A 72,089-nucleotide genomic window follows, 5' to 3' on the forward strand; every position below is an offset into this window, starting at 1 on the left:
CATCGCACATGTATTTAAGACTATTTTTTCGGGACTGCTAGCACCCTTCGAAGCAGTTCTTGGCATCTTCCCGAATTTTGTGGATTCTGTGTTCAACTGCCTGCCTCTCATCGTGGGACTCATAGCAGGAATCTTATTTTTGTTCCTTCTGCTCCGATATGGCAAGTCAAGTCACAGACAAAACTCAGGCTACAATGGAAGACACGATCCTAGCAGTACAATACCGAGAGCGGATCACTAAAGTCCTCGGCTTTGCTCGGCTAAGAGATCTGAATACTACCTGGTTTCTTTCATTCAGACCAATCAGGCAAGATTGCATCCTACCTGTGCTAAGATGCTTGCTTTGCGGAGAAGAATGTTTTTTAGACATCTGTCTCACACTTCCATCAGCAGTACCTATGAATGTCGATACTTTGCTTGGTTCGGTAACGGCTCATGCAACTTGTTGTCCCCAGCGGCTACCCATTCTGATGACAGCATTCGTTGGGACCTCACCATTACGATTAGGTGGCGGTGAGGTACGAGATGAAAGCGGCACACAGGTACAACCTTCCGTGACCATTGCTGATCTAAACACCGATGATTGCAATGCATCGCACGTATGCACTATTTCCACTTTTTCAGAGTTGGCCCAACTTTCACCTACTGTTGTAGACAAATTTTTTGCCGGCCTATCTGAGGTAATGTTCTCTCCTAACAATGGGAATAATATTTGAAATAGCGCGCACATAGCGTCCCCTGAACTTTGAATTCGGCCTTCAGTTTTGATAAACAGAACTTCTAAAAACATTGGAACTATTTTTTTCCCCGAAAGCTAAATTATTTTTCTCCAGTTCCCAAAATATTTACCTTTTTTTTTGACACATGATATTCTGCTTGAAGTAGAACTATTCTTAGAGAACAAGGGGGCATATTATCAAGGACAGGCGATACATTATCGCCGCTTTTATCGGCAGGAGATGCCGATAAAGCGGCCATAATGGCCTTGATAATATGCTCTATGATTTCCAATCGAAGCCCATGTTAGATGTGAACATGTCCTTGATAATATGCCCCAAGATTTCTATTTTTAAAATACCTAGAGACAATATTCTGACTTAGCCTGTAGCACATGTACAGTCTTGTATAAATATGTGATGAAATGGTCTCGACCTTCTCTTCTGTATTAAGAGTAAGCATGGGCGAAATTAGCGAATTCTCGTTCCACGAATTCGCGGATTTCCCAGCAAAATTGCAAGAAAATCAGCGAATTCACGAATTTTCCTGTGAAATCGCGGATCTTTTTTAGATTTGCCCTGAAGTACTTTCTACTGGCTAATCCAGTAAGTGCTCCCTCATTGGGTAAATGTATAGTGCTTTTCTACACTGCAGCTGCGTAAAGGGCCAGAAGATGTGTCTCCAGTGACCATATGTGCCTGTAACACAGACACAGGCACACATGGTCACTGGAGACACATCTTCTGGCCCTTTATGCAGCTACAGTGTAGTAAAAGCACAATGGGGCAGATTTACAAGCCACTTGCGCCTCTTTTGCGCCGCAGTTGCGTCACTTTTGTGAGGCAGCTGCAGCACAAAAGATGCGCCATGGTGCTGGGTATTAACAACGTGACGCATCTGAGAGATGCATCACGTTGTAAAGCCCTGCGCCATCAGGAGGCGTTCCGGAGCAGGGGAGGGCGTTCCTGTGCAGGAACGCCTCCTCAAAGTGGTTGAGTGAAATCTACAAGATTTGACTTAGTCACTTTTAGGCCAATGCTGCATCGAAACCCTGCGCCTGCTTGAAGCAGGCGCAAGGCTTGACGCAGCATTGGGGAGATAGGGCCCCCCAGAGCATTGCTGGAGCTGCGTCGCGCTTGTGACGCAGCTCCAGCAATGCGCTGCTTTTACGGCACAGATGAGTGACGCATCTGTGCCGGTTTTGCCACATGGTGCACCGCATTGTAAATGCGGCGCACCATGGGTGGCGGAGCTGCGGCGCACAATAACTGGCGCATCCCAGGGGGATGTGCCAGTTATTGTAAATCTGCCCCTATACATTTAGCCAACGAGGGAGCACTGACTGATTAGACAGTAGAAAGTACTCCAGTTGAGTAGAGGTATTGCACAAAAAGGTGGCATCTTCGTGGACAAACACGCAGGGCGGGATTCATTCTGCCCCCTGTTAGACTCGTTTTTTGTGCCCTTCTGCCCTCTGTTAGACTCGTTTTTCCCTTGTTTTTCTGCCCTCTGTTAGACTTGTTTTTCCCTTGTTTTTCTGCCCTTCTGCCCCCTGTTAGACTCGTTTCTTGTGCCCTTCTGGCCTCTGTTAGACTCATTTTTCCCTTGTTTTTCTGCCCTTCTGCCCTCTGCTAGACTCGTTTTTTGTGCCCTTCTGCCCTCTGTTATTCTCTAGTTTTTGTGTCCTTCTGCCCTCTGTTAGACTAGTTTTTGTGCCTTTCTGCCCCCTGTTAGACTCGTTTTGTGTGCCCTTTTGCCCTCTGTTAGACTCGTTTTTCCCTTGTTTTTCTGCCCTTCTGTCCTCTGTTAGACTGGTTTTTTGTGCCCTTCGGCCCTCTGTTAGACTCGTTTTTCCCTTATTTTTCTGCCCTTCTGCACTTTGTTAGACTGATTTTTGTGCCTTTCTGCCCTCTGCATCACCACATCATCACTCAACGCTAACTCAGCATCACTCAGCACCACCACATTATCACTCAGCAACACCACATTATCACTCAGCACCACCACAGCACCACTCAGAACTACCACAGCATCACTCAGCACCACCACAGCATCACTCAGCACCACCACAGCATCACTCAGCACCACCACAGCACCACTCAGTGTCACCACAGCATCACTCAGCATCACCACAGCATCACTCAGCACCACCACAGCACCACTCAGCGCCACAACAGCATCACTCAGCACCACCACAGCATCACTCAGCACCACCACATTATCACTCAGCACCACCACAACACCACTCAGCACCACCACAGCATCACTCAGCACCACCACAGCATCACTCAGCACCACCACAGCACCACTCAGCACCACCCCAGCATCACTCAGCACCATCCCAGTATCACTCAGCACCACCACAGCACCACTCAGCACTACCACAGCATCACTCAACACCACCAAAGCATCACTCAGCACCACCACAGCACCAATCAGCACCATCACAGCCCCACTCAGCCCCACAACAGCATCACTCAGCACCACCACAGCATCACTCAGCACCACCACAACACCACTCAGCACCACCACAGCATCACTCAGCACCACCTCAGCATCACTCAGCACCACTCAACACCACCCCAGCATCACTCAGCACCATCCCAGTATCACTCAGCACCACCACAGCACCACTCAGCAACACCACAGCACCACTCCGCACCACCACAGCACCACTCAGCACTACCCCAGCATCAATCTGCGCAACCATTCAACAACAACTGGTTTAAATATGTTCTCTCAATGTTTCAAGCTTTATAACAAATGTCACAAAAAGATGCTAATATTTCACTTCTGTTCTTCGATTTTCGTGACAATAAAATACACTGAACATAATCTTCACAAAAGTTATTTACAAAAGTTTAAGCTATTGCCATTATAAATTAAAATCACTTTTATTTAAGTATTAATTATTAAAAAAATTAAAAGCCATTGTAATCTGTAATATCAATACATCTAAGTCACGTAAATACAAAACATGTTGCATTACAAATGCTATAGGTGTCACATTTGCGAAAGTTATAACTAGTGGCATTGTAAATGACAAAGCTATTAATTTAGCTATTTTCAAAACCAACACATAAATAAAAAAAATTGTCATTTACAAGACCAATAGCTCAAACTTTCCTAATGCGAGACCTATTGCATTGCAAATGCTTGTTTTTATATCTGTCAGTGCATCCTGTTGAGGTTTAATTTTCGTGACAGGCGCCTCATTGCCTACTTGTAACTATTCTTTGACCCTGCTTCAAGGATCAGAGCAGGGTCAGAGAATAGTTGCAAGTAGGCAACGAGGCGCCAGGAAGCACTTACAGGCTTACAGCAGCAGGTGCCCAAGTTGAAGTTAATTTCTTTGTAACCTTTTGCAAAAGGTTAAAAAAAATTAGCTTCAACTTTTGGACCTGCTGCTGTAACCCTGTAAGTGCTTGGCTGAAAATTCAACCCCGCTGATTCACGGATTTTACCGCGATTTCGCGAGATTCGCGGATCGCGAAATCGCAGAAAATCCGCAAATTTCGCAAGCGGAACGAATTTTCAGCCCTTGCTTAATTAAGAGACATTTCATAAATGTAATTTTCGTGATTCATTCAGTCAACATTCTAAATGAACAAAGTATGCATTTTCTGATTGATACCAATGCTTGAAAACATACAGTATTATACTCATTTTTTCGTGTCTACATCATTTCAAATGCAAACTATGCATTTTGGGGTGGGCTGAAAAACACATGCATCGTTATATGTTTAGTATTGCTTAGTATTTAGTAATGATGGACATTATACGTGGAGTTGGTGTTGTGAAAGTATCTAGGACCCTAATTAGATATTCCAGATGTATGCCCTTGTGTGGTTATAATAAATAATATCCATATAAAGGCATAATAATCATATCCATATTAAGTCATAGCCAATGCAGTCCAAATACAGGCAAGGCTACTCCCATAGACTCCTAAAAAGTACAACGCGTTCTTAAACAAACCAAGCCTCCAGCAGCCCGGAAATTTCCCCAGCTTCTGTTTTGATTTGTTCTAGAACTCCCGAGAGTCCTGAAAGAACTGCCAGTTCTTAGTGACGTCTTATGTCCAACCTTACATCAAACTCGGCACCTTCCAGGTATAAATATACCAGCATCTGCCTTAAGCACACACGGTGGTTTGGAGCAGAATCGGCTATCCACTTGCCCAACGCCCTGCTGATGCGAGTGCCGAAGGAAGCCGACCCTCCCTGCTGACGCACTGAGCGAGACACTGTCTTTTCTCTTGCCGAGAAATCCAGCTCCTGTGTTTTCCGGTCACCCTTGTGGGTTTCTGGGAGATCGAGTCCTGAGAGAGAGATACAAGACCTCCTTCATTCTATACCTAAGGTACGGAGCTGATTAGACCCATAGAGAATTCTTGATTCAGATTCTTGGCAAAAACTGTAACTCATTCACTCCTTCCCTGTACTAGGCTTAGGTTAGGTACACTGGGGTAGGCGTATCTGAGAAACACCAGTTGAGTACGTTTAGTCATTATTTTATCGATTGTACGTATTTTATCCTTTTTAAGTATCATATGGCTTAGAAATCATATAAATGCTTTTACAGTATTATTTCATAATACTCCTTTTACTGTACGCACTATACGTTATAACAAGTATTGCAATTGTGGCAATTCATTTCTCTTGCATGAGAAAGAAGACTGCTCAATAAATACCCCCTTTTATTGAAAACGCCCGTCTCTCTATTTCTCTGCATTTCTGGTGAAACAAAGCATGCACGCTTGACTGAGTAAAATAGCTATCTATTGTTTCCGCGACTCTAGAGATATATTCCTTATTGCAGGGGGAACAAAGTTGTCATGTGATATGGTCGTCAGAAGCTAATCCCTTCTTGTCTATTCAGGAAATCATAACGCCTTCTGGTTTATTCGAGAAAGTTTCTAGTGACCTCTGAGCTAGCTGGCACACACAATTAAGTCTAACATATTCAATAGAGATCTAGTCGACTTCAGTCCTACGTCTAAACTATCGTTTATGTTATTCCAATGCGCAGAGCCTATTGGAAATATAGGAAATACACTACAAAGTGCGATTAACATAACATAACATAACAAAAGCCCAAAGCAAACAGGGTACACTATACTATGCATTCAGACCTTATCCCATCACAAAACACTCAAATATGTTTATTGCTGTTAAAAAATGGCCACCTCATTTTGAGCAATAAACTTTGGTTTGTGACTGATAAATGCTGTTACTTGTTTTTATCCTCTAAAGGATTTTTGCACCCTTGTTTACATTATAACGTTGAGAGAGGTGTGGTGTCTCATCACTCCTGGCATCCTGCATTATACATCACAGCAGTTTTGTGTATAGCCTAGCGACCGGGTGCCACCAATATAAAAATAAATTGCTTTTTAAAGTTCTTTATATACATACATGACAAACAATTAGAGTGTAACCCATAATGGGAGGAATGGGGTCAATGATACATGTATAAACACGTAATGTGATTTTTATTTAATAAATTCATCTTTTTTTTTTTTTTTTTTTTTTTTTTTGTCCTCATTTGCCTTACCCACTGCTTAGGAAATGCCAACCACCTTGCGTGTCCCCGACCAAGAGAGGGAACCAAGAAGATGAAACCCATCTCTGGAACTGGACTCCGAGATATTTTACTGGTGGCAGAGAAGTCCCAAGGAGAAGGGAAATGTAAATTCTTAAGCTGACTCCATCTAGGTATGTCTCAACCTGCAGGACCAAAACACCGTATCGGGGCCAGACCCGGTCCAAGGAGTAGTGTTGGCATAATCATAGGACCCGGGGAAAAAAAAACAAAAAAAAAAAAAAACCCCGGAACACTATCTCCACTGTGTCAACAGATCCCAAAAAGCCAGATTACGGTTATTGCAAGCTCTAGCCATGTCCACCTTTGATGTTTCGTATAGTGACGTGAGCCAATCCGAATATATTGAAGCAGATTTTTCCACCCACCTTATGCAGATCTGTCTCCTAGCCAACAGAATAGCATAAAACAGGAAAGATCTTGCTTCGCCAGAAATACTGTCCTCGATTCCAAAGATGATTAGTGGCAATGAAATTACTAATGATGTGTTCATAATGCAATTTAAGGTAGACAGCACTTCCTCCCAGAACTGGCCGATGTTGGGGCATTCCAAGAACATGTGACTATCTGAAGCTCCTGGTAAATTACATTTGTTACACTTCTTGTCTGGGAGAAATTTGGAAAGTTTCTGCGGTGTCATATAAGCCCGGTGTGCTGTGAACAAATGGTTACGCCTCAGCCATGATGGTTTCACCACTTTATAGAGGAGCGCAAAAGATCTTAACCATATCTCCTCACATTGTAAGCCCATTGTCTCGCTCCACAATTCATCTGGAAGGGTGAAATCCCCATCGGTTTCCTCCAGAAGCTGCCAATACCAGAAGGCCACCTCCTTACCACCCCTAGGTCTTTCTAGTAACAGCTGCTCCAGGGAGCTTGATTTCCCGAATAATGCATCTTTGCGCCGCTGGGCTCTCCCCCAGCTTTCCAGCTGAATGAATTTAAATCTAGAGAAAGCTGGACCTATACGCTCATGCAATACATCCCAGGGAAGTATCGATCCATCCACCAATAACTCTCCCCATCTAGTAATTCCTGCTTCCTCTAGTGAGGAAGATAAGCTGTCCCTGAGACACTCCGGTAAACCCGGGGAGTCCCATATGGGAGCGAAGTTGGAATAGTAGGACAGCCCCAATCTACTTCTAATGGCTAGCCAACCCCTAGCCCAAGACTGTATAATTTTCAGTCTTATTTTCTTGAAGTATTTCTGACTCCCAAATTTAAATAAAAATCCGTCAGCTGGTAAATTTGCTCCGGTTAACATGGCTTTATACATTGCCACCTCCAGAAGACTCGATGGTGTTTTTAGTAACATCCTGGAGTAGGACAACTGAAAGGCCCAAGCGTAGTATACTAGATCCGGTAGGGCTAGGCCCCCCTTCTCCCTTCTCCTCCTCAACTTCTTCCACGCAATTCTAGTTGCCTTATAATTCCAAATAAAGGAGTTAAGCTCTCGCTGACATCTGTCCAACATCTTCACATCAAACCCCAATGGAATGGCACCAAATATAAATATAAACTTAGGAAGGATAGACATTTTTATTAAGTTGACCCTCCCCATTATGGAAAGTGGCAAGTGTGTCCAAGATTTCAATAGGCCCTTACATTCCCTGGAAACTCGATCTAGGTTAGTTTGGGCAATGGTCCCAATGTCTTGGGTGATTCGGATCCCGAGATAACGCATAGAAGTGGTGATATTAATGCCTAACCGTGGGTCCGGGATATTCCAGACCATAACCTCGGTCTTACTTGAGTTGATATTGTAGCCCGAGATCTTACCGAACTCTTCCGCCTTCTGAATCACGGCAGGGAAGGACAACACCGGGTCCGAGGTAAAGATTAAGATATCATCGGCATATAATGCCGTCCGCCTCTCCCAATCCTTAAACTTGAATGATGGTATATTTTCGTCTGCTCGCAAAGCCTGGGCAAACGGCTCAATGTACAAATTAAAAAGGAGGGGAGAAAGCGGACAACCTTGCCTCGTACCTCTAGTGATCTTAAAGGGGTCTGTCAATATTTCGTTAATCAGCAGCCTAGCCGAAGGGGATCGATAGAGTAAGGCAATAGTTCTGCGAAAGCCCTCCCCAAAGTTAAACCTTTTTAACACTTCATTTAGGTAGGGCCAATTGACCCTATCGAAGGCCTTAGCTGCGTCGAGGGTTAAGGTGGCCAGTGGAAGGGAAAAAGCAGAGGCTATATCTATAGCCCCTACCAAATCATGTGTAAGATCTGAAAGATGTCGCCCTTTAATAAAGCCTTTCTGATCGTGATGAATAATGGTGCCCATTACCTTACCCATTCTTGCTGATAGTATTGCGGCAAAGATCTTATAATCGCTATTCAGTAAAGATATTGGTCTATAGGACCCACATTCTGATACGTCCTTCCCAGGTTTGGGTATAAGAACAATAGTGGCCTCGCCCCAAGATTTTGGTGGTGGCTTTCCTTCCCTGAGGATAACATTAAAAAGGGTTGTCATTACTTGGACGATGTTCTCCCCCAATACTTTATAGATCTCCCCAGGGAGACCGTCTGGACCAGAAGCTTTCCCTTTTTTTACCTGTCTTATAGCTTCCTTTACCTCTACCTCTGTTATTGCAATCTCTAAACTGTTGCTCTGTGTTGTTGATAAGGTTGGGAGCACTATTCCATTCAGCCACATGTTTCGTGCCATCTGATCATCAGGCAGTTCTTCCCTATAGATAGTCTCAAAGAATTCATAAAAGGCTTTACCTATCTCGTGGCTAGCTGTCCTAGGTACCGCCTCCCCTTCCACCTTGATTTCTCTAATATATTTCTGAGCTTGGTCCGATTTAGTTTTCCACGCCAGTACTCTACCCGCGGCCTCACCAAACTCAAAATGAGAGATCTTACTTGCCTTCCATCTTTTGTTAACCCTCTCTTGTAGTGTGTTTTTTAGTTGGTGCTTTAGCTCGGCCAATTTTAACTGCTCCTCAGGAGATCCTAGAGACTGACCAAAATTGGATTCTATGCCCGTCATTTCTTGTTCCAAACTATTTACTATATCTTTGTATTTTTTACTCCGATATGAGGACCTGTTAGTGATGCAGCCTCTCAAAAAGGCCTTAAAGGCCTCCCAAACCACCTCTGGAGAGGAGGACTCCATATTAATTTCAAAGAAAGCATTTGTCTCTGTGGCCAGGAATTTCACTTCATCTTCTTCAAGTAGGAGTGTCCGGTCAAAAGACCAAGAAGGATGTTGCCTCCTACTGTCTGATCTAATTGAAAAAACAAGGGCTGAATGGTCTGACAGGTGAGATGGAAGATAATCAATCGCTATTAAAGCGTCTTTCAAATTATAAGTAAACAGAGCATAATCAATTCTGGATGAGTGCTTAAAACGACTATTCCGATATGAGATCCCCAATTTACTGCCTGCTCTTTCCCGCCAAGGGTCCGCCAGGCCTAGCTGGACCATAATAGCTAATAGAGTTCGCCTAGACTTTGGTGAACTACAGGCCCGCGAATTTGCTGATTTGTCTAATTTAGGGTTCAGCACAATATTAAAGTCGCCCATCCAAATCACCGGGTCCTGAAAAAGTAGCAAATGGTTTCTGACGGCATCCAAATGCGACGGATCATCTGAATTTGGACCATAATAGCCCACCAGGGTGTACCGTTGACCCACCAACTGAACTCTCAATATCAGCCATCTCCCTGTATGATCCTCTATACACTCCAAGATTTGGGCTTTCGCGGCTCTTTTAAAAATAAATATAACTCCCCTAATGTTAGCATTGTGGTCGGTAGAGCTGAATTTATCCACCCATTTCTGTTTTTTAAGTATCTCTACTGCCTCTGATTTAAGAAGGTGTGACTCTTGAATTGCAATAATTTGCGCCGGGGAGTCCCTCAGATACTGCATTATACGCTCCCTCCTACTTCTCCCTCGTAAGCCATTGACATTCCAAGACAAATAGTGGAGAGCTGTCATTTTACCACCGCTACCCCCCTCGTATCAACCTTTCTCAGTAGCTCTTGCGGGAACCTTAATTTTTGCCATTTTTGATGTTGGACAGATGTCAGAAATAACCTTTCCGCAAAATAGTAGGCAGACTTATGAGGATTTTTTACTTTATTCCCCTTCCCCCCCTGCACCCACCCTCCCCAGGAAAACCCTCCCCTACTTACTCTGGCCTGGTGGATGGCCAGTTTTACACCCACTACGACTCTCCAACCTCACCTCTACCCTTTTGGAATAGTCTGTAGACATATTCAAAACAAATACGCTATTAAGAAGAGACTTTTGTATTGTGATGTCAGGGGACACTTACAAGGTGAAAGGAATGCAGTGAGAGGGCCACACTCGAATACACACAAACCTTATTAGATTTTAATTTAACTTGTGTTTCCCCTACACTCACTCTTGTCATGGGGTAGGTTAGGAGAAAGATAGAGAAGGAATTTGTTATTATATCATTACTAATAGCAGGTGCAGTTATGTGTTTTTTTTTTTTTCTTTTTTTTTTGCATTTATTTATTTATTATAACTCATTCCTACTCACCCCCCTTTACTGTTTCCCTTCCCCCTTTTTTTATTTTATTTTAATTTTTTTTTTTTTTTTTTTAAGGTTCTTTTTAATCAATATATATATATATATATATATATATTTTTTTTTCCCATTCATTTTTCTTCCTACCATGCTTATTACCTATTGTGATACAGGGCTATTTAGACTTTAACATAACTGGTATAGACCAGACGTAACTTGTAATGTCGGTTCACCTATATCAGACCCAAATAACCACTATCCCATATACTGAGCCTGAGCCTGGGCATGGTCTCTAATAGATTCTAATAGCTCATCTGCTTCTGATGGTAACCGGACATTATGCATTTTATTGTTGTACATAATACGCAAAAATGCTGGGAACCTCATCTGGACAGTGGCACCCAGAGCTCTAAATTTTTCCATGCGCTGCCCCAACTCCCATTGCCTGTCAAGCGTGGTTTTAGATAGGTCTGATCGCACCTCAAAAGAGAAGTCCGGGCCCTGTAGTGATCTAGCTTTCAGTGCGAGGTTCAAGATCTTGTCTTTAAGTGAGAACGTTAGGAAGTTAATCAAGACCTTTCTAGGTTTGTCTCTCCCTGGCTTTAGGCGAAATGGGTCACGATGCACTCGCTGGATATCGTTGTCGAGCATCTCAGCCGACTCCTCCAAGTTAAGAGAGTCTTTTAGGATCTTGATCACAAAACTTTTAAGATTAGTGCCCTCTTTTCCTTCCGGGATCTTTAAAAGTCGCAGGTTATTTCTCCGGGAATAATTCTCCAAACTCTCGACTCGTTCTCGCATATTTTCGCCATCCTTCTGCAGCACTTGAATTTTGGATCTAGCTATCTCGAGTTTAGATGTCAATAGTCCCACCGAACCTTCCAAAACCTCTGTCCTTGTGCATAATCCGTCCACTTTTTGATCCAGCATGTCGCAGGATGCTCTAATCTCATTCTGATTCACTTTAGAAACTGCGAAATCAGCGCGAATTTCCTCCCTCATTGCTGCTATTGATTTTACTAAGGCCTCCAGTGTGTTTCCAACCCCTGGGCCTTCCAAATCGCCATCCCCTCCACCTTCGTCTGTTGTTGCTACGTTGTTAGAGGCAACCCCCTTTTGGGGCCCTTGGTGTCCTTCATGGGATTGCTGGCTACTTACTGCTGTAACCTCCGTTTCATTAATAGGTGTGCGGGGCTCCGCTAACCCATTTGCTGTATTAGGGACATTGATGGCTATTGGGAGTGTTAGTGCTACAGGCGCTGTTACTGTAGTTGAAACTGTCTGTACCTCTGACCCCACTGCCCCGGTAGCCGCCATCTCTGATGTAATGTCCAGTACTTGGGGTAGTGCTTTAAAGAACGTGCGTAGCGAAGGGGTTATGCCACTGAGTTTCTTTAGGGGTTGACTCTTTCCCCTTTTCTGCTTGGGGTTTTTAACCAATTCACTAGTGGCACTTGCAGAACCCCCCCGAGGTTGTCTTTTTTTTTTTAGACCCCTGCGCCCTTTCTCTAAACACTTGTCCCCACTCCTAGCGTTCTTTGGCACTACGGGCTTATTTCCCCCTTCAGAGTCAGATTCCCTGCTGGAGTCTCTGACTGCCTTACAGTCCGTTACAGAAAAGTCTGGCGTGCCTACCTTGTCCTTGCCCTGCACACACGCTGATGTATCCCTGCTCACCTTCGAGCCTGCATCCGGATTTACAGCAGCAGCGTGAGTCTCGGCTTGGCCCCCTCTCCTCCTCCGCTCCGCCACCACGGCTCCTCGGAGCACCCGGGCAGCCGCCGTGCGGCCGCGCCGAAGCTCCACGGCTGCTTGTCTCCAGCGAGGCAAAAACGCGGGCGGAAGAGGGCGGGACGCCGCCGGCAGGCACATCAATCGAGACCGGGGGTCAGTGAAAGCTTTGCAGCCACCCGGCTCCTTCGTTACTTTTGTTCGTTTTGTATCCTAGCGTTTATTGCCCCCTGCCCTACAGAGCGTGTCCTCCAAATCGCACTAGATCAGTTTCTGCCTAAAGACGTCTCACAGCATGGTCCCGAATTGACAGAGCAGGGTGAGGTTCCGAAGAGCCGACTCTGGGTGTGCGAGCCGCGTTAGCCTGCGGTCGCCATGTTTTCCGTCTTCCAAAAAAAATTCATCTTTTTGTATAATTTGGAATTTAATAGAAGAGTTTTTTTTGGAAACTGTATGCTGTACTGTGATACTGTAGGTTGTGGCGAGATATAATTTGTTTTAGAAATAGGTAATGTCAGGGTAACTGATATATTGATAAGAAAGAATGCCATATTAGCCCCTGTGCTCAGAGAGGGATCTGTCTTCTTAGATACCACGCTACAGGGATTCTTGAGTCTTTCTAACCAATGAGAGGAATACATTTCAGCTAGTATTTTTAGGTCTTGCCTAGACAGCACACGTGCTGTTTCGGCAAAACATGTTTTTTACAATCATGCCCAGAAGAGCTGAACTGAAAATCTGTGCATCGAAGATTGAGTCAAGTTTCATGTAAAAGATTTCAACTACACAAAATGAATAATATTCAATTCAAACACCCATGAATGCCTGGTGATGAAAATACCATCACCATGGTTGAGAAAGGATCAAGGAAACGACAACACAAATGTCTCTGTACTCACATGGTCATGGGGAGTTTGCTCTTCCTGTCCTCCTCCATATCCTACTCAATAAAAGCCTGAATGTGAAAAATGCTGTGTTTACTCTGTAAAGGCCATAACCTCTCTAAAGAATTATTATTTTTATTTATTTATTTGGAGGATCTATAAAGCACACAGCTACCCAACACGGGTCTCCGAGCACTGAACAGGATGGCAAGCAGAGCTGCAGAGGCTGCTAAAAGACAACTCTGTAGACAGAAAATCAGGCATGGCAGCAAAAGAGCAAGGTCTTCAGGTTCTTACGAAATGTGAGCAAGGAGTGACAGTTCCTGAACTCAGCTGGAAGAGAATTCCAGAGTTTCGGGCCCAGACAAGAAAACAAGTGGCCTTTCATGCGAGCAAGATGAAACCTGGGCAATGTAAACAGAGAAAGGCTAGATGATCTCAACTGTCGGGAAGGCGCATAGGGTTTCACCATGCCTTGGATGTAAGAAGGGGCCAAGCCATGTTTGACCCGGAACATATAGAATAAGGCCTTGAATTCAATACACTTATTAACCCTGAGCCCGTTTAGCTTGTGAAACAGCAGTGAGACTGAAGCGTATCTAGGCAGCCGAAAAAAGAAGTGGAGCTGGTGCATTCTGGATGATCTGCAAGCAGCGGATCAAGGATTTGTCTGCACCCAGGTATAAAACATTGGCGTAGTCCAATCGGGATGTCACCAAGCTTGCATCACTGTTCTCTGGGCCGCCGGTGGGATTAGCCAAAGGATCTTTTCAAGCCAATTGAGTACGGCAAAGCAGGTGGACATGACTCTAGACACCTGAGGCTTAGGGGAGAGGTTGTTATCGATGATGAAACCAAGATTCTTAACATTAGTTACTGGACCGCGTAATGGTCCAAGTACACCGGCCAGTGATTAACTCCACATAGCTCGTGGTTGTTTACCAGAACCGGGACCTCAGTTTTATTGCCATTCAGCTTCAGTGCATTTCTAGTCATCCAGAGGTAGACATTTCTCAGACCAAGCTGGAGAAGGGAGGGATCTTGATGCTGAGCAACTGATTTTGAGAGGATAATCTGAGTATTGTCAGCATATGAAAAGATGGTGAGAACCAACTTCTCAGCTATGTCTGCCAAAGGGAGAACGTAGATACTGAAGAGGAATAGGCTCAAAATAGATCCCTGAGGAACTCCAGAGGTTAAAGCTAAGGTCTTCGATCTTGTATTTGATGAGAAAACCTGTAAATTGCAATCATTAGGAAAAGGGATCAACCACCTCAAAGCCAAACCCTCAGTATCTGAAATCTCAAGTCGGTCTGTCAAGATGGAGTGTGACACTGTATCAAAAGCCGCACTTAAGTCCAGCAGGGTGAGGGTGGTAGTACAGCTGGAGTCAAGCTGTTGCTTAATACATTCTGTGACTCAGAGTCATGCAGATTCTGGACTATGGCCAGCCCTAAAACCGGACTGAGAAGGGTGAAGCAAACTGCGGGTCTTAACAAAAGAAGAGAGTTGGGAATTGACATGCCTTTTCAGTATCTTGGAAAAAACAGAGAGAAGGGAGATCGGGTGAATATTTGACCACCAGGGGACCATATCACCCTTCTTTATGTGTATGATTCAGTTCCAATGTAACAGACAGGGGGCCTATTTTGATGACAATTTCCCAGCTACTTGTATGTTAAGTCTACTTCTCTCGGAAGTGCATGGGCACAATTGAGTTTAGTAATGTGTGTTATATTAAAACCAAATACAAACCTCAGGGTAAATCTTTCTTGCTCTCCTTTGATTTCCAGAAAAATATAGTGACAAAATGGCACTGCCCAGTTTTATCCTAAAAGCCATTTTGCTGAAGGTCCTGGTGAAGCTGACAATTTAGGGGTTTTAGGTCACCTAGGGGTCTTTGACCACAAATGTATCGACCTGCAACAATATAAACTGCAAAATACTAGTTCTGTCCCCATCATAACTCTGCTTAACGTATTCTTTGCTTCCTCACTTTCCTGTCTGATTCCTCAGTTGGCTGCTTGTTGAACTGCCTCCCAGTGCGAAGACTGTGGCTTGCCTCTTAAAAGTACAACAACAACAGAGCTCACAGGGTTGGAGCACTGTGTCTGTTGTCAAAATACAGTAAAAGATAGCTTAGTGGGTTAATGTGTCAACTGCCAAAATATATGTGCAACATGCAATTTGCACTTTCTGATGGCGATGAAAAGTGTCACTGAGTTTGAAAGTGCTATCAGTTACAAAAAGTGTTGTATATTTCAGTGTGAATTAAGTGCTGAACAAAGATTCTGTTTTTAGGTTTCTACTGCACAGCGTTAGAGCTGGGCTTGTCAAATCTATTGTGTTTAATATTAATCTTTAAAAAAAACTTACATCCCTTCCTAACTTTTTATTGGTTTCTGTGTTTGCCACTAATTTTTCCTCAATTTCTATTGGTTGTTGCACACTATTTCCTGTTGCCCCATGTGTTTGCTCTTATCAGTGTCCCAAGGCCCAAGTACTCCTTTTCAACTGCCAAACTTCTTGAGAGGCTACTCTCTTATGGATGCTTGTACAGGATGGTGAGCCAATGCCGAGATTCAAACCTGGCTACTCAGCTACAAGGTCAGCAGTTCTGGCCATTATGCCACATCCTCTGTCCTGCTCCTTCTTTTCTATTTTCGGTACTCTTGTTTAGCAATCAGGGCTGGGTCACCTCACTGATGCTCCTCGCGAACCCACCTCAACGCAGTCCCCTCTCAGTCTACAGCTCATGTTCTGACTGCCCCTCTCACATCCGCTGCTATTGAGACAGATAAACCCTATAGTATCTTTTGCTGCAGTATAAAGCTCTCTTATGCCTTAATTGTTGCTTGATTGCCACACAAAATTGTTAAATAAACATATACATTATTAAATATTAAAGCTTATTGTGTCTCATTCTCCACAGAGGAGGTACAGCCAGACGCATGGCAGAAACCTCCCTCGGGGAGGCCCCCCCTTCCTTCTGCAATCGCAGCTGGGTCACTTTGCAAGTCCTCACAAACCCCCCTCAATGTGGCCCCCCTCTCAGTCCATGGCTGCTGGAGGATGTTGCCAAGGCAGCTCCCTGGATGACCCTTTTGCATCATGCAGCAGGTGCAGTGGCGCAGAGGCCAAAAACTCCAAGAAACCCGCTGAACACCTATTATAGCTATATGTTGTTTCTAAGTAAGCTGTCACAAGTGCAGTTGTCTTGCAGGACCATGATTTGGATGGTGCTGTGACACAGGGACCAAAATGTTCAGGAAGTCCATTGAACACTGATTATTGCTATATGTTGCTACTAAGGAAGCAGTCACAAGTGCATTCACCTTGCAGGCACCGGGGCCATTATATGGATGGAGCAGCAGGTGTTGTGCCACAAGGATGAAAAGGTCCAGGAAACCCACTGAACACCAATTAATTCTATATTTTACTTTTAAACAAGCAGTCACAAAGCCCAGTTACCTTGCAGGCACCAGGGCCGTGATTTGAATGGTGCAGCAGGTGCAGTGGCACAGGGGCCAAATGCTCTAAGAAACCCACTGAACACCAATTATTGCTATATTTTACTACGAGCAAGCAGTCAGGAGTGCTATTGTGATTCTTTTGTAACTATTGCACCCAAAGTAATACATAGCCTCAAGTATCACTGTAATAAAAGCTGTAACCTATTGGAATTTTCTGTCTACCGACATCTTATTTTACATTCAGCGTATCTAAATGGCAAATGTTCACAGTTTTTTGTATGGTCCTATAATGCTTTTGAATCTGGACATACTAACCACTTGGCAAGGGCATTCTCCATTCCATACCATTAGCATTTCATTCAATGTAAACACTATATAAATACTTGTGACTTACCGTATTGCCTTTCTTACCAAGCATTGGTAAATCCAATTGGTCTTTTCGATGCATGATCTATCTCCTTTGTCAATGTTTTGTTAGCCATTTAATACAGCAGCGCTAGCTTCAGTGCAGCATAACTGACTTTTTTTCAAAAAATATGCTTTTATTATTTTGAAGAACATGTCAGTTACATACATAACAGCATATATTACATCACGTCACAAGTACATAATGGTACAAGGTTAAAAAACAGATCTTTCCTGCTAGGCCACCTAGATTTTATCATTCCATTGTCTTTTCTTTAGTTCCAAGTCACTCATATGGGAGGTACACACCTCACCTCGATACGTGTTCCATTTGCCCCTTTTTTTATCCTAGTCTTGAATACTTCTTTTCTGCAACCATGCATTTATCTAGTTCCTTTGCCCAACCCCGTGAGGACGGCACCTCTGCTGCTCCCCAGTGCATTGCTTTATGCGTTTCACCAGTGTATAGTGCAAAGTGACCCATTGTTGGTCCACCCCCGTAAGGTCTGTTGCCTCCCATATGTTGAGGAGCCCCAGTTCCGGTGTCACCTTGATTTCTTTTCCAATGGCTCTATGCATGTGTTGTGTGGCCCCTTCCATAAGGCCTATATGCAAGGGCATCCCCATATGACATGATAAAAGGTAGCCTCTTCGTTGCACTGACGGAGACACAGTGCATCTTCCCTATGCCCTATCTTTGTAAGGGTGACCCCAGTGAGATAGGTTATGTGCAGTATTTTTAGTTGGATAAGGCGAAGCTTGAGAGGGATGGCTGCCTCCCGCGGGGACCTCAGTGCAGTTTGTCAATCTTCGTCCTCGATTTGTCCGATATCATCTTGCCATTTGTCTCGGAGGGTCTAAAGTGGATCGGGTAGGTTATTACACAGCTTCCGATATGTTAATGATACAGCTTTTTTCATAAGGGGTTCCAGGGGAAGCCTGTCCTCCAGGGGGAATGACTCTGGTATTTCCCTGCGTGTAACAAGAGGGAGAGAGAGGACTAGTTAGCTAGTCCGAGTCCCCGAGGGTTTATATGTGATTAAACAAAAAGGACTAGCTTAAGTTGACCAAAGTGTTACAGTACTTAAATTAGTTCTGTCACGGGCACCTTGTTGGTGTATTCATGAAGCCCTCACCCACCAACCTAGTTGGTGGCATGCTTCATCATCGGGCCCACCCAGTGACACCTAGTATGTCCCGGGTGTGCTACGATGCCTGATTACAGCGGAGCTGGTATATTGCTGAGAGTGCAGTGAGGTTGGGTGAGTTGTGATTTAAAACAGCTTGGTGGTGGTCCCAGTACCCGAGGGTAAATTAAATTTTAATAACTGGGCCGTCACCAGCGGTTAAAAGTAAGGCTACAGGACGCGTGAGGGTGGCGAGTTACTGCCCCCTGCGTCCTTCAGATGGTCGACATGTTTCAGCCAGTGCCCTAGAGTATTCTGGCACTAGGTGTCACTGGGTGGGACCAATGATGAAGCATGCCACCAACTAGGTTGGTGGGTGAGGGCTTCATGAATACACCAACAAGGTGCCCGTGACAGAACTAATTTGAGTACTGTAACACTTTGGTCAACTTAAGCTAGTCCTTTTTGTTTAATCACATCTGGTATTTCCCTAGCATCTGGAAGTGCAGCTTTAACAGCATGACAGATTTGTAGATAACAGAAGACCTCCTCCTGAGCAAGATCATACTCTTTTCTTAGTTCGGTGAATGGAATGTTTTTTCCCCCTTTTCATTAAGTGGCCCACGGTAGAGATACCTATGGTGTCCCGTCCATTGAACCCGGGTTAATTACATAATTAACCTTTTTTTGAGCTGACCATAATGGGTTGCCTGGTTCAGGACACCTAGCCTACCAAGTCTCCTATTGGCCTGACACCAGATTTCAACAGTTTGGGCCTTAGGGCCAAAGTAGCGGCTTCTCCTGACTTTAGAATGAAGGACCCCCAGGTAACCCTCCCTTTCCATCTGATATCTAGCTAGAATGTAGGTTGAATCTAGCAGGGAACGATATATCCAGTGGTTTACCACCATCAGCTGTGAAGCCCAGTAATTGAGGCGTATATATGGGAGTGCAATACCCCTGTCATACCACCCCCTTGTTAATTTATGTAATGCGATGTGAGGTGCCTTCCCATCCGACAACAGAGTCCTAACCTCACTTTCAATATTCCTAATGTAGGAATCTGGGACAGTTTTGAAGGATATATAAATATCGGGGAAGAGCCACTATCTTGAAGAGGGCAACCCGACCCAATAGGGAGATGGGCAGAGTTCTCTAATGTTTGGTTTTTTGCCATGCTATGCGGCCCACGTCACGAGAGAGCAGTTGTTTCCGGTTTGCAGAGAGCATAATGCCGACCGCCGACCACGGACTGCTGCTGCTGCGTTGGTGTGACAGCCCACCCAGCTGCGGTAAAGAACAGCTTATGACTGTGGCAAGGAGCGGCAAAAGCGGCTGAATTATGGTGGCGGTGGGCAGTCCGCACCTCTACTATACCACCACTTCACCAAATTTCATCCATCTGTCCGCCCGCCTTTGCACGGGGACCTCGCGGGCTCTGTGGCCCCTCTAGGGCAGAGCAGCCGAGGAGCCATTGGGTGTGTGGAACACTTTCCATTCGTCAGCGGACTCCAGACCGGATTTTCCACTGCACCGAAGACAGCGGCGGCGAGGCAACCTCGGAGCGCGTTGGGGCAGCGTTCCAGGACCAGCACCTGGTCACAGTTCTTGGACTCGTGGGCCTGACCCCCCTCCCCTCCCCCCGCCGCAGGAGCGGTCTTGGAAATAGCCCCTGGAGCAATGGAGGGCGGTAGGGCTGTGAAAATTGGACCTGCGGTGAATTCTAGCTTGTGTGCCACACAGGCTTGAGCTTGCCACTCTGGGAGCGGCTGGTGGAGTGTGACATGGCCCAGCCACACTGGTCTATCCGCCGTATTGGATTACAATCCGTGCTTGCCTGGAAACTCCAGCACCTTAGGTTCCCACTGCATTAAACTTGGGAAAGAAGGCTTGGCAGTCAGAGCTATATCTTTGAACATGAAGCAGAGAACACCCGGAAAAAAGCGGTAAATGGTGGCAGGTGTATTTCAGAGCTAAGGTAGACCTGACTTGTTGGTGCATGTAGCTTAATACCTTACCTGCTCAGCTTGCTCAGTTTCTTCTATCTTCTGGTCGCTGGCTGTTCGGCTACATACTGCGACACCACGTTTTGTTATTCTACGCTTCCTCTTGGCTCCTGTCAGCCCATCTCAGCCTGCCATACCCGGCAACACCAAACTGTCCAAGCTGCCCGGCTCCTTTTGTTGCCTGTGTTAGCTGCGACCAGTCTGCTTGGGCATCGATTGGGCACCCACGAACTGAATCGAGTTCCAGCTTGTTTCAGCAAAGTGGCTGACTTGTGGTGGCTTTGCAGCAATATTTGAGACGCCAGGGCTTGGGTCAACAAGCTTGAGAGAAAAGTGAGCCTGGGTTCGCCCACCACTTTCACGCAGCTTTCACGTGCCCACACAGTCATTTTGAACAGCCTGGACAGGCTACTCAGCTCTCCCCTTCTTTCTTTTCTTTTCTTCCGCCAAAGCAAAGGCTGAGATCAGGGAAGCAGAGGTCTACAGCCCCACAAAAGAAAGGGAAACTGAGAGAAAAACTTGAGATATCTACCATGGACATGGATCGGTTACTTAATCTGTCGCCAAGCGTTTCCGGAAGCACTATAGTTAGCACACTCCCGGTGCAATCGAAGGAAGCAGGCTTGGTGGGCAAACATCTATTCAGTAACCAACCAAAAACAATGTCAAAATTTGCCTTCCTGAAAGACGCAGGGTCGGCAGTCTTCTCGAGCAACATGAAAATTAAGGGACTACCCATTCCTCTAAGCCCCACAGTGACCATCAGAAAGGAAAGCTCCGGTGGTAATAACGAGATGGGCAAATTTCAAACCAGCCATGCGATAGTCACCAGCCAATTTGACGAGTTCACTCCATCACAAGAGGGAGGAGTCCCTTACATATCCACGCAGAGCAATATAGGGGTCCTCGCAATTACAACTTTAGATAGTTCCAAAACAAAGACCACCTTAATACAATCAATGCCTAGGTGTGAATTTGTAGCCACTCCTGTTAGACCAAACCCAATCTTCAACAACATCGACCCCTCAACTGAATCTAACAGAGAGATAATGAGTGATCCAGTAGCCATCAATACTGTACCTCCTGATGTCAGTTTAAACACAATGGGTAATCATGCTGATCCACCAACAAATCCTGCCACAACGGAAAGTGTATCTGATATGACAGAGGGGGGAGAAGCTATCGAAATTTCTGCTCTTATACCATTTGTACACACAAGTACTTGCACCGTTCGGGGAAGGGAGAAAGTGAATCTGCCCAATGCGCACAACATGATTCTACCGGGTCTGCATCCTTGCAAAACACAGAGGAAGCTCACGCATTGGAGGGAGATCTCTTCTTTCTTGAATCAAAAGAATGGGAAAAAATGCTGTCCTGAATTGTGAAAGCACTGCTTCTTCTGCCTGTGATTCTGTGGGGGTTTGTGCTGCCCTATCGAGAGGTGACCCTTGCTGGGGGCGGGAGCTGAAGGAGGACGCCAGTTGTGTCGCGCCCCCCCTCCGCCTGCCGTGAGACCGAAGGACTGCAAGTCCCAGCACCCCCTGGGCACGCCACAGCTCCAGGAACACCTGAGGCTTGTCAGCCTCACAGGACTTAACTGCTTGCCGCAACCGCTGGCGCGGGTGACGCTGGCGTGGGTGCCGCTGCGCTGAATTGTGAAAGCGCTGCTTCTTCTGCCTGTGATTCTGTGGGGGTTTGTGCTGCCCTATCGAGAGGTGACCCTTGCTAGGGGCTGGAGCTGAAGGAGGACGCCAGTTGTGTCGCGCCCCCCCGACTGACGTGAGACCGAAGGACTGCAAGTCCCAGCAGCCCCTGGGCACGCCACAGCTCCGGGAACACCTGAGGCTTGTCAGCCTCACAGGACCTAACTGCTTGCCGCACCCGCTGGCGCGGGTTCAGCTGCGCTGAATTGTGAAAGCGCTGCTTCTTCTGCCTGTGATTCTGTGGTGGTTTGTGCTGCCCTATCGAGAGGTGACCCTTGCTGGGGGCTGGAGCTGAAGGAGGACGCCAGTTGTGTCGCGCCCCCACCGCCTGCTGTGAGACCGAAGGACTGCAAGTCCCAGCAGTCCCTGGGCACGCCACAGCCCTGGAAACACCTGAGGCTTGGCAGTGTCACAGGACCTAACTGCTTGCCGCACCAGCTGGCACAGGTTCCGCTGCGCTGAATTGTGAAAGCGCTGCTTCTTCTGCCTGTGATTCTGTGGGGGTTTGTGCTGCCCTATCGAGAGGTGACCCTTGCTGGGGGCTGGAGCTGAAGGAGAACGCCAGTTGTGTCGCGCCTCCCCTCCGCCTGCCGTGAGACCGAAGGACTGCAAGTCCCAGCAGCCTCTGGGCACGCCTCAGCTCCGGGAACACCTGAGGCTTGTTAGCCTATTCTTCTCCCACCACTATATAGTTGACTACCCCCCATGCGACGCGGGACACGCGCGGGCAGCGCCGGGAGAAGACCGGGACAAGGGCGGGACCGTCTGTGGCCGTCCGGGGACGGAAGAGGACGGGACGGGCCACCCCCCTAACATTTCCCCACCTGTACAGGAATTGTTGTCTACATAAAGGTACTCTTGAAGTTACATCACTTCGGACATCAGCCGATAAATGTATTAGCACCTGGTGGCAACTCCACTACATATTGTCATAAGTTGTATGTAATATTTAGGGATTGAAGCTATCTGTTTAGTGCCCAGTGGGCCTCATTAACACAGTGTAGCCATGTTTAATTAAAGGGAAATGTCAAAATCTGTCTCCTCACGCCGTATCACCAGGCTCCAGGCCACTACGGCGCAACCCCTGCCTAGTCTAATGGCCATTGATAAAATGCTCCAGAAGACCATCGGGGTCGTCGCTTCTGCAATAGAGAGCACGGAGCGGCGACTATCTATTACCCCTGCGGTTCCGCCCATCCAGGCCGATGGGGACCTCTCGGCCGGCACCGTGATTGCCCCGGATTTTAGTTCCTCGCTTATGTGTTCCTTTTCAGACCTACCATGTGCACAAATGACCCAAGATGTAATTGAAATGCTTGTGGTCCCTATCTCGCCCCCACAGTCCGTAGTTAGTAGGGCACCGACACTAAATTTGAAAAGTAAGAAAAGGAAAAATAAAAAATCTGTTACAAAATCAACGACTTCAGCTGCGGGAGCCCAGGCCACCGCTGGACCCCCGCTGCGTAATCTATGTACCCCTGTGTGGGCCACACATCTTTTATCTGATCTAGAAACCCACAATGAACAGATTATTAGTTCCTATCTTAAACCTTTGACGTCCAAGCTGGACAGATTGACCTCTGCAATTAACAACCTAGGTCAAGGGAGACCTCAACAGGCGGGTCTAGCGGGGGAAGTAACTAATGGCACTTCCATCACTAGGAGAAAATAAAACAGCTGAATTGATAAAGGTAATAGCAAATCCTTCATCAACCCCTGTTGCACCCACGCTAGGGGCTGGGAAAGTGGCTGCTGGAAAATCCCAAGTGACAAAAGCTTTCACTGGAAACAGGCTAGGGCCCTCTAATTCCGACCCAGGGTCTAATAGTAAAATTACGGAAGAGGGGACCTTACCAGCCTTGCCCATTCTTAACCTTCCGGTTGAGTCTTTACCATATGTGGTGGTCCTAGCGGGGGTCCCTCATTTAAGCCAGGGTAAAAGCGAGGATCACTCCGAACTAAAAAATAAATGCATACAATGGCTTAATGTAAATAGGCCCCTCCCTCCCAATGTTTCGGGCGAAATACTCTCTGTAAGAAGGGTTGGGTGGATTGGGTCTAGGGCTAAAAATATTGTGGGGAATTGTGTTGTGATTAACTTTAGGAGTACAAGCGCAGTAGATTATATCTGCAGTAGGTCACCATCTTGGGCAAACACCCAAATCCTCCCTCTGCACCTCTCATATTTTTATCCAAATACCCATTCCAGACATCATAGAGGTAGTCGACAAGAGGTAGGACAGAATATCCGGCCACTAAGAGATCAGCGGGGACTATCCTGGTGGGAGGCTAGTCATCTGCCATCCCCCCTTCTTTCACATTTTCCACAAGGGAATAGGTTCAGTATATTGGAGCAGGTTGAATGACGCCAAGAGGGACAGGGGCCTATGACCAACTCAGATAGCGACAGGATTAAACCTACCATACCAACAAAGCCCTTGAGGTGTAACGGTGATAGTAGTTCACCCCCAAAATCAATAAGTCTCTTAGAAGTTACCACTGAGCCAATCCCCTGTGTGCAGGGTGGGAATAAGGGAGTTACTCCAGACTTGCCCTCTACGGGTCACAGGGTTATACATTTGCTATCTTGGAATGTGGCTGGGTTGCAAAAAAAGATGGTCCTACCAGAGTGGAACGCGTTTATCAAGAAGTTCGATATCTGCATGTTCCAAGAGACCTGGAGCTTGCTCCCAGTGTACAAATCAGGTTATGCAACCTTCTTCTCGCCCGCAGTAAGCTCTGGGAAGGGCAGACCGTGGGTGGCCTACATGTCTGGGTAAAGATTGCTCTGAATTGGGATATCACTGTCCATGAACTACCGAGCGAGGATATTTTACATCTTTCATTCCCAGGGCACAATAAGGGGAGTAGGATAGACCTATTCAATGTTTTTTTTTAAACCGTTTTTATTTGCATTTTTCTCCAAAAACTGAACATTGCAGTCATCTCTACAATAAAGTGCACTTTGTTTCCCCCCCCCGCTCCCACCGTCCCCCCATTTATTACCCATTTTGCAGCATAGAATTCACATACAAAAGTGGTCACAAGGTGGACTCTCCATATTATCATCAGCAGTACAATTATCATTAAATCTCTTTGTCCTCCATATGTACCTCACATAGTGACTCATTACAGTCCAGCATCCAATCCGTGGTAGCTTCTCCTTTTCCCCCATACTTTGCGGAACTTTCTAGGGCACCCCCTTGCTTTCTACGTGACTCTCTCAGCCGCCATATACATATCTAAGCCTCTCCTCCATTCTTCCAGAAGTGGTATATCCGACGCCCCCCAATATTTCGCAATGTCCCTCTTGGCCACTACTAAGGCCAGTACCAGGAAGGTCAGTAGAGGGCGTGGAAGATCTACATCGATGGTCATGCCCAATAGAGCCAACTTGGGGTCTGCCTGTAATTGGCTCTCCAGGACTGCCGACAGTTCCGTAAAAACATCCGACCAGTAGCCCTGTATTTTAGAGCACAACCACGGGACATGAAAGAAGTCCCCCCTGGGGTCCTGGCATCGCAAGCATTTAGTATCATCTGTCTTCCCCATTTTCTGGAGCCTCACTCGATCAAAATAGGTTCTATGTAATTTGTTAAATTGGATAAGGGGGAGTCGAGATTTCACTGCCACCTCTCTGGGATGTGTTAAGACCAATTCCCAATCAATGTCTTCCATGCCACCCACGTCCGCCTTCCTTTGTTGTCGAAGCTTGGTCAAGTCCCCCAACATGTTATTCGTGAGGGTCTTATAAGTTAGGGAGACCGCCTTCTGCTGGATGTGTTCCTGAAGTAGCCTGCCTTCGAGTGGGGCGAATTCTGCCAGATCTGCGGTGTCTATGTTCTGTGCCCCCCATGCATGTTTCAGTCTAGTGTATTTGTACCTCTGTGTGGGGTGTAGGCCGAATTCAGTGGTCAAAGTTGCCCTTTGGCAATTACATCTCCTAGCGTGGATATCCCTTGGTCATCCCACCTCCTATAACCCATTAATTTGTGGAGCTCTGTTCGCCACGTGCAGTGCCAGATTGGTGTTTGTTTCAATGGCTTCCTGTCCTACCCCATGCGTTTCGTGGATGCCCTCAAGGCAAGAAGGGTAATTTCAGTTGCTGGTAAAAGACGTGTTCGGCCATGCCCCCCATATAGGTAGGAAAGAATGTGTCTGGGTGCTAGCTTGTGGCGCTCTAGTGCATAAGAGGGATGGTCTGCCTGTGCGTGTATCCATTCGTTAATCGGGGTCAGGTGTTCCGCCCAGTAATATGCCTCCTGATTCGGGAGTGAAATCTCCCCACTATATTGGTGCCTCTGTAGGGTGGTCAGTGCCACCGTAGGTTGTTTACCCAGCCATATAAAGGCCCGTAGGTCTGCATGTATCTTGGGGAAGACTTTGGGGGGGAGGGGATAGTATTCATTTTGAAGGGCGTACAAGTACTTGGGGAGAATAATCATCTTGTACATAGCCGCTCGGCCTAGGAGAGTGAGTGGGAGGAGTCTCCATCGGTCCATATCCGCAATGGAGTTCACCATGATGCGCTCAATGTTACGGGTGTACGATACATGTCTATCCAGAGTGAGATACACCCCTAAATATTGAAAGCCCTCCGTTGTAGTAAGCAGCCTACCTGGAAGGTCCGACCATGCGTCTCTCCCTGCGGGATCGTATAGGACCGACTTATGCCAGTTTATTCGGTATCCGGCATGGTCACCGTACATTTCCAGTTCGTGAAAGAGCTGCGGTATCGACGTCTCCGGTGAAGTTACATACAGAAGTGCGTCATCCGCATATAGCGAGATCTTTTCCTCGCTCACATCTCCTTCAGTCCGTTGAAATCCCCTGATGTCTGGATTCTGGAGAATTCTAGCCGCTAGGACCTCTATCGTTAAGGCGAACAAGAGTGGGGAGAGGGGGGCACCCCTGTCTGGTCCCCCTTCATATTTGGAATTCTCGCGATAGGGCCCCGTTTACTCTCACCTTGGCCCTCGGCTCGGTGTACAGCAGTTGTACCCATTTCTGGAATGCACTGTGTCGAAGGCCTTTTCTGCATCGAGGGACAGGAACCAGTGCGGGTCATCTCTGTCCCGGACCTCTTGCAGCCAGTTGTGGGTGCACCTGAGGTTCAGCCGGGTAGCCCTGTCTGGTATAAAACCAGTCTGATCAAGGTGTACCAGCTGCGATATCACCATTCGCAATCTCATTGCCAGAATAGTGGCCAGTAGTTTAGTTTCCGAGTTTAATAATGAAATGGGACGATAGGACTTGCAAAGCTCTTTTGGTTTGCCGTCCTTGTGGATACGGACAATGGTAGCCATGGTGAGGTCAGGGGGAGCCTCCCGTCCTGGAGGGCATCCTCATATAGGCCCTTCAGGTGTTTTGCCACAAGGTCAGCCGTTCGTTTAAAAAATTCGGCTGGGAAGCCATTGGGACCTGGTGTTTTCCCTGGACGCAATTTGGCCAGGGCCTCAGAGATGTCGTCGAGGGTAATGTCAGAGTCCATCGTTTTTGCGTCCTCAGTGGACAGAGAGGGGAGTTCGGTTTGGTCCATATATTGCATTGCCTCTTCACGTGTCCCTAGATCTCTAGCCTCATACAAGTGTTCATAGTGGTCTGCAAATGCCTCAGCTATGTGTGTGTCTGATTGGAATGTCATTCCCCGAGGGTCTTTGATCTGCTCCACCCATCTCTCCGCCCGTTCTTTTTTGCTAAGCCATGCCAGGAGCTTACCAGACTTGTCCCCTACATCGTATAGGCGATGCAGGGTAGCTAGTGCCTGTGTTTTCGCCTCTCCTGTCACCAATTCTCTATATTGTGATTGTCTATCTGTGAGTCTCCTGATTGCCACTGGGTCTCTCGAGTTCTGGCATTCCCTTTCCAAAGTTAATATGTCCCGCTCGATGGTTTCGGCTTCAGAGTGGAGATTTCTTCGTTCCTCCGCTAACCTATTTTTCGCTCTATCTCTCATGACTGTCTTTTAAGCCTCCCATAAAATCACTTTCGAAGTCACCGAGCCCTCGTTCTCGGCAATATATACTTTGATATCCGCTCTGAGTCCCATACGACATTTGGATTTTGCAGATCCTATGCCGTCAGGTGCAATTGTCGCCCATCTCCCTGGCGTTTCGCCCTCTGTGTGATCAGCAGCGGCGAGTGATCTGATACTCCTCTAGCTTTATATTCTGCTACATCTTGTATTGTCAAGTGCTGTAGGGCCATAAAGACATAGTCCAGTCTCGAGAAGGCTTGGTGTGCGCCCGAGAAGTACGAGTAAACCCGCGCCTCAGGGTGTAGCCACCTCCATGCGTCCGTGAAACCTAGGTTGGTCGACCACTGGGACAAGGGGGTCTGTGTCCCCACCCTCTGTGTCGTGCCTGTTCTATCCTTCGAGACATCCAATACGTCATTAAAGTCTCCCCCTACGATCTGTATGGTATTGGCTGTTTCCAGCAGTATATCTGCTACTTTCTTCAGTGTGGGAGCCTGGAGTTCCGGCGGTGCATAGACTGAAACTATAGCATAAGCGCATCTATCCCATATCCCCTTGATAGCCACGTACGTTCCCTGGGGGTCTGTCCATGTTTGAGTTATGAGAAATGGAGTGGTCTTCTTCAGAATAATGGCAACTCCTCTAGAGTCTGATGTGTATCCTGCATGTGCTAGTAGCTTAAAACGACCTCTGGCTAGGAAGCCGCACTTAGTACCTTTGAGATGGGTTTCTTGTAGTGGCGTGATGTCCGGGCCTATGCGTTTCAGATATGAGTTGACCAGGCCCCTCTTAATCTTACTGCCCAAGCCATTTACATTCCAGGACAAAATGCTAATCCCTCTCCGGCCCTCCCCATGCATGTCATGGTCAGCTAACATGATTTAGGCTTTGTGTAGTCAGGCGGGCGGCCCCGGTATGGTAAGCAGCCCAGAAATTCATACATTGTGATGTGGCGTACCCTTGGGCAACCTTAATGATGTGGGAATGATATTCAGTGCGAAAGCGCGGCATAGGGCACCAGAATACTTGACTGCAGTTAACCAACTTTTCCCCCTCCCCCCCAACAAAGATCCCCCCAACAGAACTGTTTCAACTGTTCCCCCCCTGCCTCCCCCCTCCCCACCTTTCCCCCCCGTCCAGCCCATCTGTGTACCCATGAACCAACAGGACTTTCAGGCGGTAAAGTTCTGTCGCCCACCCACAGGATCCCAAATCAAACTATATCCAGGATTCAAACTTGAGTTTCACCAGGGCTATTGTCTGTGTGGGTGCCCTGTTGAGCGTGCCTCACCTTGCCGGAAATAAGCAAGACCACAAGGCAACCAGCATTACCCCGTGAACAGTGATCTAAGTCAATAGAAAAGAAAAAGAAATACAAAAAGGGCTTATAACTCGCGCGACACCAGCAGCGGCGTGCTGCTGCTACGGATGTAAGGTCCAAACTTCCTCACGATTGTGAATCTTGCATTTCAATGTCCTGTTCATCTGTTCCGCCAGTAGCTCCCTGTTCCGTCTCGCGGATTACCTCAACCAGCGGGTGTGTTGAGCGGTCCGTTGAGTCCTCCACCTCCGACAAGAGTTCGCCATCCCGGCCTCCGGTGTCGGCATCATATAGATGAGCTAGGCCTCCGAATCTAGTTCTCTGATCCCTAGGGTCAGCGGGAGGTGCACTGCGGCCCCCACTTCCTCGGCCTGATGCATGCGGGTCCGGATAGGGCGACGGGTGTGAGCCCCGCCGCATTCTCTGGATTTGGGACCTTTGAGCCTTAGGTGAGTTCCTCCGAAAGTTTGCCGCCGCTAGTTCTGTCCGGATTGTGCGGCCCTCTCCCTCAGCTTCCCGAAGCAGGGGTCTGTCCTCGAGCCAGTGCCAGGCTTCCTCCGGGCGGTTGAAGAAATGCGACTTTCCTTTGAACATTACTTTCAGTTTCGCCGGGAAGAGCAGCATATACGAGATATGTAGTTCTCGGAGTTTCGCCTTGACCGAGTCATAGGATCGTCTCTGTTTTTGGACATCCTGACTGTAGTCAGGGAAAATCATGATGTTCGTGTTCTCGAACTTGAGTTATCCTTTCCTTCTGGCTTATCGGAGGATAAGGTCTCTGTCGGCATAGTTCAAAGAGCGCGCAATTATCGCCCGCGGCCTTGGTCCCTCTGGCGGTTTCGCCAGTAGCGCCCTATGCACTCTTTCAATAATGAAGCAGTTAGAGAAATGGGCCTGTGGGAATGTGGTACGTAGCCAGTCCTGTAGGAAGGCCGCTACATCTGTCTTCTCGATGCCTTCCCTAAAGCCTACAAATCGGAGGTTGTTTCGCCTCGCCCTGTTTTCGGCGTCGTCCACTCTCCACAGCAGTTGCCTGTGGGACGCCAGCAGCTCCGCCATTTCCTTATGGAGGGTGGTGATAGAGTCTTCTGTTTCACTAATTCTTGATTCCGCCGTGGTCACCCTCTCGGTGAGATTCCGGAAGTCTTGGCGTAGTAACAGAACTTCAGAGCCCACCTCACCTATTTTGGTCTCAAGTGCTGCTCTAGAGTCCTTGATATCCGTCCTGAAGGCCTGTATCGCCTCCATAAGCATGGCAGTGTTCGTGTGTGTTTCAGGGAGGCTCTGGGGCATCTCCTTTTGCGTCCTCGCCGTGGTGTAGGTCTCGATGGTTTCCTGCCTGGCCGACCTTGCGGGCGGATCTCTCTTCCCCATGTTGCTCCTCTTGAATGGCTAGGTGTTCTTGGGGATATGTAGAGCGCCCGGTTTGTATCGGGCCGCGCGTCCCCCGCGGGGTGTGTCGGTTTTCAACCAAGGAATGGCGACGGTGTGCTTCCGGAAGGTTCAGCAGGGTGGGTTCAGGGATCTGGCACCGTGCCGCCAAAGTGGGTCCCCCGAGGTCGGTCTCACTCTCAGGCCGTATAACGGGTCCCGGAGGCGGAGGGCAGCCACGCGGTCAGGCCGGTGCCCCGTGATGGATATTCCCTGGCAGCCCCCCAGGCCAGTTCACTGTTTTCGTCCCCGGGGATGGGGAGTGTCTCGCCCTTCTTCCCTGCAACACCTCCCGCCGGTGTCGCTCAATCAGCTCGGGCTCCTCTCCCGGGGTGAGGGCCTCCGGGGGTCCCCTCAGGCCGACTCCGTCGCCGGTCTCCGCCACACTCCAGACGGGCAATCACCGGATGCAGGGGTGCAGTGTGGGTGCCCCAGTCATCCTCCGCCGGTTTCGCCTCCTCTCTGGCTCCGACGTCTGGGGAGGCCCCTGGCAAGAGTCTCTGGTGCCCGGGTGAAGTCAGAGCCAGGCCGTCGGTTTTCGCCAGGCCGCCATCTTGCTGCGGCTGCACCGCTCCGGTGTTCTTCTCTTCTCGACCGATTGCCGGTCGGTGTCCAGAAAACTACCCGGATTTGCTGTAGCAAAGGTATCAGGGCTTGCCTAGGCAGCAATTTTAGGCTGTTTTAGGAAGTTTTGGAAGGAAATAAACGTCGGATCAACGCAGCACACCGGGAGCCGAGCCGAAGCACGTCTTACTCCTCCATGCTGCTAGCCACGCCCCCTGACCTATTCAATGTTTATTCAAGAGGGTCCCCAGGGGACCAAACGTCAAGTACAATAGTGACCCTTGAGCAGGTACTAGCTAAATGCCCCCCACTCTCCAAAATCATAGTGGGAGGGGATTTTAACTGCACATTTGAACCCCTAAGCAGGGAGGATCCCCTGGGTATAGAGGAGGAGGACTCTAGATGGTCTATTCCGGCCCTGTCATTAGCACCAATTAGAAAATGGTCCCCAAGGACAATACAGAATAATGCCCTGACCATGGAATACAACCTAAGAGCGCTAAATGGCAGGACAAGCTCAGATCGCTATGGGGCAAACACCTTTAATACGCTTAATGGCCCATCCAGAATAGATTACATCCTACTTGACGTCACCTTGTGGCGTGATCTAATTGACATGGAGGTAGTACCCTCTCAGGATAGCGACCACAACCCCTTATGTACGAAGCTATGGTGAGGCATATTAAATGGAAGTGGGAAGAAAGCCCCCCTGAGGACAACCAAGGAGAGGTCGTCCCCTACAATTGCAATCGTAACCTGAAATGGGATAAGGTTCAATCTCAGGAAGGGAACCTCGAGAGGATTAAGGTGCATGTAGCAGATCTGATTGTAGACCTAGAGGATTTTGAAGTGGCAAACGGCAGTGTTCAGGGACCGTCTTTCTCTCTGGCTTATAAAAATGCAATAGAGAAAGTGGGCCAATATTTCTCCATTCAGGTCAAAAGTGGTAGACTGAACATAAACAAGTTAAATCCAGTAACCCTTGGTACACGGACCAGTGCAAGGAAAAAAGGAAGGAGCTATCAGCCGCCCTGCTTAAAAAGAATCCCTCACTAGTTAGAGCGGCTAGGAAGGATTATGCGAGGGTATTAGTGCTAGCCAAATGAGAGTGGGAGGAACAACACTGGCAGGACCTTAAATCTGCAGCCAATATGAAGAATTCCACGTTGTTCTGGGATTTGATAAATAAAGCTAGGCAGCGGAGTATTGTCCCCATTGGTAATCATATAACTGAACAACAATGGTATTCCCACTTCTTTGCTTTGTATGGTGGAACAGACGTGATATGCTCCTCTCCCGCAGCCCCTGATAGCGAGGGCAATGTACCATCGGTGCTCGAAGAACCATTTTGCCCTCCGAGGTAACATTGGCCATTATACATCTGACCCCGGGGAAGGCAGCGGGCCCTGACGGGCTACCAGGGGACCTCCTTCTGGACAAACCTGCAGTCTGGGCCAGACTCATCGCCTTAATACTCTCTAAGGGCTACCCAGTGCCGGATTCGTGGAAGGGAGCAGAGGGTGTAACCGTGTATAAGAAGGGGGCAAGAGTTGACCCCGCTAACTACAGACCGATTAGTATAATAGACGTGGTCCAGAAGGTGGTGGGCAGGGTCATCATCTCCAGGGTGGGTGTCTGGATTAAGCATGGGCGAATTTTGCGAATCTGGCGTTCGCGAATTTTGCGAATTTGCGGATTTTTTTTTGATGTTCGCAAGGGTTTCTGCCAGTTCGCGAGGGTTTGGTACCAGTTCGCAATTGCGAACTTACTTGTCGGCTCGCAACGGTCGCGACTACGTTCTTTCTACGTCTGGTTCATCATCACAGGTTCCCAGCGGCACCCTCTGTTTCACCACTGCCACCCTCTGTTTCACCCATGCCACCCTCTGTTACATCAATGCCACCCTCTGGTTCATCATCACTGTAGATTATGGGGGGAAAAGCAAGCACACCTGCCCTGCTTCAACTGACATGAATTAATTTGGGGTTAGTTTATTAATGTGTCACTGTTTTGAAATTCCAGGTCTGGCACCTGCTTCCTTATCAGTAATTTGCTTTCTGTTGCAGTGCAATTTTTTTTCCCAGGACCTTTGTGGCCTACTTGTAGCTATTCTATGAGCCTGCTGTGAGGGTCAGAGCAGGGTCATACAATTGTTGCAACTAGCAACTGAACTCTGGAGGGGCCCCAGTCAGGAAGCACTACAGGGAATGGTTACTAATGATGAGTTTGAACTCTTGCACCTGCTGAGTGCTTTCAGTTTAGCAAAACTCGTTCTTCTGCAATTTCACGGGATTCGCAGGGCGTGAACACGCGCAAGATCGGATTCGGAAGCCGCGAATTAGTGTGAATATGCGATTTGTTTTTTTGCGGCGTGTTAGTTCGCAAGGTTTTGTGCGTTTTAGCGAGCCGCTTGTAGCGCAAGGCGCGAAGTTACCCTCACGGTCGTTCAAGGGCGCGGCCATCTTGTTTGCATGACGTATTTCCGTTTCCGGGCGCGAAGTGTAATCTCGCAAAGTGTGCGGCTCGCCAGTACAATTTCGCAGGTGTTCGCGAGGAAAATCTCGCGCGATCTTACCCGTGCGGTCGTGAACGGGCGCGGCCATCTTGTTTCTCATTCATTGCTATGGTTCTGGGCATGCTTTTGGTATCCTCTCTGTATCTCTGCCATCCTTTGCTTGTTTGAAGTTTTTTTTGATCTATTTTACTTATTATCTATCTCTCTATTTTTCTTGCTCTATATTGTTGTGTTTTCTGCTACTTTTGGTTAATTTTAAACTACTTTTTTAAACTCTTTACTTTTCTTCTCTTCCCTATTCTATTTTCTTTATTATTTAGCTTCCTTTCTGCCCAGACCATAGTGAAGGGAGCCGGGAAGCATCCCGAGAAGGGGAAGGGTCCCGCACCCCGTGCCCGGCTCCCGTGCGGGCGTTTGTGGGGGGAGCAGGTCATACCCCGGGAGATCTTTATCCCGGAGGAGGTGGCCGCACTAATTTTTTATGTTCAGCGCCGCCTCCCCAGGACCATCATGGCAGGCGGCAGGATCGGTTGCGGGTACAGGATCCGGGAGCACCGGAAGCGGTGGGAGAAGGTGTGCCGGGCCATGTACCACCACTCTCGGGTCCGGCGCACCTACAACCAGGCCACCCACCACTGGACGGATCTCCTGGACCGTGAACGAGATCTGCTCGACCTGCTTGGCCTTGAGATCCCCGGGCTTGGTGAGTAGTAGTAGCTATTTCTTTACTACTCTGTTTTCTCCTGCTCTGTGTGTTATTATATTGCAAATTTTTGTTTTTTACCAAGAGCAATAATGCTGCTCATTACATTGTAGGTAAATTATTTTTCAAAATCTTCTGTGCATTTCAGGTGCACTGCTCTCCTTCTCAGAAGTGTTGCTACTATGCTTATTTGTTTTCGATTTCGTGTTCATTTCATTGGCCTGTGAAATTATGTATGAGTGTAGTTTAAAGAACTGCGTAATGCTAGACACTAAGGTTCAGATTTTTAATTACCGGCGCATCCCTGCAAAGTAGCAGGGATGCGCCAGTAATTGTGCGCCACGCCACCATCACCCATGGTGCGCCGTATTTACAATGCGGCGCACCATGGGCCCAAAACGTCACCAAAGTGTTACACATCTGTGCCGTAAAGGCGGCGCATTGCTGGAGTTGCGTCGCAACGATGGCGCAGCTCCATCAATGCTCTGGGGTGCCCTATCTCCCCAATGCTGCGTCAAGCCGTACGTCTGCTTCAAGCAGGCGCAGGGTTTGAGTCACGCATCATTGTCGTTAAAGTGAGTGATTGAAATCTTGTAGATTTCCCTCAGCCACTTTTAGGATGCGTTCCTGCGCAGGAACGCCCTTTCTTGCTCCGGAACGCCCCCTGATGGCGCAGGGCTTTACAACGTGATGCATATCCCATATGCGTCACATTGTTAATATACGCCGCACCATTGCGCCTCTTTTGTTCTGCCGCTGCGTCACAAAAGTCACGCAACAATGGAGCAAAAGAGCCGCAAGGGGCTTCTAAATCAGCCCTTACAGACTCAAGTCCAGTCCTTCCTTTGTACACATGACGATAAGAAGAAATAGTGGTGGTGGATTGATAGTTTGAGAATTTGAATGACTGGTTAATGTAGTAGGAAACTTTAGTGTTGTCGCTGATCTGCAATCACGATGGACTTTGTCTGTCACTTCGCGTGCTGCGGACTGCTGCCTGCCAATCCTAGGCAAACCTTTTTAGTACTTTGTTTAGTGAGTTACATAAGAAGTTTCCAATTCGACGGTCCGCAAATCAAGCAATACTAATAACGTAGTAGACCACATGAGATCGGTCAATAATATATCCCGTGGAATAGTTGTCTATTTGCTATTTCGCCAAAATATTTTGTTATTGTTCTTTTGAAATGTTTGATTTGGTTGACAAATATCATCCATGTTTTCTGGTCTTTCTTTTTTTCATGTTGTACATTAGCTCCCCCCAGGGGCAAGAGGACACAGGAGGAGGAGGAGGGTGCTGTTCAGGATGCAGGCCAGGATCGGGCAGGCGAGGGCTCCTTTGCTGGCCCCAGTAAGTTTTAATTTTAATATAGAGGACTTATTTTTTCCTAGCGTTCCTCATTCGATTTTTTCTAAATCGTCTTTGATCTTCTTGTAGACTGGATCTAAATTCTTATCCTGCCTCGACTATGACTCCCTGTGGTATAACTAAATTATTCTTATTAGTCTGTCTGTGTAGCTAAGATTGCACATTTGGCAATTCCATTGGACTCCCATTCTAGTCAGCAATAACTCTATGCACTGAGTGTAGTCCTCTGGGATTGTCCATAATGTCTTTTCAAGTCTTCTAAATGTTTATGCTTTGACAATTGCCAACAATAAAAAGGTGAATGACCACCAAGAAAGAATAAGATACTACTTTACTTTTGGTTTGGATAGTAGGACAATCCATTCTACTACTGTTGCCGGGACAAATCTGCACAAACAGAACTATGGACACTAAATAATGCATTGCTTAGCTTATCAATTATAATAGGTGCTGTTAGACTTTCCACATACCTCAGTGATAACAGACTTTGTAGTTGAACCCCCAATCTCCTTACTGACTAGATAGTGTGGCAGAGTCATTTAGCTCCCAAAGTCACCGATGATTGATCCCCAATGATGTTAGAGGCACGGACTCATGCTTGCAAAAATTCCAAAGCCTTTAGCTCATCCACTCTAGTCTGGAGGACCAAAAACCACAGAGTCTATTTAAGTTTAAAAGCTTTATTAAAAGTAAACACATTTATTAAAATCAAGTTTGTCATAAAAGTAAACGTTTAACTGAAAATGGAAAAGTGCTTAGTGCTGACGATTAATTGGACACATTTCTTGTGGTCGAGCCGAGCTCTCACCTGGTTTGAACTTGATCCTGCTTGTGTTCTTAGAAGTCAAGCTTTCTGTCTGTTAGGGGAAAAAGTGGTGCGTGTTAAAAATAAAAAGCAAGCATTCATCAGTTGTGCCAAAAAGTGCAGCAAGACAACAGCCTTCCCTGGAAAAAGGGACATTTTTACTTTAGAGTAGACAGGCACAAATTATTACATTGTATTCTGTTTTTTTCACATTTCTTTCTTCCTCCTAGACCAAATATTATATAGTAGTGAGTGGTGTATTCTAACATTATTAAAAGTACTTTGTAGGTGGAACATCTGGAGGCGGGGCCAGCGCGGAGGTGGTGGCATTGGACGAGGGGAAAAACTCTGGGGAGGAGGCGGTGCAAGTGCCGGACATGCCTGTGAGGGATAACACGGTGGTGGCGGGCAGAGGTAAGCTATATATTCCTTACTTATTGAGATTGAAGACTGCAGAGTGTGCTTTCTGCATGGGTGTATTATAAATCAACCAGGTAGTAGCCTCCTCTAAATGTACTTCGACTTAGCTGTGAAGTTTTTGGCGAGAAGAATCCCAATCAGATCTGAGATGAACTTGATGGATGGGATGAACGAAAAGCGAAAGAAGGGTTAAGTAAGTGTGGAAGGACGAGAAATGTAATGATGACTGGCAAAGAAGAATGATATGTGTTTGCTTGGTCCCCTGGGAAGGAAAGAACATGGTATGGTGCATGGCTGGGTGAATTATGAAGCAAGGTTGGGTGGAAGGAGAACAGCCTGGGTCGGTGAAACAGAAACTGTATGTGTGCATATACTTTGAATGGATGGATGCCTGGATCATGGTACTATCTGACTCTTAGATAGCATATGTGTATCTAGAGAGAGTATACGGTCACTGAATGAACTAAGTGTTACTTTGAAGAGCATGTAACACCGCACCCGCACGTCCGTTCCAGTGTAGGAAAGGCAAGGAAAAGAAGTTGTAATTTTGTCCAAATACTACCATGAATAGTAGCAGTAGTTTGTATTGCAACTGCAAGCACAGCATATATCCAGTTATTACGGTGGACACTCCCTACCTCTCTTAATAACTTTAGTTTAGTAGTAGTACGTCATTCATGTGTGGGTGTATCACTGTTCACTCAATAATAAGCAAAGCAAAGCACCTAAAGTCATCCCATATGTCATCAAATACATCCCATGTGAAGTGATAGATAATCAGATTATTTAGCTTCTTCATTTTCCTTTTCTAGTACTCATTTGCACTGTAGGGTGAAAGCTAAATTAATTAAGCAGTAGCCCTTTTAATAGAGTATTCTCAGTGCCACCCGTAATAGAAAAGTAAGAGCTTCACCACCTGCATGCACTGGACCGGTACAGTAATGCAAGTCTGTCTCACTCATCATGGTGTGCGTCTGTTTTTCTCGGGTGCAAGTTCACTGCGCTGGCATTATGCCGGCTTGCATAAGATAACGTACCAATTTTCCTAAACAAGAGAGAAGAAGAATAAGACTGGTGTACTGTCATAGTCGACTGTAATGGAAGTCCATAGTGCTCGTAGAATTTGTTCCTTAAACTCCCACTAATGTTAGAGCAAGGATGAAGAAGTCGGAGGTTACATAGATACTGTCCTCAATAGTTATGTACTGTGCTTTCAATTTGCTACTTGTACTGTGACACAACTTTCTGCTCAATCATTTTGTGTTAATCTTAAGGAGCATTGGTTACAGACTATGTCTTTCTTTCTTCATATAGTTGCTCCTTCCAAATCCAACAGACCATCAAGGAGGAGGGAGCTGGCTCGAATGGCCCGGCAACGGAGGCTGGATGCAACTGTCGCTGAATATCGGCGGCTGTTGGCCCTGGAGGAGGAGAAAACGCAGTCTACCGGTACAACAACAACATCCACTGGGACAGCTGCATCCTCCTCCGTGCCCCCACGGGCTGCCAGCCATCTCAGTTCTCCAGCGGTACGGAGCCGGGCTACCAAAGCCAACTGCCACCGCCGAGCAGCAAAGACAGCAGCTGCCCCCCGCAGGATTTGCAAGGCACGCCAGCGCCGCTTATGCCTCAGAGTGTCCTACCTGGAGCAGGAGGTCCTAAGCTATAAGAACTTGGTGGAGGGCCTCCGCTTCGACCATGCCACCCTCCGCAAGGAGCATGATGGCCTGGCTGCTAAAGTCCACAGCACCCTGCCGTAGTGTCCCTTGCCCCTTTTTTAGAGACTTTTGGGGGGTGGGAATTGGGAGTTGGGTTGTTTTTGGGACTTTTGAAGGACAATCGTTGGGGTTAGGGAGGGTCTTGTGGGAGATTATTTTGTTAGGGCTACAAAAATATACTTTTTTAAACTTTATCTGACCATACCTGTTTTTTACTGCTTTTGAGTCTGGTGGGTGGGGGTTTAACAGTAAGTTTGTTTTCCTGAATAGTCCTAGGACTTTAGTAGTACTACGTCAATCTCTTGTCTCTCCTAATACTCCATTATACTACCTCCAACCAAACGCTTATCTTACCTGTAATTTGTGTTTGAAAGTAGGGCTAGGCCCAGGGCTGGCTCCACGGGAAATGGCGGTTAAGGTTTGCAATCCAGGGCGGATGAAATTTCCTCCTCATTGCGGTGGTACAAGTGTTGTGACACAGTGGCAGTTGCATGCCTATGGAAAAAAAGAAAATGAAACCTGGTTTGTCCTTACTGTAGCATTACAACGGTACGATAGAGAATATAGCAGGTGACAGTACACTAGAACAGTGCCACAATGTAGCCTAACAAATGTTAAAGTATTAAAAGTATAACTTGTACTTGTGTTGGATTTCTTTGACATTGGCTACTACTACAAGAAATAGTACTGAAGCTGAGTAAGTCTAGAATATATCCTCGGATTCCTTCACCAGCCTGTTGCTATGACCTTATCCTCCCCAGCAAGTGTGTGGAATTATTGATGTCATTTAGTCACACATCAAGCAAAACCACACAGCCCGGGGGAAGAGGGTTAGGGTTTGTAAAATGGATGGGAATGGGGGTTTCTTTTTGGGTAGGTTTTGTTGAGAGAAAAAAAAAAGCACAGCATGGACAAACAATAATTGAACATGAAGAAATTTTTGGGTGCAAAGCTAACCATAAATCTTTTACGTGACATAAAGGAAGTGCATGCACTACTGAATGCATAATTTGTTACTGAAAAGTAAGTAGTACTTTCAACAACCGTGAATGACAGAATGCGACAGTACAGGGCTCCATTAAATTAGGTTTAAAAAATAGCCGAAGTAAAACCTATAGAATGGCTGTAGGAATCAATTTAGAAGCAGAGAGAGATCCAATAAATGCAGTCACACTCATAGAAGACAACAATGGATACTGTATCTGTATGTTGTGTAGTTGTCCTGTTGAATTTGGTAAGTAAGTTGCATGCAGCAAACAATTCCTCTTATTAGCGGCACTCCTCCATTCCAGCTGATGCTTCGTCCATCAATGTTGGTGACCAGAAGACACCCTGTCCACTGCCTGCCTGGCGAATGCTGAATTGCGGCTCGCTAATGTGAAGCCTGACTCCATCCTTTTTTCCCCATTGCACAGACTGAAACCCGGCCTGTAATTATTGAACGAAAAACAGGAAGTGATATAATATTACAACACCACTGATAAATAAATATAAGGTATGTACGCTGTGTAGTGCAAAAAGTCACACTTTGATTTTCCTAATAGACAGTACAATATTTTTGAAAGTGCGTACTCTGTCTGAGTCACCTTTTGAAGGATAAATAATATGGGCAAATTAATTTAGCGGATCTTTCCCCTCAAGCTAGGTGTACTGTAAACTGTGTTTTAGAACAAAATTAGACCTTCCCAGCAGTGCTCCCACCCAGACCCTTACTAAAGCCAGTCGCCTAAATGTAGAAGACCCCCAATCAGATCTCAAAAAACGAGGCCTAGCAGAAAACTGGTGACAAAACGTACTTTGAAAGTAAAAGTAGGCCCAAATACCCCCTTACCCACCATGGATTGTATTCAAACCACTTGCAAGCAAGCAAAAGTATCCATAGCCAGCATCGTTCCAAGACTCGAAAACCCACCCACCCAAACACATGCAATAGAAATACTGCTAACCCTAACGAGCCCAAGTTAAGAATAGTGGCAAAGGTTTTCTTTAACTATGCCAAATCCCCCCTTTCCCACCATGGATTTTCTTCAAATGACTTGCAACCAAAAATACACATTCTCACGAGTGCTCTAAGACCCCAGAACTCAGTTGCAAAAATCTAGAACACCCCGAAACACATGCAATCCTGCTGCTAGGGCTAACCCTAACGAACCCTAAGTTACAAAAAGTGCCAAAAGGCTTTTCCTTATGGATTTTGTCCCAACCACTTCTATCCGGTATTAGACCTTCCCATGAATGCCCCAAGACCCGCCAACCCACCCGCCAAAAAGCACAATACCCCCAAACAGCCAAAAAGGAAAATCTCATACTTACAATATTTCTCAGCCTTCGGTCCAAACGCGCTGTGCAGCTAGGCCATAACTCCCGTTTTCCACCACGGATTTCCTGAAAAGTGAATGCAATCAAGATTAGACTGTCCCAGCAGTGCTCCGAGACCCCAAAACTCACCCACAAACACCCGGAACCCCCCCAAAGAGCACCTCAAAGGCAAGCAAGTCAGCAAAAACACAAAAAAATTCTGCCTCCGATTTGGTCCAAACCACTTTTTATCCGGTATTAGAGCTTCCCAGCAATGGCCCCAGAGCCGTTAACTCACCCGCAAAGAAGTTGAACACCCCCACAAGTGCTGAGTCTTTCTTCATTGGGCGTAATCCAGCCCTCTGCTTTGAGGGAAATAGGAGTCTGGAGGAGGAGGATAGAGGAGCATGTTCTTCTGAACTTGTGAACCTGAGGAATGCAGACTGCGGCACCTACAAATCAATAAGCAAACAAGTGAAGACAGTTCTGCTGATGGGCTTGTTTTTGGATTAGGTGATTAAAGTTTGAATTATATTAACTGTGCACAACAAAGAAAGACAGACACACAGGAATAAAAGTGAATAAGGACGAAAAAGAAAGTTATTGATTCATTGTCTCATTTTCAGGGCTCGGTGTCAGGGTCCAGGAATAAGAATAAGGCTTCGTCATCATACTCTGCGAATTCAGGCAGGGTGAGCTCAGTGTCACCTAACAGAGAAGAAATTCCCCCATCTACGTTGTTGTCCACCTCATCTTCATCCGGCGTGCTTTCTCGTACTTTGTAATCTGGTGGTATGAGGTGCTGATTCATCTTGATCATTGTTAACCTCTCCATATTTTTGGGCGAGAGGCGGCTCCGTTTGGGAGTTACAATGCCACCAGCAGCACTGAAAACACGTTCAGAAGACACGCTTGCGAGTGGGCAAGACAAGTAGTTTAAAGACAGGTTGGATAGCTGTGGCCACAATTCTTTTTTCCCATGCCAATACGCCAATGGGTCAGCATTAACATAGACCTCTGTTGAGTCATTCAGATAGTCCTGCACCATCGACTCAAGGTCCTCCAAGGTTCCTCCACTTTGCTTAACTTTTGCTATGACCTTTTGAGAACCAAACCCAAGCCGAGTTAGCCAATCCTCTTCAGCATCCAAGGTTACTGTTGTGTCTGGTGCAGATGATCTGGTTGCCGGTGTCTTTAATGGCTGAGAGGTCACTTGTGCCACAGCCACAGGTGCAGAAGTGGATTGTTTTGACTGGGGATGGCCTGCTGATGCTGATGCTGATGTACTGCCTTTTCCTTCAATTTTCTGCCGTTCTCTTTCAAACCTCTTGGCTGACAAGGCTAGCCAATGTTTGTACTTTGTAACATCTTCATCAGCAAAAGGAAAGAATGCTCGGCCTGCCAGCGCCTTTTTGTAGAGTGGATCCAGAATAGTAGCACAAATGTAATGCTGTTCTGAGTGGATCATTTTAAGACGTTCATCACCTTGTAGGCGCTCTAATAATTTCTCCGCCAAAACAAAAGGGTCTTGGTCTTTTTCATCTTTTTGAAACACAGAAGACACCTCCTTCAGTTGGTGCTCCAGCATGTACAACAATGGGATAGCTTTTCCCAAATTACAGTCCTCCTTGCTGACTGCAGGCGTGAAGACCTCAAAAGGACGAAGCATGTCTGTCAGGCTTTTAACTATGTCCCATTGCGCCGCACCCATCCTCAGGTCCTTCTGAGCTGTACCCTGTTTTAAGAAATAGTGATCGAGTACCGTATACTGCTCATACAGACACTCAAGCATGTAGAAGGTTGAGTTCCAATGTGTTGCCACCTCCTGGATGAGTGCTTTCACTGGCATTCGACGTTCATGTAGCAGGCTCCTCAGATGCTTCCGGGCCTTAAAAGAATGGCTGAAATGGTTGCACATTTTTCGGCAGGTGTCCACTACCTCGCACGCTGGACTGTCTTTATCACTCAAGAATTTTTTAACAACCAGGTTTATACAGTGCGCCAAACACGGCACTCTGAAATAGTGACCCAGCTCCATGGCTTTAACTACATTGGCGCCATTATCCATGGAAACATAACCAATCTGGTGTTTTTTTGGGGACAGCCAGTGAAGGACCTTTGTGTTAAACTCATCCAAAATGTTTTGTGCTGTGTGACGTTTCTCCAAGCCAAACATGGCTAGTGTTGCATGTTTCCGAGCACCTTTAAAAACTTGGTCCGGGTCAACACCTGCGTTTAGCTTTGCTTTAACCCCTGAAAAAGAGACCCACTGTGCAGTGATGCACATGTAATCAGCGCCTGCGCCACTGGTCCACCTGTCTGTTGTCAGATGTATAGTGTGAACAGCACTCTTCTGCAAAGCTGCCCCAATCACTTCCAGCACATCTTCATGTAGTGCTGGAACCGCAACTCTGGCAAAATAGAACCGGCTGGGAACCTTCCATTTAGGGCAGAGCGCTGCCACTAATTCTAGAAAACCAAACAGGGAGAAGGTCCAGAGTTAGCATTTTAGCCAGCTTAGTGTTATACAGATGCGTCAGTGGGTGGTTGCGTTCATATGGCGCTTCTGTAAACAACATCTTTTTAATGTTGCCCTGGACCAAGCATTTATGGGATGATGATGATGATGATTTCTTCGACCCAGTTACGCTCGCTGACGTCATCATCAGATGAAACATCAACGTTTTCATTACGTGCAATTTGGGCTTCCTTGATCGCTTGTAGGTGCGCAAACCATTTGACAGCGTGCTTTCTTTCAAGATGACCTCTCTGGCCTCCGGTACCATAGTTGGAACCAAACTTACCACGACTAACTGCAAACTTACAAATGCTACAAATGGCGAGTTTTTCCTTTTTTGGGCAAACACTAAAGAAGTCCCAAACTGCGGACTTGAAATGTCTTTGGGGGCCGGAGGAGGCGGCGATACTGGTGGTGGTGGTCCTGCTGCTAATGCCAGATGAAGTGGAGGATGTGGATTGCCGAACTTCAGTACGTTTTGCACTTTCACCAGCAATAATTGAGGTCGAGGTGGATGGAGGTCCCTTCTGGCGAGTAAGAAATATGGAAGCGGTAGGTGTTGGTGTACTAGTTAACTCCAATGATTGTGGTGTTTCTTCCATTTCCTCCTCGTCGACAACATCATCATGCTCAGCAGCTTCTCGGGCTAAGGTCAAAATGTCTGTTTGCTGCATGCCCGCTGGGGCTGCAGTGACCTTTATGATGACTGGGTCGTCGTCGTGAGAGCCTTCATCAGCAGCAGTATCCGCCACTTCTTGTTGAGCCTCATCACACTCCATAACTATGAGTTTTTGGACGACCTTCCTTTTACGCTTAAGTACCTTTGTCAGATCATGGTGTGCCTCACTCTCAGACGGCAGTGGTGCTGGTTCCCAATTGTGATCCGTATCATGAGAAGGAGGTGTGCTTGAAGAAGATGTAGACCTCACCCTTGATCTCTTCTTTGCTAGGGGTGTGGAAGACAATGAATGATCATCAGGAGGAGTGGCTTCCTCAAATAATACCTCGCCTTGATTGTCGATTTCCTGATGTGCCCCTACTTCGGGAGGAACAACTATTGTGGGCACTTGTGACCCTCCATGCACCTCTGCTTGCGCATCTCCTTGTGCTGCCTCTCCTTCCACATGTACTTGGGCTTGTACTTGCACATGTGGTTGTTGTTGCGGCTGTGGTTGTTCAACACTCGTCAGATGAGTTACAACAACCTGTGTTGATTCAGGGACATTGCTGCTACTTTCTTGCGATGAGCCAACATCACTGGTCGATGGTGATTGAACAACTAGACTAAGTGCCTCTGCAGCACTCAAGGGCTTGGACTTAAGTTGGCGTGGTGGTGGTGGTGGCACTGAGCCCAATGGAGCGGGGTGCTGCTCCCAGCTTGGTCCCTAGCAGATCCCGCTGCTGCTGCAGGCGTACTTTTTTTTTTACTCCCAAAAAACATGGCGGGCGGCACACCAGTCTCCTTGGTAACTTGCTTCTTCTGCTCCTTCCTGGCAACTTTCTTGCTAGAGGAGCTACGGGGAACTTTTTTTGGGGCCATCTTCTTCAGAGCAGGTCAGAACAGCAGGCCGCAGTTGCACGAGTTGCAGAGTTGTCTGTGGCCAGACGTGACGTCGCGTGACGTTATGCTGCACACACACACCGCTGCAGGACTTCTTCCTGGCACTGGTGGTTCTCTTGAGTCTTGTGCACCTAAAAGCAATGGAAGACAGAGAAACATCAGTTCAGTTATACACCCCAAAAAAATCGAAAAAACACAGAAAAATCAGCACAATCCCATGCCCTCCATGATGTTTAAATTCAAGACACCCCACAGATAGACTAGGCCTATGCACCACTCAGTACCCCTGGGCATAAAGGTTGAAAGCTAGGCAAAATGGTTGCAGACCTAAGAACCCTGCCTGCATTCAAAATGGCCCCCTCCCTCCCAGAACATGGCCGGGGCCTGTAGCAGCACTCAAAATGGCCCCCACCCACATGGCCTGTCCCCATGAACACCCCAAAAAATCGAAAAACACAGAAAAATCAGCACAATCCCATGCCATCCAGGCCCTCCATGATGTTTAAATTCAAGACACCCCACAGAAAGACTAGGCACATGCACCACTCACTACCCCTGGTGAAAAGGCCACAACAACAGCCCAAAAAAACGGAAATCACAGAAAAATCAGCACAATCCCAAGCCCGCCATGATGTTTAAATTCAAGACACCCCACAGAAAGACTAGGCCTATGCACCACTCAGTACCCCTGGGCATAAAGGTTGAAAGCTAGGCAAAATGGTTGCTGACCTAAGAACACTGCCTGCATTCAAAATGGCCCCCTCCCTCCCAGCACATGGCCAGGGCCTGTAGCAGCACTCAAAATGGCCCCCACCCACATGGCCTGTCCCCATGAACACCCCAAAAAATCGAAAAACACAGAAAAATCAGCACAATCCCATGCCATCCAGGCCCTCCATGATGTATAAATTCAAGACACCCCACAGAAAGACTAGGCTCATGCACCACTCACTACCCCTGGTGAAAAGGCCACAATAACAGCCCAAAAAAACGAAAATCACAGAAAAATCAGCACAATCCCAAGCCCTCCATGATGTTTAAATTCAAGACACCCCACAGAAAGACTCAGTCCACCCACCACTGAGTACCCCTGGGCAAAAGGCCCCAAAACAGCCCAAAAATCGAAAATTCCAAAATTGTAGTTGCAGCAACTGTAATGCCCCAAAGAAACTTACTTGTGAAATTTCTAATCCAAAAGTGATCCAAAGAAAGTCAAAAAGGCCTCAAATCCAAATATCCAGCAGCCTCCACAAAAAGTAATCCTTCCAGGTGTAGAATCCGAATGAAAGTGACCAGCACATGAAGAAAGCACTGGGAGGAGCCTGCTGGACAGGAACAGGAAGTTGGAGACTGTGGGGCACTTCCTTCCTCCCACCCCCCCCCCAAAAATGGATTCCTTTAAAAAAAAAGTGCAGGCAAATGTCAACTTGAGGAGTTATTCTGATAAAAATCATCATTTTCAGAAGGTTTATGCTGCTTGCTGGTGGATTTCTTGTGCAGAATTGCAAATTTTGTATTTTCGCGAGTGCGAGATTGTTGCTGCCCGCCGCATGTACGGGTTCGCGATTGTGAACTCTCCCGATACGTGATCACGGCGTACTCGCGTTGACAAAGTCTTGCTGTGCAAGGTGGCGAGCGCGATGACGTAATCGCGGTCGCCAAACTCCCGCGGGATCTCGCAGCAAGATCCAAAATGGCGCAGCACTCGCAAAATAGGGAGAAAAACAACTCGGCAAACGCTGAATGGCGGTAAGTGAACGCCGCGCGCCGCAAAATTGTATCACCAAGAAAAAAAATCCGCTGCGTGCGAATTTGCGGATTTTCGGTAAATTCGCGAGCGTTCGCGGATTGCGAATTTACCGAAAATCCGCAAAATCCGCGAGCGGAACGGATTTTCCGCCCATGCTTAGTCTGGATGGAAGAGGAGCATATCCTTTCTCATTTTCAAGCGGTTTTTAGACAAAAAGTGGGCACGATGGATCAGGTCTTCCGATTTTTTGCGATCTATTGGAAGACCATGACCATCGGTAAGGGCAGCCTGTACCTGGCATTCATAGATCTCAAGACAGCTTTTGATCTGGTCCCTCGTGCCAGGCTCTGGGATATCCTCGAGAAGATGGGTTTGGGATTTATTGTGAAACTCCACACTGGGAACTATGCTAGGTTCAGATGGGGTATCCAGGGACAACTGACAGAGAGGGTGTCCGTGAGAAGCGGAGTCCACCAGGGATGTGTTATGGCGCCAACCTTGTTCTCCCTCTTTGTGAGCGGTGTGGTGGATCACCTGAGGGAGGAAGCGGCAGACGCACCATCCCTGGCAAGGGAAAAAACTCCTACACTGCTCTTCGCGGACGATACCCTCCTGATCTCTAAAACCCCCATAGGTCTCCAAAAGCTCTTGGATCGTTTTAGTGCGTTCTGCAAGGATAGAGGCCTCACCATCAATACCTCCAAGACAAAGCTTATGGCCATCTCACCCTCCAAGAGATTTAGGAACAATGTTTCGCTTAATGGTGCTCCCTTGGAGTTGGTAGATTCATTTGACTCTTTGGGTGTTAGGGTCAATAGCCAGATGAATTGGAAAGATCATTTGGCCAATTGCTTTTAAATCATTAAAGAGTGTCAGGGGCTATTTTGAGGGAGCAGCGGGAGTCGATGAGTAAACTTGTAGCACCGGCTCTCATCTATACTACTATTACAAAGAGAGAACACAAACCTTTGAGCCAGGTAAACTCGGGAACCACAGCGCCAATCCACACACCCAATACATCGTTGAAAATATCAGGGTGTGCAGATGGACATAGGCTATATAAAATAAAAATTAAACGTAAATTTAAAAATGTAACAAAAAAAAAGTAGTCCCCTGGAAGTAGCACCAGCCGCGACGTAGCGCCGGCCGCGACGTAGCGCTGGCCGCGACGTGCGTGATGACGAGGGGGAGCGGCGGACAGGCGGGGAGGAGCAGTGACGAGCGGCTAGGAGCGGCGGTGAAGTCAGGAGCGCCGGCTCAGGTAAGGCAAAGGGACACGCAAAATGTCAGGCCGGGAGGGAGCCAGGTGCGGGAGGTGGCTCCGGGACACGGACAATGTCGGGGCGGGCGGGGGCCGGGGCGGGCGGTTGGCCCTGAACCCTCATTGCCCCCAGACACAGACAACGTTGGGCGGGCGGGGAGGAGCGGTGACGAGCGGCGAGGAGCGGCGGTGAAGTCAGGAGCGCCGGCTCAGGTAAGGCAAAGGGACACGCAAAATGTCAGGCCGGGAGGGAGCCAGGTGCGGGAGGTGGCTCCAGGACACGGACAATGTCGGGGCGGGCGGGGGCCGGGGCGGGCGGTTGGCCCTGAACCCTCATTGCCCCCAGACACAGACAACGTTGGGCGGGCGGGGAGGAGCGGTGACGAGCGGCGAGGAGTGGAGGTGAAGTCAGGAGCGCCGGCTCAGGTAAGGCAAAGGGACACGTAAAATGTCTGGGCGGGAGGGGCCGGGGCGGGAGGTGGCTCCGGGACACGGACAATGTCGGGGTGGACGGAGGGCGGGGCAGGCGGGGGCCAGGGCGGGCAGGGGCCTGGGCGGGCGGGGGCCTGGGCGGGCCGTTGGCCCTGAAACCTCATTGCCCCCGGACAACGTCGGCGGGCTGCTAGTTGTGTATGAAGGCCAAGCATTACCATCGGCACTATACGGATCCGAGCTGTGGGGGTTCGAGAACACAATTGATCTAGTTACTTCTGAAAACAAGTTCTTGAGAGATCTGGTGTCCCTTCCAGTTTCCACACCGCTAATTCCACTACGGCAAGATATGGGCAGGCGCTCTTTAAAAGATATAGTCCGCTTGCGCCCACTACTCTTCTGGGTGCGACTCAGAAGGACCCGGGAGCTCCACAACTATGCAGCAGCTCTACACGAACTTCTTAAGATCAACCCAGGTAATAAGATCAAGTGGATGAGCAATTTGAGGCAGCTGGTTTTACAATTGGGCCTGAGCGAATCATGGAAGAGCCAAATACCGCCCCCTAAGTCAGTGACCAAGAAACTCTATTGGGATTGGGTTCAGGAGGAGGCCACACATAGAGGTGCAGGGGGTCCCCTTACAGAGTGGTTCCTTGAGTTTAAATTGGTAAGGAAACTTGAACCCTTCCTAGATTTTGCAGGAAAACCATTGGATAGATCACTCTACCTAAAACTCAGGTTTGGTACCCTTCGGGTGAATGATTTCACCTCTGGGTGGAACAATCCAAATGGCGTACAAAAATCATGTCCTGGGTGTGCAGTACCCAAAGAGTCTGTGGCTCATTTCCTTTTTGCTTGCCCGGCGTACAGGGGTGCTAGGAAGATATGGTTAAAACCACTATGCATGGGGTTGGGCCTCAGGTGCCATAAAATGGGCTTGCGGGTTCTCAGCACCGACACGTCTTCCCTTGCTATGGTGTGTGGGGTAGCCAAATACTTGGGTAGTGCCTGGCAGACACGTATGAGGAGGGCTAAGTCCATCCCCCCATCAACCTGATTGTTAGAGGGATCTCTGTTAGAATGATCTTATGGTTGTCAAGTTCTTGTTTTTATCGTATATTTTATTGTTTTCAGCATTGTGGTTTTACGTGGCGATGTATGTATACAAGGATTTGGTGGGTTCTTGTTTTTACCCTTTTTAACTGTAATTGCACAAGTTTGTATACTTTTATGATGAATTTTTATCGAATAAAGTACATCTACTACTACTGCTGTCCTCGTATGGTAAAAACCTCCCTGACCATTCTCGCCCATCACTGTCTCCAAATGAGGAGAAGAAGGAGGAGTTCAAACAAGAGAAGGCATGGGCTATAGCCCTGAACGTCAACTGATGCTATGACCTATCAAGCAAACAAAATGGGCATACAAATCAGACTTTTGAACACACTAGTTGTGTACGTAGTCAAAATAGATGATAAAATTACAAACTTGAACAACCTGATCAGACGGGCGCAAGCGGTCTCAGACCGTCTGCAACAAAGATGCGATTGCTCACCAATAATCGAGAAACTGAGCACGCTCCCAGTAATGATGGAAAAACTAGTGCCGGATCTAAAAAAAATAACAAACTCCAAGCCATCCTCTTCAAGTAATAGCGACACCGACTCATATTATGCAACCAAGGAAAAGGTGGCAGCAACTCCTGGGGTGCTAAGGGATGAAATTAATGCCTTGTCCTACCCTCTGGATACATCAGCTACTGGCAGTGTAAGGAGCAACCAACAAAACTACCCACTAGCAGGAAAAGCTAAGTCCACCTCACCATATCATTTTGATCAAGACATTGAAGACCAGATTGGAAAGGGGAAAAGACAAAGGAAGCGAAAAGGCCGCAATAAGATCCCCAGGAGCAAACAAGATCTGAACCTTTTCCCTCTGTTTAATACCAACAGACGTGCTGCCTCTACAGAGCATAACAGCCCTACAAGATTTAGCGAGCCAAAAAAACAACAAGAAGTCCAAACCATCCCATTGGAAAGTGATAAACAATAAAAGACTGGCACCTTGTTACCTGCAATAGATAAGGATGTAGCCGGGGCAGATCAGGATCACTTGGCCAATAGGGGGAAAAAGGAGTCATCCACAACCTCCCAAATGGCACTTTTTGACACAATGCCGTTGCAAGAGGCTGAGGGCCAAAGTTCCAACAGGCTCACGGACCTTCAAGGTAGCGTCAACCCTGTGAATTCAACTCAAATCAGAAGCGCACATCAAGATCTTCCAGGCAAATTTACTATATTGCGAAGGGCATGGGTGGAGAAGTTCCAATCGCCTGTGGCATAAACCAAAAGAGCTCTAGTGTACGGAACATGCCACCTCACACACCTGTTCATAAAGTAACAAACGCACAATTATCATGACCCCTGACAGGAACAGACCCAATACATTGGGCCCAAAGATCAGAGCCACAACAAGGCTTCCGGTGGTCCCCACCCATGGAGACCCAACTTTCACGCTTTTTTACCCGGAGTATAAGTCCAAAGGCAGCTGCGACATATTAAACCACTGGAACATAATCAAACTGATAGAAGCGATAGGCCTGTCCAATGTCGTAACCTCACAGGACAATAAATCAATAGAATTCCTTGCACCGGGTCAGGGTCAGACAAATGAAAACACGAAGGTCACTTGGAGATCGACAGAGGCAATGAATAACATCTTACGACATACAGAAACCTTCAAGCAGTGGGGCATACTCATACTACCCCGTAGGGAACCAGGCTTCCCACACGTTCTGCAAGAAACCCGAGGCCTTGAGCGCCCAAGTGCCGAAAAAAGAGCTGTCTACTCAGTCTTGAGAAGTGCCCGTGATAAAACTCCCTCCTCCATCTTAAAAGCATCAAATGCAAGAGAGGATCAGATCACTCTCAAAAGGGACATAGATGAGGCCAGTACATGATCATGGATGGCCGGTTCCCTAAATTCAACCCGGCTGCTCCGCTGACATCACAAAAACCCAACGGTCCATGACATCTGCCCATTAAGGATCTGCTCTTGGAATATTAATGAGTTATCAAGTAAATTGGGGGACACAGCAATAATCTCCTACTTACAATCATTTGAGATATCTCTACTTCAAGAGATATGGTTCATGGAGCCACAACACATAAAGGGTACAAAACACATTACATCCCATCCCTGGAACTTAAATCTTCAGGAAGAGGCAGTGGCGGCTTAGTAATTTATATATCAATAAAAAAAGCAATAACCTCTTGGGACCTTGCGTGCCCTTCCCATTTTATCCAGTCAGTAGGTTACTCACTTAGTACAAACATAGGCCAGTCCAGGTCGATCACTCTAATGAATACCTATGTTCGCCCCAATTCAGTGTCCAGACAATCCTTCTCAGATGAGGTGAATGAGTTAGTGCTAAGGTCGAAATCTGGTCTCTCGAACACAGACATAATTCTATCTGGCGACTTCAACATGTGGCTAATGTCTGACCTATAGAAAAATTAGGGTACCAAAATACAGGAAAGCGTCTTAGTTATACCACTGCAGGACCTTCCCGGATGGCACAAGGAAGACCGGCAGGGCCACTCCTTACAAAGAAACCTGGAACATCTAGGTCCTAGAGCCCTCAACGGGCGCTTTCATCCTGACATGCCACCCGGCCTCTCATACTTATCGAAAAATGGTGCATCCTTAATTGATTACACTTTTGTTAGCCTTTCTCTATGGATCAAATATTAGGGTTTTGGATTCGGAAACAGAACAGAAAGTGACTCCAACCCTCAAGAAATATCGCTCAGCACTGATCTAGTGCAACACGCAGAGGCATGGGCTCAAGCTTTCGAAAGCTATATGATCAACTTAAAATGAATCAAGTGCTCGGTTAATAATGTACAGCAGGTAACAACTGAGGCAAAATTAATTTTTGAGAGTACCAGTAGGACAACCGGTGATCACATTGCTAACTGGACTACATTTGCATCAAAATTGACAGACAGACACGCAAAACCAATACGTACGCAAAATTGAGTGGGTCGAAATATTCAACCTATGGGAATCCAGCGATACGAACAGCAAAAAGAACTATGAACCGGCTATGGCGGGAATTAAAAATAAAGCCAATGGGCTCAACTACATCAAGACATCAAGTCAAACAATTCTGCGAGGTTCTGGTGTACCATTAATAGTCTTGGAGGGAATGTCCCGAAAGTCGTATCATCAAACATACTGGAGTCTGAGTGGTATTCTTTTTTGCACATCCACTTCAACGATCAACAAGAAAATACCCTTGATCAGCGACCCAGAGAAGAGGGTAGCAAAGCTCCAAAAGTGAGGAACATGCCTCCGGAACGATTAATTAAAACGCTAACCATAAAAGAATCTCCCTTCCAAGACCAATTACCTGAAAATCAATCAGTGAGACCAAATCATCCAAGCAGCATCGAACAAAGTCTAGCCCTGGAGGCCCAAATCGAAAAACAGATTAAGAAGGGCCGGAAAGATGGAGCTTCTGGCCCAGGAGGCATCCTTCCAGCTTTGTTTAAGGAGGATCCTGCCTTCTCGGCTTCTAAGTTATCTCCACTCTTCACCTCCATCTTACAAAAGAACATTTTTCCGCCCTCTTGGCAAGGTTCAATTCTTGCGCCAACATTCAAAGGTGGGGATAAAAAATCACCAGGGAATTACAGTTTGGTCGCCCTTATCGACAATGAGGCAAAGTACTTCACACAGACTCTGACCAACTCACTTCGGTATGGGCCAGCGAACATTCAGTAATCCCACCGAACCAAACTGGCTTCACAAGCAAAACAGGTACCTCGGTTAATCTCATGATTCTCTCCTGTTTGATAGACCAGGCGGTAACCAGCTCCAGTCCGTTCTACATAGGATTTATAGACAATAAAGCTACATTTGACAACGTCAACAGGGCCAAACTCTGGCAGGAGCTTACCAGATTGAATATCCCAAATGGTCTTCTAAGAGCCATACAGCTACTGCACCGGGACATATGGGTCAGGATCAAGATCGGGGACGGCTACAGACTATCATGCCCGATCGTAACAACTAAAGGACTAAAACAAGGTTGTGTCCAGGCCCCCACACTTTTTAATCTTTTGTTATCAGATTTCCCGGAAGCCCTAAACGAGGTAAACTCTCATGCTCCTAAACTAGCCAGCTTTCAGCTGTCAAACCTCCTATACCCCGATGATGTAGTTCTCCTAAGCAACACAATGATTGGCCTACAAAGACTTATGGACGCTACTGCCGAATATTCTCAAAAGAACGAGCTTCAGATAAACAATAAGAGAACGAAAATCTTGGCGGTCCGTCCAGGAAGGCCCCAGAAGCTGGCATGGGTCCTAAATTCCGAAAGTATCGTAGAATCCAAGTGCCATAAGTACCTAGGAGTTCTCTTTGACAACAACAGTAGATACAAAACCCACCTGGAAGGGCAAAGAAAGAAGGGTGTAGCACTATCATTTGTACTCAGTTCTATTCATAAGAAGCTATTTGGCCCTACATTCGCCCCTACATTGCAGGCAGCACAGGCAAAAGTCATTCCTACACTAACATACGGAAGTGAGGTGCTAAAAGGTCTTGACAGTAGCCAATTAGATAAAATCATTGCGAAAATCTTCAGAACAGTGTTTGAGTTACCAACACATACATCACCTGCCCAAATCAGGCTGGAACTGGGTATCTGTAACCACTCACTGGCCAGATTGCTGAGCTTCTTAATGTGCTGCCACAAACTGAGGTTGTCAAAAGAAGGTAGCTTAGCGCAACACCTATGGTCAAACCTGCACACCAAACGCTGGCGGGCATGGCACGATTATAGGGCGAGAGGACTAAAAACTTTAAGCCTGAACGGAGTTTGGGACTTACAAGTCAGCCAAAATGAATATGAAAGGCTAGGAAAAATAAGTGCAATAAAACTCTCTTCACTAAAAGACAAGGCAAGTCTTGCAAGAAGAAGCCACAGTTGGATGACTCTTAGGACATGCGACCTGCTGATGCCTCAGGGGTACCTAATTTTGCCATTCACTGCACGCACCAAACTTTGCTTCCTAAAACTTAGACTGGGAGTGATCAACCTGTCCTGCCAACTTCCCAAATGGAAAAGAGAACAAGCCCAGCAACACTGTCGGCTTTGTGGAAACCACAGGAAGACATAACACACATCATCTGCCTGTGTCCAAGGTTGCTGAAGGAAAGAAGGTCCCTTTTACAGAGCGGCCGGATCATCAACGAGGTCAGATCGTGCAGAGACGCAGTACTAGCCTGCTTTGACCCATGGAACACCAACCTAAACTGTGCTCTCGTAAGGTTCATGGATCGTGCTGCAAAAAAGCTAGGGGAGGGGGATCTACTAACAGCAACCTCCATCAGAAAAACAACTGGCGGATCCACCCTGTAGGTACTCAGGCAAAGAAAAAATAATTATCAGAGGTACCAAACTATCTGACTAGAGGGGCTCAGCGTATAGGTTGGCATACTCCGGGACTCGATCTCCAAATCATGGACACTACCACCAATGCCCAAAAGGGTTTTACTAGTGGGACGGCGAAAGGGCATCTGTGATTGTGTACGCAGAAAAACAGGGGGCACGGGGACCTACTACTAAGAACTGGGGTTTTATCTTCTTTTAATGCGAAATATTTTTATCTTTTGTAACTTGTAAAGGTTTTTTTTAAATCATGCAATAAAGTTTTCTAATGTTCGACATCATTTCACAACCTGCCCAATGGCACATACAGATTTCTGATATGAAAAGTATTGGGGTCAGGGGTTATGTGGTTTCCAAGGTATCAGAATCCATCCTTCGCCACTTCCACCTCACATATGGCTGAGATACCCGCCACCCCCTCTCAACACAATCCCCAAAAGGAGGGAAACCGTAAACAGTTCTTGAAGTTTTTGGAAGAGGGAGGGAGTGACCCTCCCCGGCCGTATTTATTAAAACAAAAAATTAAACGTTAAACAGTTCATATTAATGTACAATTTCATAACCACATTGCGATGTTTGGCTAACCTTAACAGATTCTCTAATACAGAGGTTCTCCTAGCCGAACTACCAACCTGCAAAACATTTTCTTGAAATAATGAAATTGTACATCCTAACGTTTAAGGGCCAACGGCAAGGTCGTAACCGGTGTCAAGATCCCTAACCAGAAATACCCCCCCCACTTGGGAGGGGCGACAGCACTGAGGCGTACCCCACGTGCAACTACCAATTTCCCTTTGACTTGTCGGGGGCCCCAATAAACTCGACGCCACTTAAAGGTCGTTCGAGGACTCGTGTGAGTATCTAGAAGGTAGCGTAGACCTCCCCCCAAACCCCACACAACTTACCACATCTGCCGTCGCAGACGTCACTGGCCCCGGGAAATTCCCCAGGAGGGGGCTGTAACCCCTCCTACACAGGAAGGGGCCTTGACCGCCTTTCCTTTCCTTCCGGCGGCCTCTCCTTAGACAGGACCGCCTCCCCGTTGAGGGGCCAATGGCCACCTCTCCCGAGCGCTCCCATCCGTGTTGGGTGACGCCCACTCATAGGGATCTTCCAATTACTGCTCATCGATCATGACCTTACCGCCTACCAAATAAATACGACAATGCTACCTAAACCAACAATCCATTGGCCACTACGACCCGAATAAGCATGCTTATAACGGACACAAAACAGAATATCTTTAATCACAGAACATACAAAAATTCGTCCAACTTTATTACACACTCAATCTCAACATGGTAATACCAACGGACACAAAAACAGAATATCTTTAATCACAGAACATACATAAACGGCCAACTTTATTACACACTCAATATCAACATGATAATGCCACAACCTGTAAACGAAAAATTAGAAGTATCGAACCATCTTAAAACAACTAGCTGTCCTCAGGGGCTGGTGGGTGGGTCAAAATTGGCTCTTCGTTCCGTCTCGAGCTCACGTGCAGCGAGGAGGTGCAGCTTCAGAGCACAGGAACAAGAGGATGTCTTCCGGTCTTGCGTCCCTTTTTATCCGTCTTCAGGGCGGGCGTAAACCCGCCCCTGCCTGCCCCGAGGGCGTGGCCAGCTGCGTCAGTGTCTAGGCCAGCCCACTCCAGGGCGGGAAAGAGCGCGCCCCGGCTACGCCGCTTCGGGCATACCAGCCGAGACGCGCCTCCCGCCCAAAATGGCTTCCCGGGGGGATCGAGGTACTCTGCCATAAGTTCGGGGGGACCGAGTGGTCGCCCCTTTCCATACTGCTGGGAGCTTTGGGATTAAGCCATGGATAGCAAGGATCACTGACTTGTACCAGTTATTCGAGTAGCCAGAAATATTCACCGAAATTTGAAAATATATTTAGAATTCTATGCATTGTTTTTGTCGGCGACACAAGATAAAGCAAAATATCGTCAGTGTAGAGGGAGATTTTATCTTCCTGACCCTCAGCCCATTTCAACCCTCTCAGCAGTGGATCTCCTCTAATCCATGATGCCAGTCGCTCGAGCGCCAATGAAAAGATCAGCGGAGACAGAGGGCTGATGTCTGGTGTCCCTTTTTAATGGAAATATTCTAGATGTGCGGTAGTTGACTTTGACCTGGCCTTTAAGATCTGTGTAGAGGAGCCTGATCCATCGTGTGAATTTCGGGCCAAACCCTAGGCGTCAGAGGACCTCAAATAGCTAAGGCTACTCATTCGAATCAAATGCCATTTTGGCTTCTAGGGATAGCACCACTGTATCCTCTTTTATGACTTGTTTACGGCCTAGGACATTATGGAGGTGGCGGATATTTAGAGCAGTATTTCGGCCGGGCATGAAGCCAGGTTGATCCACATGTATCAGCAAGGTGATAATAGGGGATAAGCGGGAAGCCAATATTTTTGCAAGCATTTTAGCTTCAGTGTTGATTAATGAGATCGGTCTATAGGACCCACACCTGTCAGCAGGTTTCCCCGGTTTACGGAACACGACTATCGAGGCCAATCTTTGATCCTTTGGCAGAATCCTTTTCTTATAGCTTTCAGTTTACATTTCTCTCAAATAGAGCGTGATCTACAAGACAGTTGATTTTTGGAATTTGATGGGGATCTCGTTGGGCCCAATTGCCTTCTCCAACTGTATATTACTTATTGCAGTACGGATTTCCTCATCAGTGATATCCTTCTCCAATAAGTCTGTGTCACTGGCGGACAAGGTAGGTAGAGGAATGTCTGCCATTAGTTGCCAAGAATCCTCTGCTGTGGTGGAGACTGATGGTGTGTATATTCACTTGAGATAATCAGTGAAGGCGTCTGCAATTTCTTGCGGGTCTGAGAGAGTTTGTGCGCTCTTGCCACTTAATCGAGGGACCCAGGTGCTGCTTGTTCCCTCTTTTCCAACCATCCAAGCAATTTACCTGTCCTATCCCCCAACTCATAGAACCGATTGCGCAAGGCCAGTAGTCTGGCTCCAGCCTGCCTCTCGAGCTAAGGTTTTATATTCAAGTTGCTTAATGTCCAATGGGCGTCTACTAGCCTCAATGGGTGATCTTGTATATTCTGTCTCAAGATGTTGGAGATCACCTTCAAGCTGCACCACCTGGTTTCCCTGCTTTTTAATGTAACCCACCATGAGTGCCAATGCTTGTCCCTTCACCACAGTCCTAAAGGCCTCCCATATAATCTGAGCCGAGTCCCCCAACCCCACGTTATCTTTGAAATAGTTTTCAGAGTGTGATATTAGACTTTCTTTTATATGCAGGATTTAGAGCAGCCAAGGGTTAATTACTATTGTGGTTTTATGACGCTGGTTGTGGTACGTGAGCTCCACCCATACCAGGGAGTAATCCGAGATACCCCACAGCAAACAGCATGGTTTCCGAAAGGTACCAACACTTTTGTGGGAGAGTCTCTTATGAACATTTGAGTAATGAGTGAAGAGGGTCAGATCTGGATAATAATGACGCCATACGTCAGTGATGCAAATGGCAGTGATAAACTCTGACAAGTGTCTGGCCAGCCGTGCCTAAGAGCGTGCTGGCTGCCTGTCCTTTTGATCATTCATTATCATGTTCTAATCTCTCCCTAAGACTAATGTGCCCACTGGGAGCTCAAGTAGGATCTTACTCAAATCGGTCAGTGTCTCCTTACCCAGCGCTGGTGGGATATATAATGAGATAATATTGATTGGCCTTCCCTCCAAGCTTGCCTCTAGGACCGCAAATCTTCCCTGGGGGCCTATCCATGTGTGTACTGGAGTAAGTGCAAGAGTCCTTTTTACCAAGATATCTGTGCCTCTAGATTCCGAGGTATAACCAGCATGAACCATGAGCTTATATCCCCCTCTCATCAGAGCTTTACAATTGTTCCCCACCAAGTGCGTTTCTTGTAGCTAAACTACATCAGTGGCCTGCTGTTTAAGGTACTGCATCACAATTCCCCTTTTTATTTTATCACCCATCCCATTGATGTTCCAAGTGAAAACAGACAGTGACGTCACTATTTTGCCATTGGGTCGGACATGTACAAACTCTGGAGCATATTAACCAGAGTTACTGCTGCGAAGGCAGACTCTCCTCCCACAATATGAGCTGTTAAGTAGTATATACTAACACAGAATAGAAGTGACGATATAGGACCGCCCGGTCTTTGAGTGAAGATATAGTGGGTGCCCGATACAATTGACTTATGTAGAGTGACCTGATTACAAAAAACATAACAACCAAACCCCCCATCCCTTCAACTGCCCCTCCCACCCTTCCCCCCTGCCAGTGGACTTCGAACTACCTGCACCCCAATAATGCAGAGTGCCTGTCGCCCTCCCCCCTAATTTGGAAAGGTACCTGGTACGTAGCCTCTCTCTCCCGCCCACTTCTAAGTGATTTCAATAATTAACCAATTAGTACAGTGTTATTGGTTTCAGCCCAATCCCATTCCCATTGATTCCTATGGGCCAAGAGGCCCATAGGAATCAATGGGAATGGGATTCACAATTTGCGATTTTCAATTTGCGAATCGCAAATTGAAAATGCAATTTCAAGGGTGCAGGGGGGGTCCAAATAACCCATCCCTGCACCCCTGTGCATGTTTGTAAGTTTTCGGTAAATTAGCATGAAGTCCAACTTCATGCTAATTTACCTCTTCCAAATTGCGAATTCGCAATTTTGAAATGATCATGCATTACATTTAAGAAATCTCAAATTGCGATTTCTTAAATGCAATTGCAATTTTAGAAATCGCAACATAATTGCGATTTCTAAAATTGCGAAAATAGCGAAAAAGCTTAATGCATCCCAAATCAATTAATTGCATTCGCAAACGGCCGAATTTTGCGATTCGCACCGTTTGCGAATGCAATTCAGGTTGATGCATGTGGGCATAAGATCCCACGCACGAGCCAGCCAGGCCCTGAAAAAATGTTTGTCGTAAATAGAGTAACATACGCCATAAACACAGAAAAAGACTGTTCAGAATTCAAAACATGCATAAGCGTTTCAACATCATATTACATCATGGAATTAAGTGGCATTTATTAAAAGAGGCAGTTTTTAAACAAGAACTTAGAAATATTCATGCCCCTCACCGCGCCATGACGTCAATGCCATTAGTGAATAAGAGGCAAGTCAAGTGTTTTGTGTATCCTATAAATGGACTTGATTATTTCATGGAAAAATGTTGTAGTCTATTGAAATCAGACATGAGAGGTGTTTGTATAACAGGCAGCCTGAGCTCACCTATTGTAAAGTGCTGTTAAATCTAATGTGAGCAAAAAGGAAGAACGGTTCAATATTATTTTTGCCCAGGGTCTCACAGTTTTGTCAAGCGGGACTGCAGGCATAAATCCCAGGTTTTCTGGTTTCACATTGAGTTATACAGCCACTAGATGGGTGTATTGTTCCCTTTCATGTTTTACATCAAAGGTTACATTTTATTCTTTGATCCTGGGCACATGTGGTTAGAGTGTTTGTAGAAGCCACATGAAAGCTCTGCTTTTTTTTTGTCTGGAGGATCCAAGATGACCCTGAGTTGAGGCAGAGCCAGGCATCTGTCTCGAGCCTGGCTCAAGCTGTCAGCTCATCTTTAGTTGGAATGCCCTGCCTAACACTGTGATTGACAGGCGGGGCTCGAGCTGTCCACTAGCATTCACACTGATGTGACACAGTGTCTGCCGCCTGCCTTGTTATGTGCATGCTGGAAATCCAGACCGAGGGGAGGAAGGCTGCTCAATGGGGGAATTGGGATGGCATGCTAAGTAATAAAACATTTCTTGAATGTTGTGTGTGCATAGCTCTATCATTGAGTTAATGTATGTGTGAGTGTGTTAGTGTTAAGTCTGGGCACTGTACTCTGCTCCGCTTTCAAAGTTTTTTCTCTCGCTCGCGTTTGTCAACGCCAAGTTGGTGAAAGCGAGCAAGAAAAATCCACCTCCTGATGTGATTTGTCCTCGTTCGTGATCGTCAACATTAAGTTGGCGAGCGCAAGAATGCAAAATCAACCCCCCGGCGTGATTTCTTAATGCAGTCGGTCAGATTTCTCATTGTGATTGGTCGCGTATGCTCTCGACCACTCGCGTTGAGAACTGTCCGTTCGTGTTGAGAAAGCTGCTGCTCGAATAAAAATCTACCGAAGCGGCAGAATGGATGCAGCACCCGCTTGTGCTGTGCATGGCGCCATTTGCAATGATTGCAGAGTGTAGACAAGTACCTGGCACTGAAAATCACAGCGAACAGCATTTATCCAACACACTCTGCCACTTGTGGAGCTCCGGTTAGCGCAGCAGAGTTTTTTAGCACTCTTCGGAGTTCCATGTAGCAGAACTCCACAAACTCCGCTCAGGCTTAGTTAGTGTATTTTTTGCACCCAAAACTTTCCATCACAAGTAAATTGTTGATTTTTGAATAACCGTAGTTAATTGTTGAAAACCTATGGAAAGGATAATTCGGGCACTGAGGCTTGGGCTGCAAATATGAAATATTGCATGTTGACTCAATTTTTGTAAACAATTTAAATGTTTACAAAGCTTTATGGTTCATACATTTATTTCTGAAGTAATAACTAGAGCTACTGAAATTATGCAGCAGGGGAGGACTAAATTATGTGGCAGGGTTAATTTATTTATATTTATTTATTTATTTAGTATACTTGTAGAGCGCGGTCCTGTCACCCAGAGGGCATCCTGGCGCTTTGAACTTCAGGCGGTTGCACTTTTCACTGCTCAAGCAATTTTAGGAAAGAGATGCGTTTTTAACGCTTTCCTAAACGGCAAGTAATCCCTATGGTTTCTCAAAGAGAGAGGCAGGGAGTTCCAGAGTTTGGCCGCTGCAACACTGAATGAGCGGCCACCCATCCTAACTCTCTGAAACCTCGGGACTACAAGTAACTGTGCTGAAGAGGAGCGGAGGGGCCGCGATGCAGAGTACCAAGCAAACATATTCTGCAAGGGTACTGGGCCCTGTTGGTGTACTGCCTTAAACACCAAGCACGCGGCTTTGTACAGCACTAACTCAGTTAACTCAGTTATTTGTCAAGAAATTGTATACTACCCAGTGCAATGTGGCACACTTTATGACAGCATTATTCTACTAGTTAGTTTCACACATGCTAACACTGTCTAGGCAAATTTGTCACCTTGTTAGCTAAACTATATCAATAAATCAATCAGCATTTATATAGAGCAGCACCGTCAACCCTAGTTGTAGCTGGTCACTGGGAGTGAGACCTCTCCATCGAAGAGCCAGATCTTGGGTTTTTTCCTGAAGTCCGCCAGAGACGGTGCTCTTCGAAGATGGAGGGGTAGGTCATTCCAGGTGTTGGTAACGTTATAGGAGGAGGAGTCCCCCCACTCCAGCTGCGATGGATGCAGGGGTGTATGCATGGGCTAGAGAGGAGGAGTGCAGGTGCCTTGCAGGTAGGTGGAAGTTCAGTTGTTGGTTGATGTAGGCCTGTCCTTGATCATGCAGAGCTTTCTAGGAGTGTGTGAGGATCTTAAATTGGTATCTCTTCTGGATGGGGAGCCAGTGGAGGTTTCTGAGGTTGGGGTGATGTGAGTTTGCTTGAGGAGGTCCAGGTTGAGTCTGGCTCCAGCATTCTGCTGGTCTGGAGTCTTTGGAGGTGCTGGTTGGAGATGCCGGTGTAGAGAGCGTTGCCATAGTTGAGGCGGCAGGTGATGAGGACCTGAGTGATGGTCTTTCTGATGTTGAGTGGAATCCACCTGAAATTTCTGGGGAGCGTGCTAAGGGTATGGAAGCTGGAGGCAGCGACTGCGTTGACTTGTTACTTCATGGTCAGTTCGCTAGTGAGGATGATGCCTAGGTCAGCAATTGAAAAGTGACCAGTTGACCTTTGGAAATGGAACTTGTACAACACGGTAACCTCTGTATTGTGTTTTAAATAACTTTTGATCTAGGTAAGATAGAAGCAATTTTTTGCTAAAATCTGAAATTATATAACAGGTGAATGACTGTGGTCTAAACCAAAATTATGCAGCAACGCTACAGTCACTGAATAGCATAATTCCTGTGCCATGGTAATGACAACGCATTTCGTTTTTATGTTTTACTTGGGCATTTATACCTTGGTCATGTTTTAATATATTTATCAAATTGCTGTAGGAGTCATTAAATGTGTTAAGCTGGGTTGATGTGCAGTGAAGAATTATTTTGTTTAATCTTTGTACCAATACTCAGTGCCTAGTTATTCTCTCTAAATTAGATTCATAAAATAAAGTTAAGTTCTGCTATTTGTAGTCTAAAGACTCATAACAATCACTGATAAAGCAAATGAATATGTTTTTCCAATTTTCAAAACCTTTTGTATGCTGAGAATAAACATACCATTGTGCCTGTTGAAAGACCTTCTTATGTTGTCAAATTATTTGTCCTTGGTATTTACTGGTGGGAGTACATGTTCAATGCTAACATTTGATGTCTATAAAATGCCTTTGTGCAGGAAAGGTAAACAGATATTAGCTATAATAAATCTCCTGTTAGGGGTCCGCCATCAAAGAATAGAACTGAACTGTGCACATAATTAGATTGCCAATTCTCAGCATGACTGGTATACTTGATGGGACTAAAAAGTAATTTCCAGTAACTAATGTTAGCACTATAGGAGACCTTGTGCCAATGTACTCTGCTGGCCCGCTACAGGCACATCTAACTACACACCAGTGGCCAAAGTTGTGCAGTGCTGGGGTAACATAATACAGTGCAGGTCCAGCATCATTCAGCAGTAGCAGTGCCTGTTATGTCTGTCTGTTAAGAAGCTTCCTTTGCTGCTAGCAATGCTCTACTTCTTCTATGCATGTACTGACTACACTTGGAAACAGCTTTCCACTTTGCAATCACCAAAAAGATTTGCCTAATAAATGCTTCTTTAAGTTCCAGGTTGTGAAGCTTCCTAATGAGCCATGCTTCAGGAAAGGTTTCTGATACAAATGGATGCTGTTTAGTGCACGTGGGCATAGTGACAATATAGGCAACATCTACCAACATGAAAACCCTAGCATGCTCATAATAAATAAGCACACAAGACATGTTTGTTGGAGAATACTTTGCTGCAGGTTTATTTCATAAAAGAAATATGCCAACGGGGTGAGTCAACTTACGGGTGATCCAAGGGCACGCAGTGGTGACTAACATAAGCTGCCCTGCCGACTTATGAGCCAACTGCACCGTGGCCAACCCAAACGGTGCTACCCTTATTGTTTGGAATCTCCCCCTTAAATACTGTGGACCACCAGTCCATCCCTTCGCTAATGCCTTTTATGGGCGGAGAGTGCCAATGCAAGCCCCCAGTTGCTCAGGCTTACAAACACCCAAAGGACTAGCCGGGTGCCGTCATTTTGTCCAGGGTCCTTCCGTAAAGACTCCTGGGGTTGTTTGGCATTTCCTCCCCTCTTGTGCTACTGAGGAGGGTACCCCTATGTACCATTCAGCCTCCGGATCGCCCTGTAACTCTGCGTGCAACTCAAATGAACAAGTTATCATATTTCCTACCCTATATACGCAACCCAGCCGACACCCCGGTAATGGGTTAGGGATGGCGATGAAATGGCTAGTAGGTGTAAAAGGAATGTCAGATGGACGAGGCAGAAATAAGTACCTTGCCCCCGCCCTCAAGTGCTGCGCTGGAAGTGACACATGGTCCGCGCCGGACTTCAGGGACTCCCAGACGGTCCCAACAACTAGACCTATTGGTGTGCCTAATGTGGCACTTGGCTGGCCGCCCTTCTAAGTGGGCACACTGTGTGTGCAGGCGGCAGCCTCATAGTGCCAATATAGGCAACATCTTCCAACATGAAAACCATAGCATGCACATAATAAATAAACACACAAGACTAGTTTGTTGGAGAATATTTTGCTGCAGTTTTATTTTATACAAGAAATATGCCAAAACAGTGGGTCAACTTATGGGCGATCCAAGGGCAGACAGCAGTGACTAACCAAGAAGCCCTGCTGGCATAATGAACCAACTGCACCCTGGCCAAGCCAATGGGTGCCTTCCTTTTTGTGGTGAATTTCCCCCTTAAATTCTGTGGACTACCAGTCCATCCCTTTACTCACACCTTTTAGGGACAGAGTGTGTCAAGGCAAGCTCCCAGTTGCACAGGCTTACAACCGCCCAAAGGACTTGCGGGACACCATCGTTTTGTCCAGGGTCCTGCCGTAAGGGTTGTTTGAGATTTGCACCCCTCTTTTGCTCCTGAAGAGGGTACTCCTATGTACCATTCAGCCTCCGGATCGCCCTGTAACTCCGCCACAGCCCAGGATGTGGCAGCTGTCACATCCAGGGCCCCCACCAAGACAGGCAACTTTTTTACTTACAACCCGCTGTCTCCAGGGCGTCGCCCAGGTCCAACAAGAACAAATCCATATCCACCTTAGACAGGTGAACCCCATCCTCATCCAAATACCCAGTGGCCTTGGCATGTAGTATTTCATGTCTGATAAAGCCAAGACCCCTCTGTTCCTTGAAATTGCGCATGGCGCTGTTTACCCTCGCTGCGAGGCCTCCGGGTGGTTATGCACTATATACAGCGCTGCGAGGCCTCCGGGTGGTTATGCGCTATATAAGTGGAATTTTTCATTTCATTTCATTTCATTTCACGCTCCTTTGGGAATGTTCAATAGCCTCTCCTGACCTAGGCCCATGCCAGACCTTCCGTGGGGTGATATCGGACCACCATATCTCACATTTCTCAATCTGATTACTAAACTCACCCTTTATAGTATTCATAGCCTGTTTTTTTTAAACAGATTTTATTGGCATTTAGCCTTCAGCAATACTCATACACATTCTTATCCAGTCATTGAATATCCACATATCCCACCATAGGGTCCATCCCAGCCAGTTCTTACGTCTCTCCTCCAACTCCCCATGTAACCTATGACTGTTTGCTACATTATGCAGTGCTTGCTGTCCTGGATTCTCAGCAATGTTAACAACCTAACTGTTCCCCCGCTCTACTATCCCCCCACCTCCCCCCTCCCCTGCTGCCGCCGACCACCCTGCCATGTTGTCTCTCGCTGTATTCATAGCCTGTTGAAGTGTATTTCTACCCATGAGCATCAAGTAATTGCCCCCAAGGGAGATGACAACAATGTCGAGGGAGGTCCGACTTCTGCTAGTCTGTGCTGCAGCTTCTTCAGCAAGCAGTGCCATCGCATGCCTGGGAACCTCAACCAAACTACCTGAGTGAGGGAAAATCCATGCATCCAACTCCTGCTTTCTGCCCATTGCGCCACCCTAGCGATACCTGAATGGCAGATCACCCACACATTTTGATCCTGGCGAAATAAAGAAATTAAAGTTGCAACCACCATTTTAATTATATACACAATACACCAATGAAACATCAAGTAACATAAATAACTGACAAACTGTTTGTGGCCATACTAACACTGCAAGCTAATCATAAACTTCTATAGCCACACTGGTACACATAGCGCAAACCTTTATCCATTTCAACCTTTATGGGCGAATGTAGCGCTTGTAGCACTGTGACTCCCACGGCCCCACTTGTTCAATGCGGTCTGCCGGTAGGCCAACCTTAAGTGCCGAGGTGGCCACTCCTTTCCGGGAGGAATGGCTGGGAAAACGCTTTCCTGGGCCAGGGATTTATGACAACTAAAGGCAAGACCTCATAACTTGATCAACCCGAAACTTGATGGGAGGCGTGAGATCTGCATTTATTACTGTTAGCAGGTAGCCTCCTGTGTTAGGGTGGAGGGATAAGTAATCAGAGACAAAGACCACAGGGAAAAGCCTCTTGTCACCCAGAGTTTATAGCAAAATTACTTTCTCCAACCGTCCCTGGTCAGTTTTGGATCTTTTCACCTGTATTCTTATGAGTCTCCTTTGAGCTGGGTATCCTGTCTGCCTACAGCCTCCACAGACCCATCCTTCTTTGACCTAGCCACCAAATTACTTATTCTGAAGGCCCTAAAGAATGCCAAGCTGAATGCCGCCGTGAAGAGGTTAACTTCATAAGGTGTATATGTAGCCCTGTGCAATACATCAATCATGCCCTGTAGCATGCGGAATTCGATGGGCGACCAAGAGTCTGGAACTCGTGTTTCCCCACTAGCCCATCCCTTAAGTTCTGCCCTGATCGGGAACACCCTACCAGGATCCTGTTGCCCCTTGATCTTGGCATGGTGGCTCACAGCAGCCAGGTGGCCTGTGGTCCAGGAGTGGCTCCCTCTTACCCTGATCCTTGGCACACAAGACAAAGAGTTTGACCTTGTGCCCTTTTGTCATTGTACCCCCACCCCAAGAACCTACCACTTTACAGAAAGTAGAGATGCAGGCCTTGTACCGCCTCCTGGTCCCTAGTGCTAATGAGAGTTCGCCCAGCTCAATTAACCGCTGTTGCACAGTAGAAGGTGCCAAAGGTACGGTGGGAAGGGAGTCAACTCCGCTCTAGCTCGCTGCCATGCCCCCCGGAAACGGAGCCTCTGAAAATTAGAGAGCGCATGAGCTGCCACTTTCTTTACCCCTTGGATGTGCCTAGCCCAAAACTCCACATTGTTATGCAAGCAAGCCCACACCAGTTCCCTCAGTAAGCAGAGCATCAGTGGACAATTGACTGATAGTGCATTTCTGGCCTGAACCACTGCCATATTGTCAGACCAGAAAGGACCCTTCTAGATACCAGAGCATCTGGCTAGAGATGAAGGGCTGCCACTATGGGGAATAGTTCCACGACAGTCACATTGGCCATAATCTCCTTCTTCTGACACATGCATTCAGTCATTTCTCTGCGCACCACTCGTTCCCCATGATTGCGCCGAAGCCTTCCCTGCCTGACACATCTGTGAATAGGCACAGCTCAGGGCTGCCTGCCCAAGGTGCTCTCCATATAAGAGAACCATTGAAGTTGGCCAAGAATTCCTGAGATCCTGTTTCATTCCATTGCTCAAACTAACCAGGTGGCCCTGGCCAACCTTCTGGCAAAAACCCTCCCTGCTGGGATCACCTTAGCCGCTAAATTTCATTTACCCAAAAGGCTCTGAATAGTGCTCAAGGTTGCTTTATATTTTGCCAGTGTTGCTTGAATGTCCTGAATCAGAGCCTGCACCTCGCCCACCGGGAGTCTGGACATGCCCTCCACTATGTCTCGCTCAATGACCAGGAATGTCAATACCTGCGCTGGGCCCTTAGTTTTGTGCGGTGCCAATGGGATCCCTAGGTGGTCAGATAATCTTTGTACTTCTGGAGTGCCCGCCTGTAATCTTGTGTTCCCTCCTCCCCAATTAGCAGTAAGTCATTGAGGTAGTGAGTCACACCCTGTACACCAGACGGCATAACAAGTAGGTGCGAAAGGAACGCCGGATGGGTGGGGCAGATATAACCCTCAAGTGCTGCGCCGGAAGTGACGTGTGGTCTGTGCCAGAATTCAGGGACTCTCAGAGGGTCCCAACATCTAGACTGTTGGTGTGCCTAATGTGGCACTAGGGTGGCCGCCCTCCTAAGTGGGCACAATGCGTATGCCGTGGGCAGCCTCATTCCTTGTGCTCGTGCTCTCTCAGTGTTGGCTGCGTGGTGGATATGGATGGGACACAGTTGTGTCACGCTCGTGCCCATTTAATAAATTGCTTAAGGGGATGCTTAGTTGTCTCGTGGGGAAGAAACTTCGATTGGTTGAATGTCAGCGGGAGGGATATATGTCAATGTTGATTGTAATGGTTGCCATTAATTACTCACCCTCGGACCTGACCGTCATGTGGAGTACAGTAAATAGGGACCTTCACACTACTACTCAAGTCCGTTTATTTCTTACTAAGGATTAACTGCGGGTGTTTACCTTATAGATGTCTGTCCTTTAAAAAGCCAGAAGTCGGTTAGAGAACAGTGATGAAAAAACAATGAGTTATATTGAGCTGTAAAGCACGTTTAAAGCAAACCTTTCAGGTACTGACAGATCAGTCCTGAAAGAAGTCTCCATTGACCGAATACTAATTGCTCTTCCATTAACATGCTCCTGGTGTTCCATGCAAGTCTCCAGCAATGATTATACACTTTACCGAGATTCAGATTATGACAAATGTCGGCATTCTTAAATGACAGCATGTTCACTGCTCTGCCAATTTAAAATCCGCTTTGCATCCGCCAAAATACATGAACTGCACACGTTTTATGCAAAAAGCGGGTAAACACTCCAGTTTTCTTTTACCATAAAATCAAAAATGCACCTAATTGAAACAAGTTTAATAGAAGAGAATGCAAAATATTATGGGCCTTATTTATGAAGGCCTTGCGTCAGTTTTGCGCCGCCGGTGCGTCACTTTTTGTGACGCACCAGCGGTGTAAAAAATGCGCCTTGTTGCACCATATTTAAAAAGTGACGCATCTAGGTAGATACGTCACTTTTTAAACCCCTGCGCCACATTATACCTGCATCAGGTATAATGTATGCAGTGGGGGCATTCCCCCGCAAAAAGCCTCGTTATAGTGATGCAGTGAAATCTATGAGATTTCACTGCATCACTTTTAGGACGCTGTTGCGTCAAAATCTTGCGCCTGCCTCACAGCAGGCGTAAGACTGACGCAAGCCCTTTCACATGGGGCTTTCCCCATGTGAAAGGACGCATTGCTGGAGTTGCGTCACTTTTGTGACACACTCCAGCAATGCGTCACTTTTGCGCTCACAGATACGTCAGAAATACTGACGTATCTGTAACTCCTTGCGACATGATGCGTCATACATTAAATATGACGCTTCAGGAATGTCGTAAGGAGTGCGCAGTGAAAAGTGACGCATCGCTGTTTTCACGCAGCGATGCGTCACTTTTCATAAATGAGGCCCCATGTGTATGTATGTGTTATCTGTTGTTATATAGCAACAAATCAGTATTTTTACTACACTTCCAAATACTATCTGTACTTTTATTAAGAGGCATATGAGCGCCATAGTAGGAGAAACACCATCTCCATGGTCCGTCAGTCATTCATATTCAAGGCAAATCATAACGTGGGAAGTATAGGAGAAGTCCTATTTTGAATCTCTTAGTTGATTTTCAGGAGTTCACTTTTGCCTTCTCGAACTTACAACAATAAACAAACATTTACCACCCTACCGCTATACATGCATTCAACAAATAACTGCTATGCCATGTGAAATCCTTATACACCAATACAAACAGCAACTGAGTTAAGCAGATATGACGCTGTGGTTATTAGACAGACATCGCAATAGCAAATGTTTCAATGAAAGTGTGTGACATTACCATACACTCAAGTAGTGATAGGACACTACACATTTTACTCAACACAGCGTCAGCACTGTTGTAGTGCACTAAGGGATTTGAAACCAGAGGTGCTCCACATGCAAGAACGATAAAAACAATGTGAGATTAAAGTTCAGGGTGGGTGGCACTATTGTGTCACGCTACAGGACACTTGACTCAAACCCACAGCACAGGTGAAGTAACAAGGCACTCCAACCAATGAAACATATGATGAGTTATTGGATCGACACCATCACCCCATACCATTTTGCTAACATATCAGGAACAAAATGTCAAGGACTACGCTTAAAAACAAGAGGGAGAGGACCGGGAAGATCTGTGATAAAAGGCCCAAACAAAGGAATTAGGGAGGTTCGCTTCCTCCTATTAGATCCACAACATAGGGCCTCATTATGATGGCAGTCAGACTTTTGTCTGACCGCCATCATATCGAGGACGGGACCCCCCCCAACTTGCTGTTGGCGGTCCCACCATTGGTATTACGATGCGACCGCCTTGAAGGCATTCACAATTTTTATTTTATTTTATTGCAGCATGTGCTGTGGGCTGCAGCACATGCCACAGTACAAAAAATACACTTTTTGCATATCCTCGCACTATGGTGCCTGCCACATGGTGCAGGTATAAGTTGGCGGGGCCCCCCAGGTGCCCAAATGCCCATGTCAGAGGGCCAGGTTGGAAGGGCCCCCGAGGGGGCTCCCAAAGTCAAGTCCACCAGCCTACTCATGGCTGGTGATCCTCCATGAAACAGATAGCAGAAACTGACGGTCTAATGCCTACGGCGTGCCTGAGCAGTCACCGCCACCTTTGTAGGCATTACAGACCGGCCAACGTTCCAAAGGGCAGCTTAGTGTCGGGCGGTCTTTCTGCCCCCTACCATAGTTATGGATGAAAGGTGGAGCTCATTTCATTAACATTTTCTAAATAATTCTTATGACTTGTTATTCTCTGCTGCTGACTTGTGATGGACAAGAATACAGGAACACATCTAGAGATAAAAGCACTGGCTGCGCCAATGCTTAGAGAACTTTAAAGAGACGGCAATTTTGAACTGTATCTTCCGCTCAGGAAAATAAGATATGTATGCTTGTCATGTTGCAGAGAAACACACCATCGGTACTTTGAGCCAAACAGCAGGATCAGTTATCCACATATGTGCACACAATATGGTATTCATGTGTAAGGTAACATGAGAAACTTAACATTTCTAAACTTATATGGTGCTGCATCCATTTTTCAGAAAAGGGGGGTTGCGCTTCTCCTGTCATTTTACTTCTTCAAACTCCCTCGATCACCCCTCACTGTATCTCAAAATAGTGTGAGTAAGCACACACCCTCACACCCGGCCTGGTAGAGCAGACATACTTCTGCTGATGCCATGCCTCAGATGCTTGGATTTCACAAGATGTGGGTTCATCTACACCTCTGAAGGGAGCAAACAGAGGCAGAAAGAAACTTGGCGCCCTCACAGCATCTGGTGAATCAGATAAGGTAGAAGGTAGTCCATTTTGTGCTTACAGCTCATTTACATATCAAATCAATACCTG

This window comes from Lissotriton vulgaris, chromosome 5, assembly GCF_964263255.1.
Source record: "Lissotriton vulgaris chromosome 5, aLisVul1.2, whole genome shotgun sequence".
In the NCBI taxonomy this organism is placed as follows: domain Eukaryota; kingdom Metazoa; phylum Chordata; class Amphibia; order Caudata; family Salamandridae; genus Lissotriton; species Lissotriton vulgaris.